The following is a 72,089-nucleotide window of genomic DNA, read 5'->3' on the forward strand; positions in this document are numbered from 1 at the left end:
AGTAAAACAGAAAGCGGCAGTGATGAATCTGAAACATATTTTGTCACTTATAAAATTTAGCAGAAAGGTAGTGTGCTATGTTGTCTGAATTAGGCATCAAAAGACAAATTTCAGAAATGAGAAACAACAGCAACAACTTAAGAAAAGAAATACTAGTCACATATAGTAATGTTTCACTGCAACCTCTAACTAATCGTGGAATGATTCATCATAAACATCGGATCCATGTTGCTTGAGGCGCTCGTGAGCACCGTGTGTATCTGCCAGCGAAATCCGCTGAACATGAACTATCACATTCAATTCCTGGAACATGAGTTCATACTCTTAACTGAATGAAAAGAATAAGAGGCTGTTTGGATTCTGCCGATGCCCGCCCCACCAACCATGGGCTAGCCAAAAAATTGGTGGACGTTTCGGCCGCCCCCGCCTTGCCAATGATTTGGCGGAAAACTGAACGCAGAGGGCTGACGAGCGGTGGGCGAGCCAATTTATCTGTGCCAATCGAAACAAACTCCCATCGCTCGGTCAACGCCGATTATTTGGTTGGGCAAGTATAGGAACCAATCCAAACAGACCCTAATGTACAAAAAAAATGTAGTAGTTCTTAGAAGAAGTGTACAACTCTTTAATCTACCACAAGGAGCTCCTACAAAGGAAAATAATGAAACATAACATCAACCGGCGCTTTAAACATAATACTTCCAGGGAGATATATTATGCAGTTCAATAGAAACTAAAAAAACGAAAAACACGGATTGAATTACCTATGAATCACTAAATACAACATTGATATCTTCAAGGTAGGGCTTCACGTGTTCACACCGCACATACTGTGGTAGCTTACAATCTGTTCTAGAGCATTCATCTTCCAATGTTTGCACAATCAATTATGCAATAGATGATCAAATCTGTATGGTCTTCATAACAACTAATTCACACTTAAAAATGTTTTTACATGTAAGGACTGGAAGCAAATGCAACTCCTAAGCTATGATATGATCCATTCCCAAAAATTGGGGTGAAATTAGTATCACTGTGATGATAATGTTCACAAAGAATCTTTGTCCAGCTGATTAATTTTGTAGCTGCTCAACAGAAAGAAATAGGAAAGGAAAAACTATAATAAAACATTTGAACTACAAAGAAGCAATAAATATTTGTGATGGCGTCAACACCTTATTCGAAAAGAGTTGGTATACACTTTGTTTATCTAAACATATTTAGAAATTCAATCATCCATAGAGGAAGATTAAAATTGGTGTACCTGCAAAGAAGCAAAGCAACTTGTGGGAGACGTCAACGTCGTGTCAGCCAAAAACAGCGTCTCCCTTGAGCGACACTGACAACCTCGGCGCAGCTTATTGAGTTGGATTTCACAAAGGTTGGAGTGGCTGCTTCGCTCATGCTATTGGAAAATGGGGTTCCTACAGAAGAATTGGTGTGTGCGGGACTGCCAACCTACAATTAACCACGATCAGAATAATCCTTTTAATCAAGCATTGTAATTGAGGACGAAAAGACTCTTATGGTGGGAGTGTTTGCATGCGACGTTTGTACTGCAGATCACGGGCATACCTTTGATTTGGTGTTCTGTATATGCATCCGTACACACTGAATGAAATGCAGCGTGACCTCATTGTAATCAGTTATAGGTCTGAAATGGAAAAATTATATCCAGTTAGCATGCTTCAATGCATCACTGGAACATGAACATAATTTTTTTGTAAAACATACCTGACCGCAAAAGTAGTAGCACACTTCTTATGCCGCACTCCCTTGAAGCTACCAATGACGGCAACATACATACCATTCCCTAATTAACAACAAATATCAGAGTGATGATCCTTCAGAGAGGAAGGCGGTAACTTTCCTCAACAAATAAAGATAGTGTATGCATGAAAAGCAAAAAAATGAAGGTTACAAGTGATGCGTATTGAATAACAGCAGTTTTAGAAGAATCTGCAACATCGTTCAACTTGTAAAACATATCAAAATTGACAAAGATGTGAAACTAATACCTATTGCTGAGAGCAGATACTATCAAGTATGATTAGCCACAAAGTTCTTGTCTATATAGTAGAATGATATTACAAATCCTGAAATTATAGTATTACTAACTGTTAATTGATGGCAGAAACTTTGAAATATCATTGACCACAAAGCCCTTGGCCAGAGCAAAATGCAAAAGGCGAACATAAAATTCAGTTTGCCTGAAGAAAGGGACCTCATGAGACTATCACCTGGCTCTGTCAGAAGGCCGTTGTGCCTAAATGAAGGTGCATCAAGAAACAAATTTCAGAAATAAGAAGCAAGAGCAACAACTTAAGAAAAACTACATGTTACGTAGAGTAATATTTTCCTACAACCTGAGTAGAGAGATGGCAGCCCAACACCTGGGGCAGGAAGGAGACGGCAGGCAGGCGAGGGCGAAGGGATACATGAGGAAGCTAGCGCACCTTTGGCACCGCTGGTGCCCAAACTCCGCCGTCTTGCTGTTGTTGCGGGCTGATTGGCACAACGCCTCCGACCACTTTTTATCATCCGTTCACCACTAGGCCAGACCAGCGCCGCCACTTCCCGCTCCTCCCCTCGGGTCAGACCGAGCAAAGTAACGAGCGCTTACTTATCAAGGAGGACGTCTGCATCCTCTTCACCGGTGGTAATGGCTCCTCGAGGCTCTGAATCTCCTCTTCCTCGCTCACCGAACGGCAGCACCGCATGGGGATTCTCAGGAGGGCGCCTTCTCTGATGGCCGGGGCTGGAGGGGCATGGATGGTGGAGGTGATGTGGCGGCGGCGGCGGTGGTGGCAACCCTAGCCGCCAGACGAAAAAGGAAAGGAGAGGCGAGTGGGGATGACAGTGTTTCACTCGACCACTTGTGTACTATTTTTCTTTTTTCTTTTATCCCTTTTATTTTTCTGCCCAACCCATGCGTTGGACGTGGCACGCGTGAGGAGGCGTCATTGATGCATACCTTAATGGTTTTAATGTGACACAACTAACTTTTTATATGAAATTTTCTTTTTTTTGTTTCTCTCACATAGAACATATCTTAAAGTTCAAATCTATGCAGCATGCCAAATCTTTCTAACTAGAATCCAGGATAAATCTTCAGAATTTTTTGTCCGATATAAATACTAAAAATATATTTTTTTAATCAAACAATACGTATTTTTTTTACTTATATTTGATAAAAAATCTGAAAGATTTATCCTAGATTCTATTTAGAAAGCTTTGGCACGCTGCATAGGTTTGAACTTCAAAATATGTTCTATATGGGAAAAGATGTATTTGCACGAATCTTAAAGCAGAAAATGGATGGTTAGATAGAGAGGGCCTGGATGTACATGCTCTAATATATATTTTCGCATAAACTACTTCTAGTCTCCAATCTCTAAAGAAGTAAAGATACTAAGCTCCTTAGAAAGGGAGCTCTTTGGTGCATCGTACAAGGTTAGACGTGTCGGTCCTGATTGTAAAAGGGCGTCGGCGTTCATTGTTTCAGTAACCAGCTAGCTATTGGATGTGGCGTGTCTGTAGATTTCTCTCGGTCAGATGTCACATATACAAGTACTCCCTCCGTTTCACAATACATGCCTTCCATTTATCAAAATATAGATGTATCTAGACATGTTTAGTATATATGTATATCCATTTTTAGACAAATAGAAGTCAAGAATTTTGGAAGGGAGGGAGTACATCAGTGACTCACACTTACACCATCGGTTGACAATGAATATCATACGTGTGGAAATGCAACAACCACAACCTACCACCACTCCTACACTCACATGTAATTTCCAATGCCAATCAAATGACGAGGATCGAGCTAGCCACACCAACGGCCTATCAGTGACTAATATAGAAAAAAAAGTTTGATAGAGCCATATCTATGACAATGGGGTCATCTTTTTATAAATGTATAGTAATTAGTACTAAACTAATGAAGGATTACCTAATTACATTGGGGTCGGTTGACCCCTATAAAAACAAACAGTGCAACACACATAGAACATTGATAGTAATATGTCATACAACAAACATCAATGATAACGTTGATAACAAAAACAAACATTAGTGATAACGAAATGACTATGAATTCATAGCTCAGATGATTAGGTTTCTTGTGATAGAACCAACCCATCAGGGTTTATGCTCTAGACTTGTCATTGGTGATTGCATTTTTCTCAATTTATTTCAGGCCTTTTGATGATTTGTGTTGAGTGTCAGGAGACATTCCCATTGACTAGAAAGAGTATGTGGGGACTTAGTTAATCTCAAGATGATGTACCGACTCAATCTCTCGGAGGTGCTTATAGGAGCAGGGTGTGCGTACATGCGTTCATAAGATGCGTGTATGTGTGTATGTTGTATAAGCGTCTTCGTCTATACTGTAATGAAAATACTAATAATAAATTGAATAAAAAAACTACACAATATACGCGGCAGCAAAAATCAGCACGGCGAAGCGGGCTTCAGCTTCTAGTACATGCTTCTTCAATCCTAAAATAAGCATGGTTGATTTCTTACATAGTTGCGTATTTTGCGACAGAGGAAGTATTGTGTACTCTTGAATCCTAAGGTTAGAAAACAAAATAAATTATTGGAAATAAGTGTTTGACATAACAACAGCTGAAATAGATAATCTTTACCGAGAGATTTGAGTGGATGTGAATGCAAAACAATCCTTAGAAAATCCAATGTTATACAGGAGAATTTCTTAGGCTAGTCAATGTGTACGTGCAATGCACGTTAATTTGGAAGTATATTAAGTACATGCGGATATTAAGTAGAATATTATTTGCGTGTTATTATGTGATTAGCACTATATTTGGCATGAAATTAACTGCACGCTAAACATGTTGAACGCTCGACATTGAAGCCGTGTAGATCGTTGGATTGACATGATTTGATGACCGAGATTGATTGAATCTGCCCTTTGGGTCTTTTTATATTGGTATGGATTTATGCAAGTCCACTAAAAATCTAAAAAAGCATAGTTTGCGTCACAGAATCTCTTATTGCTAATCATTAATTAGAAAGTTGGCATGCTTTCCTTTGATAAAAAGGAAGCAGATGATTTTTTTAGGGTCAGCAAATAATTTCTTTGGGGAATGTGCAGACATATCATTTAGATTTGAGATTTCCTAAGCTGGGACAACCTAGACAATTGACAATATAACAGTTGAAAAATAAACTTAAAGAAAGTAGAAAGATAATTATCACGAAAAAAGTATAGTATGCGTCACAGAATCTCTTATTGGGAAAGCTAATCATTAATTAGAAAATTGGCGTGCTTTCCATCGATAAACAGGAAGCAAATAATTTTTTTAGGGTCAGCAAATGATTTCTTTGGGAATGTGCAGACACGTCATTTAGATTTGAGATTTCCTAAGCTGAGGCAAGCTAGACATTTGACAATATAACAGCTGAAAAATAAACTTAAAAAGTAGAAAAATAATTATCACAAAAAAAGTAGAAAAAAAAGAAGTACAGAAGGAAAGAAACAGGGACGAGTTGTTTCCTTTTTGTCTCAGATTTTTACCATTCGTTTCGAGAACTGAAACTTGTGAGGTATGCCTAGCAATCACCGAGCATAAATAGAGCCGATTCTTGTTAGCGTGCATCAAGGAGAAGAATTTTCTCTCCGTCTCGAAAGCAAGCGAAGCGATGGAGGCGACGAGGGACACGACGCGGTCCTGCTCCGGCGGCCAGGCGGCGCTCGCTGCCAGCCTCGCGAGCCGCCTGGCCGACGACAACGCGGACAACAACCTGGTGCTCTCGCCGCTGTCCATCTACGCGGCGCTCGCGCTCCTGGCCGCCGGCGCGCGGGGCGCCACCCTTGACGAGATCCTCGGCGTCCTCGGCGCGCCGTCTCGCGCCGCGCTCGACGAGTTCGTCTCCCGCGTGGCGGGGGACGCGCTCAAGTGTTGGCGCCGCCTCGCGCGACGCCGCTTTTCTTCTACCTCTTGCCTCATATAAGAAGAAACTCCACACCCACACCCACTCACACATGCACTAAGGAAGAACGCACAAGCTTTGCCAAGAGGCTTCCTTGATGATCACAGATGGCTACATTATTTCTCCAGCCCTCACGGCTTCTTTTCTTCTCATTTATCTGATCACGCAGCTCGGCAACAAGCTGACCCACTACTCATGCACTAACCCACTATCACGTTCAACAGCCACACTCAGCCACCAGCACGTACAGACGCATGACCCGGCCATCACTACCGGCCACTAACAAACTCACCCATGAAGCTAGCTAACCACTTACATGCATCTAACTAATCCATCCAGCCTTATCTTTCTCCTACAATCTCTCTAGAAATCACGACTTGGCCATGTGACTTGTTGCCTTCGACTTTCAGACTTAGCATGCAACACAGCCTCACGCGGCACTGAACACCTCGCCATGCACGCCGCTGCGTCCCGCCGTCCCACGCATACCCGACGCGCCCGACTGTATCAGTGCGTCCCGCATGTCCCGCACGCGCCCGACAAGCTCAGCTGCACCAGACATCGTAGCTTATTCCAACACACCCCCTAAGCCACGGCTCAAAGGTGCCCGTCATCTTCGACTCCGACGATGTCCGCCAGCAGCGCGCGCTCCGTCGCCGTCGTCGTCGTGGTTGTTGTAGCCGCCACCGCCCTGACGTCGTTGCCACACGCCTCCGGCACGAGCCGCCGCTCGCTGCCGCTGCAGCAGCCTGCAGTCCCATGCGCCGCTGCGCCACGTCTCCGTGCCACGCACCTCCATGGTTGTCGCGCCGAGCCGCCGCGAACTCTGCGTCACCACGCAGGTCCTTTGCGACCTCCTCGTCTCCGCGACCGCCGTGCCCTTCGCGCGCACTCCCCACGTCCCCGCGCTCCCGGCCCGTGCTCCCGCCGCGCACGTACGCGATCTGCGCAACCAGGTCCAGCGCCCCGACGCGGTCCACTCCCGCGGTCCCGACGCGCCCGACGCGTCCAGTGCGCACCCATAACACGCAACGGTCGCGCTCGGCTCGCTACCGCGGCTTATTCGCCATGCACCGCTGAGGCCTCAACCACAGCGCAGCACCTCCGTGCTCACCGCGAACTTGCCACACGCCGCCGTCGCCACGCGCTTGCCCCGCACCGCAGCCTCCATGTCGGCCGCGCTCGCCGTGGACGCCACCGCGTACCACGGACGCCGCCACACGCCACGGCCGCCCCTCGAACCTGGTCGCTCTGATACCAATTGTTGGCACCGCCTTGCGCGACACCGCTCTTCTTCTACCTCTTGCCTCACACAAGGAGAAACTCCACACACACCCACTCACACATGCACCAAGAAAGAACACACAAGCTTTGCCAAGAGGCTCTCTTGATGATCACACGATGGCTACATTGTTTCTCCAGCCCTCACGACTTTTCTTCTCATTCATCTGATCACGCAGCTCGGCAACAAGCTGACCCACTACTCATGCTGCTCATGCATGACTCCATGCACTAACCCACTACCACGTTCAACAGCCACACTCAGCCACCAGCACGTACAGACACATGACCCGGCCATCACTACCGGCCACTAACAAACTCACCCATGAAGCTAGCTAACCACTTACATGCATCTAACTAATCCATCCAGCCTTATCTTTCTCCTACAATCTCTCTAGGAATCACGACTTGGCCATCTGACTTGTTGCCTTCGTCTTTCAGACTTAGCATGCAACACAGCCTCACGCGGCAGTGAACACCTCGCCATGCACGCCGCTGCGTCCCGCCGTCCCGCGCGTATCCGACGCGCCCGACTACACCAGTGCATCCCGCACGTCCTGCACGCGCTCGACGAGCCCGGCTGCACCAGACGTCGTGGCTTATTCCAACATCAAGGATCACTCCGTGTCCGGCGGGCCGCGCGTCGCGTTCGCGCATGGCGTGTGGACCGACCTCGCGTGCCCGTTGAAGCCAGCCTACCGCCACGCCGCCATGAGCATGTACAAGGCCGATGCCAGCACCGTCGACTTCCGCAACAACCCGGAGGCGGCACGGGGTCAGATCAACGCGTGGGTCGCGCAGGCCACGAGGAACTTGATCGGCTCCGTCCTTGGCCCGGGATCCATAACGCCGCTCGCCCGCGCCGTGCTCGGCAACGCCATGTACTTCAAGGGCAAGTGGGAGAAGCCCTTCGACAAGGAGGACACTGCCAACAAACCCTTCCACCGGCTCGACGGCCGCACGTCGACGTGCCCTTCATGAAGAGCTGGAGTTCGCAGTTCATCGCCGTGCACGAAGGGTTCAAGGTGCTCAAACTCCGGTACCGAATGGCTCAAGCGCAAGGTAATCCGTTTGTCCATTCACAGTCTCGATCCTTTCATTCGCGGGTCACACTAATGCATTACATCTTGCTAACCTGTTGACAGGGTGGCGCGCCGATCGGAACAAGCGTACGCAGTTTTCTATGTGTATCTTTCATCCACAAGGCGGTCATTGAGGTAAATGAGGAAGGCACTGAAGCTGCAGCCTCCACATTGATGCATCGTAGAGCTGGATGTAGTGCAATACCGCCACCGCCACCTCCTCGGGTGGATTTCGTAGCTGACCATCCGTTTGCGTACTTTATAGTGGAGGAGGTGACCGGCATAGTTGTCTTTGTGGGACACGTCCTTGACCCTTCTAATGAGGAGTAGGTCATCTCATGCTCATGATTTTGATTTGATTTTAGTTTTTGCAAATGTCGATTTTGTTTTGATTTGGGTCCCAGTTGGCATAATAATAATGATGTAGTTTCATGTTATTTTTTCTGTGTGATGATGTGAATGTACTTTGGGCCTTTTGTTTCATTTGATTAGAAGAAGAGAATTGTGTGCATGACCGCCATTCAGAGGAATTTTGAACTGTTTACTTCCACTATGTTACATAGTAGTTTTCCGTATAATATGTGCACATACCAAATAGAAGAAAAAAATTTCGTGTGCCCTTTGACAATTCTAATGCATGAAGGTAGTTTTTCCTCCGATAGCCCCCCCTCGCCCGCTCTGGTCCCTTCGACACAGGCAGAAGCCCCAAATCCCGCCGCCGGCTTCCCTTCCTCCCTGCCCACGGATCCGGGGCCGCCTTGCCTGGATCTAGCGTGTGGTGGGCGCGGCGGGGCTCTTGGTGGCGGCTCTGCTCCCTACCTGCTTGGCCGGAGGCGGCCTGCTCAGGCGGGTCGGCGTCCTTTTCTGTCGAGGTTTGTAGTGCGCTCCGGCCGGCGCGGTGCTAGTTTGAGCTGCTATAGTCTCCCCGGGGCAATGACCTCTAGTTGGTGTAGGGGGTCTTGCCGGTGGTGTGTCTAGCGGCGCTACTCCGTCTGCTTATTGTTGAGATATTTATTTTGAAACGGAGGGATTATCTTCTTAGAGTTTTACTTTAATCAGCGTCAACTCCGTCTACTTATTGTTGTTCTTTTGGAGCGGCTTTTTGCATCAATGTTAATTAGCAAATTCGTCTTTTTAGTTTTTAGACCTTATACGGATTCAGATTGGCCGACTTGCCATGGAAAAGGTAGCGAAGCTACAAAACCGCTACCTTTGCCCCAGTCTCGTCCGTCGGATTGAAAAGCGGCAGCCCAGATCAGATTCTACAGTAGGAATAATAGTGATTTTCGTGGACAGTGATTTCTGTGAACATTATTCGGAAACAGTGATTCGGCAAATCTCAGGCTGCGATTCTTGATCCTGCGGCAAAGTCAGCAAGGACTTGCGGTGGCAAAGTCAGCTAATCCCGATCTACGTAGCTGAGAGCATCTCTAGCAGATCACTTAAAACACACGAAACTATAAAATAACTGTCAGTTTACAGTTTTATGCGGAAAAAACGACTAGAATAAAACCCGTAAATTTTTTTAAGGAACGCTAAAAACAGCCCGACCAAACCCGTGAAAATAAGGATTTCAAAGTCAACCTATACACGTGAAAGACCGTTTGCGGGAATCCAAGTGCCAGCGGAAACTTCATGACTCGCTCTCCGCCATCCATCCCCGGCCGCCGCCCGCCCATCCTCGACCGCCTTTCGCCGGCCCTGGCCGTCGCACTCGCCGGCCGTCCGCCCAGGCTGGTGCGCCCGACCGTCCGCTGCGCAGGCCCGTCGTCCGCCCGGCCGTCCATTGCGCCGGCCCACGGTCCACCACAGCCGCCCGTGGCTCTCCCGACGGAGGAGCTAGCTTGCTAGATTCGAATGTACTCCCTCCTTTTCGGTTTATAGGGCTTATCTCAAAATTTTAGTTTTTCCATTTTATAAGGCTCAATTTGATTGTTCCCCATCACCTGTTCAGACTTCAACGTGCATTAAATCATTGCATAGCAAGTATTAAGAGAAATTTGACCAATGCATGCACTTTATGCACGCATGCATTGCAATTAATGCATTCGTAAACATAACTTTTTGAGGAAAACAAGAGCATTAATTGGGTGCTTTTGCAAACTACAAAAAATATTCCACCACTCATCATCTACCTTGGTTGGTGAGATTTTTGAATTGAGCCTTATAAACCGGAAAGGAGGGAGTAGCTAACTAGCTAGCTAGCTCTGGATGAATAGATGGACATCTAGCTAGCTTGCTACGGCGAATGGAGGAGTCCGGCCGCCGCCCTGGCCTCCGCCCACATCGTGGCTGTCCCGCGTCTTCCTCGCCTACCAGTCCGCCGGCGTCTACCTCGCATCTTCTTCGTCCACCTGCCCGCGATTTCAAATTGGCCTGAGGAAAAAGACGACCAGAAAAAAAAGTCAGCTGTGGACCCATTCAACATATTTAGAGAATATTTTTTTACGGGTTGATTATACAGGATCTGTTCGGCCGCAGCAAAAATCGACTATGAAAACACTTACAGTTTTAAAGAGTCTGTTAGAGATGCTCTAAGTCGGCCCTTTTCTCTGCCGCCAGTCTCCCGCTCCAAGTTGGCTTTGTCCGCCGCCACCGCCTCATGTCCCATCACCGCAGTGGCCTGGCCCACCCCCTCGTCCGCCATGACGGAGGGCACGAGCACCAGGTCTCCGGCGACCCCGCGTTGCCATGGCGAGTCAGCCAATCTGAATCGCAGGTGCGTGGACTTCAAGGCTGGAAATTTCTCAAACGAGTCATTTTCTGATTTTCAAGTCCGTCTATTTCCAGCCATTCATAGAGTAGACTGGTCTGGTAATGTCGTATTCGGGCAAAGGAAAAAGCGTGGGGGGCCATTCGATCAGGGGCACCGTCCGGATGGCTGGCGTACGGGGCGTGCATGGCAACGTCCCAAATGCCAAATGGACCAATGGACGTAACGCGAGGATTTGATACGTACACACACTTCCATCCCATGGCCTATGGTTATCCACGTGTCCACGCACCGACGCACCAGCGAGTTCAGACTTTGAGCCATGCTGCACCTTCTTCCTTGTTTCCCCGAAGAATAACGAGCTGCTGAATCATTCTCGGAAGTCGGAAACCATCGTTAAACCAGTGACAGCTGCAGCTACTTGTAAACTTGTACGTACTCCTATATCAATTACACCGGTGGTGCTAGAACTTGTCGCAAACGGTCACTTTAGTGCTAGAATTTGTGGCATATATCGAAGTGGTGTAAAAACTTGGCTTTGGAGTGCGAATACGGTACAAATCTCGTTTGTGTACAACCAAGATGCTGATGAGGCATGACAACATGGTGTACGGCCCGTTGTCAGTGACTGCATGGTGAAGACAGGGGCGTGTGGCATGCTCTTTTTGCAAAAATCCCCTCAATTTTTTATTTTCTCACAAGAAGGCCACTGCCAGGTGTACAGTCGAAGGGTCCCACCTGTCAGGTATACATCATAAATTTTGTTACATTGGAAAAATAGGCCACCAAGGGAGTCGAACAGGTGACCCCGGCCTACAGCGCGTGCGCAGGTAGCAACCGGCCCGAAGTTAAGTAGACGACATATTTGCTTACGCACGTTTCATATCTTTTGATTAAATATCCCTCAAAAAAAACTTTGGATTGAATAACATAATTTGAAAATTTTAATCCGGAAAAAAACTTATGCCCATGGAGTTTCGAACCAGCGACCAGAATAAAACAAACAGGAGGCCTTGCCACTCCAACTACTGGAGTCTCTTATATATATTGTTTTTGACACACTTCTCATTTTTCATAGAAGTGTTAACAGTTTTGATAGTATAACATAACGTGCTCGTGGGCTACAATTATGCTAGTTCTTTTTCCTTTTTACGATTTAAAAAATGTAATTTATAATTATGAATAATATGCCTATAAATAAAATAAAATAGACGAAAAAAATGCTCACCTATTAATTAGAAAAACATCAAGTTAAAATATGAATTATATGTATAATTTTAAAAAGTTTTTGACATATTAAATAAAAAATAAAGTAGTTTTAGAAAATATGTATACTTTCAAAATTTATCATATATGTTCAAAACATTTACAAGTTCTTTTATAAAATATTCATATTGTACATAGAAGTGATCATGCTTTAATTTTTTATGTTGTTTTAAAAGTGTTCATGCATTTTAATAAATTTTATGTGTTTTGTAAGAAATGTATATGTATTTTTAAATAGATATAAATATATGTATGAAAAAAATGACCCTATTGTGCCCTCGGACTGCAGATTCTCAAATGAATACATATTTACATATGTTTTACGAATTTGGAAAAATGAAAAGAAAAAAATCTAACATGTTTAAAATGGGTCGTACTAACTGTATCTTGTTTTACCCCTGTGGTCTTGCTGCTGTGTACATATAAAGGTTGACAATCCTTTGTAGCCACGAAGTAGCTTGGTTTTATTGGTATGCCCTCTTGCTTGAACATCTCAGGTCGCTGGTTCGAAACCTGACCGCTGTCTTTTGCAAGATGGTTAACCTGTGGTCACAAGATTGAATAATTTGGCAGCCTATTTTTCATTCCAATAAGATCTATGATGTTTTGCTGACAGGTGGGACCCACCCGATGCCATACAATGCAGTTCATGTACACCCGACAGGGGCTTTTCATGAGAAAAAAAATTTAAGGGGCTTTTCGCAAAAAGACTATGCCACATGTCCAGACTCCACAGTGCGGTCACGGACATCGGGCCTGATGCAACGCTGCCATGCCTCGTCGGCGTATACAAACAAGATTTGCACGTCTGAGCCAAGTTTTTGCACCACTTCAATGTATGCCGCAAGTTCTAGCATTAAAGTGATAGTTTGCGCCAAGTTCTAGCACTCATAAGCAAACCAAAGCCAATGGCGCTCAGTACTAGCTAGCTCCTGTCCGAAAGAAAAGAAGAAGCTCGAGTTCCGGTGGTGTGGATCAGATCGTAGCAAGGCAGGCTTGCTGCTGCCACCTCTAGACCTTTAGCTAGCTAGCTAGCTTAGGTCGATCAAGCGCGCGCATCGTATTGGCCGATGGGTAAGCTTTTAAACTCCGCCGACGACCTCGACCGCTTCGACCTCCATGGGTTTATGAGGGAGGAGGGCCAAGAAGACGGCTGCATCTGGCTCGCCGGCCACTCTCTCGGAGCGGCCGTGGCGCAGGTCGTGGGGCGGTGCATGATGGAGCGGGAGGAGCCGCTCAACCTCCCGGGCTTCCTCTTCAACCCACCGTACGTGGCCTTTATAACGTCCATCAAGTTGCTCAACTTCTTGAAGGCCGATCCGGTGGCGAAGAGGCACTTCTACTTCGCGAGCAGCCTCTTGAAGGCCGCTGCAGGACTGGTGTTGGTCTCCCATCGGAAGCGCAGGGAGAAGTCGTTCAAGCGGGTTTCCGCTTGGGTGCCGACTCTGTACATGCACGAGGATGACTGGATCTGCCGGGGCTTCATCGGCTACTTTGAGGCGCGGGAGGAGTTCAAGGAAAGCTTAACCCGTGTTGGCATCTGGTTCAAGGACCACTTCGGGGGCCGGGATAAGTTCAAGAAATTCTTCACCCGTGTTGGCATCTGGTCGATGGCACTCTCGCACTGCGACGTGCTCTCCTGGGCCCTGCTTGGCAAGGACAAGGAGCGGCCGCACCTCCTGCCATCGGTGACGCTGTGGAAAAGCAGGTTCGACCCCGAATGTGCGCATGATCTCCGGCACTGGTGGAAACCGGACAGTGAGCTCAAGTTGGGCGCCGGCACGTCTTATAGCTGCCCTGTACACGAAGTACAAACTACTTCTAGCTCTATGCTGGCTAGCTCTACCCCATGGGCGTCGTTTGCTTCTTGAAGACGTCGTCGTAGATCTCGTTCTTGTGTCAGGTCTCCAAGTGAAAACCTTTGTCTATGGTCAGAGTCGCAGCGGCGACGCTTTGCGCCATCATCCTCTTGGGGCGTTGTCATGGAGCTCAGTACTCTTCAGCAAAGTGTTAGGCTTAATCTATGTTTATGTTGTATCTTTTGATCTGCTTTGTAAGGGGCCTTCTCGTCATATTGTATAGATAGGAGGCATGCTTTCATCATAATAAATTTGCTCATCAAAGCTTGGGGGACAAAAAATATCATCTTCATCAAATATAGCTTCCTCAAGCTTGTGGATTTGCATATCATTAGCATCATAAATATTCAAGGAATTCATACTAACAACATTGCAATCATGCTCATCATCCAAATATTTAGTGCCAAACATTTTATAGATTTCTTCTTCTAGCACTTGAGCACAATTATCCTTTCCATCATACTCGCGAAAGATATTAAAAAGGTGAAGCGTATGAGACAAACTCAATTCCATTTTTTTATAGTTTTCTTTTATAAACTAGACTAGTGATAAAACAAGAAACTAAAAGACTCGATTGCAAGATCTAAAAATATACCTTCAAGCGCTAACCTCCCCGGCAACGGCTCCAGAAAATAGCTTGATGTCTACTACACAACCTTCTTCTTGTAGACGTTATTGGGCCTCCAAGTGCAGAGGTTTGTAGGACAGTAGCAAATTTCCCTCAAGTGGATGACCTAAGGTTTATCAATCCGTAGGAGGTGTAGGATGAAGATGGTCTCTCTCAAGCAACCCTGCAACCAAATAACAAAGAGTCTCTTGTGTCCCCAACACACCCAATACAATGGTAAATTGTATAGGTACACTAGTTCGGCGAAGAGATGGTGATACAAGTGGTATATGGATGGTAGATAAAGGTATTTGTAATCTAAAATTATAAAAAGAGCAAGGTAACAAGTGATAAAAGTGAGCGTAAACGGTATTTCAATGCTAGGAAATAAGGCCTAGGGTTCATACTTTCGCTAGTGTAAGTCCCCTCAACAATACTAACATAATTGGATCACATAACTATCCCTCAACATGCAACAAAGAGTCACTCCAAAGTCACTAATAGCGAAGAACGAACGAAGAGATTATGGTTGGGTACGAAACCACCTCAAAGTTATTCTTTCCAATCAATCCATTGGGCTATTCCTATAAGTGTCACAAACAGCCCTAGAGTTCGTACTAGAATAACACCTTAAAACACAAATCAACCAAAACCCTAATGTCACCTAGATACTCCAATGTCACCTCAAGAATCCGTGGGTATGATTATACAATATGCATCACACAATCTCAGATTCATCTATTCAACCAACACAAAGGACCTCAAAGAGTGCCCCAAAGTTTCTACCGGAGAATCACGACGAAAACGTGTGCCAACCCCTATGCATAGGTTCATGGGCAGAACCCGCAAGCTGATCACCAAAACATACATCAAGTGAATCACGTGATATCCCATTGTCACCACAGATATCCACGGCAAGACATACATCAAGTGTTCTCAAATCTTTAAAGACTCAATCCGATAAGATTACTTCAAAGGGGAAACTCAATTCGTTACAAGAGAGAAGATGGGGAGGAGAAACATAGGATCCAACCATAATAGCAAAGCTCGCAATATATTAAGATCGTGCCAAATCAAGAACACGAGAGAGAGAGATCAAACACATAGCTACTGGTACATACCCTCAGCCCAAAGGGAGAACTACTCCCTCCTCGTCATGGAGAGCACCGGGATGATGAAGATGGCCACCGGAGAGGGATTGCCCCCTCCGGCAGGGTGCCAGAACGGGTCTAGATTGGTTTTCGGTGGCTACGGAGGCTTCTGGCGGCGGAACTCCCGATCTAATCTTCATTCTGGAAGTTTTATGGTATATGGAGTTATATAGGCAGAAGAAGCATGTCAGGGGAGCCACGGGGGCCCCACGAGGCAGGGGGGTGCGCCCTAGGGGGGGTGGGCGCGCCCCCACCCTCGTGGGCAGATCCCGTATCTTCTGACGTGGGGTCCAAGTCCATCAAGTGTGTTTCCTTCCAAAAATAACTTCTCCAGTTGATCTCGTTCCGTTTTGACTCCGTCTGATATTCCTTTTTTCAAAACACTGAAATAGGCATAAAACAGCAAATCTGGGCTGGGCCTCCGGTTAATAGGTTAGTCCCAAAAATAATATAAAAGTGGATAATAAAGCCCAATATTGCCCAAAACAGTAGATAATATAGCATGGAGCAATCAAAAATTATAGATACGTTGGAGACGTATCACGGGTAGTCTCCAAAACATTTGCCATAGAATTCCATTAAGTTCTTGGGAGTGACATTTACATAAGGGATGGGAGTTTTCCTCCGGTTCCAAACCTCCCGAAGGAAAAATGGTCGTAAGTTCTAGGTTTCTTTTAGCCTTGTTGCACCATATTGGGAGAGAGTCTGTCGCTACCCTCCACACAAATTGGCAAACAGTAGGGGGACTTTGCTTTTAGAATCAGCCCGGCAAGATCGTTGTCCATCAAGTGAGCCACTAGATGCATATCCATTGTTGCATCATCAAAAGAAAGTTTATATGCACTGGGAACTATGAAAAAACCATGCTTGTGAGGGCCCCAAGCTAGTATGCACTAGTAGAAAACAGGGCTTTGGTCCTGGCCAAATCAGAGAAATAGTCCTGGTCTTGTTACAAACCGGGCCTAATGTGAGCATCAGTCCTGGTTCGAGCGGCTAGGACACCGGCTGGGCATCTCTGTGGAGTTGGTCCCTTATTGTCCCTCCGTTGTTCGACAAAAGGTGTCCATTTGTTGTATGTTGAGTTTTGTTCGTAGGATGATGGTTGGTTCATTTGTTGAGTTGTGTATTCATCTTGTGTATAAATCTTGTATTCATGTTGTATTCATTTTGTATTCATCTTGTGTATAAATCTTATATTCATCTTGTACAAATATCGTCATAACTTCGACATGAGGGGGGGGGGTCGTTAAAAGATAACCCCGATAACTTTGATTTTGAGGCATATGAAAACATGATTTGCACGTCGTGCATGCATGAGAGAGGCGGTCTGCAAAGTATCCTCTCCTGAAAGATAGGGCGACTCATCATATATGTTTCTAGATAATGTCCAATGCGTCATATCACGAACATAGTTATATTGGATAATTGATCTTCATATAAATGAAGCATAAAAGTTTAGCAATCGCTTAGAAATTTTCATGTTGTAAGAGTACATGTAAAAAATTCAGAGTTGTTCATTGACTTAGAATTTTTTTATGTTCATTGACTTGGACATGAGGGGCGGGGGTCGTTAAAACATAACCCCGATAACTTCGGTATAACTTCGACATGAGGGGGGAGGAGTCCTTGACGATCGCCGGAGGAGTCATCCCCGATGATCGCCGGAGGAGTCGTCCCCCACGATCGACATGAATAAACTTTGTACATGTGTTTGGTGCATTTTAATGTCTATTTCCTGCTGGTATTTAATGAATAAACTTTGTTTTAACACTTGCTAAAAACTGCTAAGTCTAAAAAACTGACTGTTACAATATTTGCAGAAACTATGGAACACGACAGAGCCTTAGAACAAGAAGAGATGTTGGGGGATATAATCCGCGACGGAGGTGATGATATCACTTCACAGTTTCCTAACAACACCGATGGTGATGGAAGGGAGGATGACGACTCTAGTAGAGGGAGGAGATGACAGCTCCGCCGGTGTTGGAGCCTTAACTGTTGCAAAGTTCGGTGAGGTATATATATTAATTAAGCCTTTGCTGACTAGATGTGACGCCCGGATAATTAAGCTACAGTAACCCTCTGCTAATGATGCCACGTCACCTCGGTTACTGTTGCTAACCTTGCGTTAGTTCAAAAACGATTCGAATTCAAATTCAAAATCAAGCAAGCAACAAACGTTTTGAAACGCTAAAACAAAAATGTCCTAAAGGTGTCGGAAAAATCATAGGTAATTGTGGTGGCGAAACCAAACTCTGAAGAAGTGTTTAAAGGCTCTAAAATAATTATGACAGTATCAAAAACAATTAATTACATGCCTTTTTCAATTAACAAAATACTAACCTATTTTATTGGGGTCCATAGTTAATGTGGCAGTAGTATATTTAGATACATTAAATTAGAAACTACTTTTATCTTTTTAGATTCGAAAATAGATTAAAGGCTAAAAGAAAACATGATAGGAGAAATAAATAAGCAGAAAAGAAAATAAAGAAAAAAAGGAAAGGATAAAAAAAAGAGAACACCCCCCCTTGCTGGGCCATGGCCCAGATGGCCTCGGTGCCAACCAGGCCGGCCCAGCCGGCGCCTACATCACCCATGGGGCGACCGAACCCTAAACTCCCTCCCCAGTCGCCCCACTCCCCACTCCCCTCGCCCCCACACACCCCCACTCCCCGCTGGATCTGGACCGAGGCAAGCGTGCCCCGACCCCATCGACGCCCCTCCCGGACCGCTTCCCCCCTCCCGCCGGACTGCCTCCCCGTCGCCCGGTCGTCTTCGCCCTCCTCCTCACCCCCGTTGCCGCTGACCCTACAACCCCCGTGAGGAAACCCCCTCCTCCTCCCTCTCTCCCCTCTCTGACCCCGCGCCCGTGGCGTCCTCGCCGGCGACAACCGCGCCCTGCTAGCCCGCGCTCAGCGCTTCGATGCCCCGCCTGCGTGCCCCTGCTCCGCCTCGCCGCCTGCTTCCCCTGCTGCCGCCCGCACGTGCTGCCCCTCCCCACCGCTCCGGTCTGCCGTGCCTTGCGCGCCCCCGAGCCCCGTGGCAACTCCGCCTGCACCTGCCGCCGAGCCCGCTACCGTTGCTGCTGCTCCATCGCTGCCCCGCGCGCCCACGGCTCCGCGCCTTCCCTCGCGCTTGCCGGCGGCCTCCGCTCCCCGCGCCCCACTCCGGTGCCGCTCGACGCTCCTCGCGTCCCTCCCGCGCTAGCCACTGGCGGCCGGCCTCGCCGCGGCCGCGGCCCCCCTCATTGGTCGCCGCCCGGGTCCGCCCCTCGCCTGCTCTCGCGGCTTCACGCCGGCGCGCCGGCACCCGCGCCCAATCGGGTGCACCCGCGAGGGCCATCGCCCGTTCGAGCTGTGCCCGTAACCCGCACGCCCGCAGAGGCCCCTGGGGTCAATGACAGGAGGGCCCCGCCTCCAAAACGTTTAAAAAAGGGATATAAAAAGAAGAATTTAAAATAATAATAATAATAATTAATTGATTACTTAATTAAATAACTAATTAGGACAAATAATTAACCTAATTAACCTTTGTTAGTTAATCTAATTAACTAATTAATGTAGTTAATTAGGTAGTTAGTTAGTCTGTCAATGATAGTGGGACCCACATGTCAGTTTGACTAGGTCAACTAACTAGCTGACTGCTGACATCACCCTGACATCATGCTGATGTCATAATTGCATTTTCTAACTAAATTAATTCTGTTAATTCTAAAAATGATTTAAATCTTTTAAAATTAATAGAAAATAAACCGTAGCTCAGATGGAAAAACTTTGTACATGAAAGTTGCTCAGAACGACGAGACGAACCCGGATACGCAGCCCGTTCGTCCGCCACACACCCCTAACATATCCAACTCGCAACTTTCCCCCTCCGGCTCCTCTGCCCGAAAACGTGAAGCACCGGGGATACTTTCCCGGATGTTTCCCCCCTTCACCGGTATCACCTCATACAGCGTTAGGGCACCCCTAGCACCATTACTGGTCTTGTCATGCATCGTTATGCATCTGTTTGCATTGTATTCATTGTTTCTTCCGCCCTCTTCTTCTGCTAGACACCGAGACCGACGCCGCTGCTGCCCAGTACAACTACGGTGTTGACGACCCCTCTCTCTTGCCGGAGCAACCAGGCAAGCCCCCCCCCTTGATCACCAGATATCGCCTATTCTTCTCTATACTGCTTGCATTAGAGTAGTGTAGCATGTTACTGCTTTCCGTTATTCCTATCCTGATGCATAGCCTGTCCTTGCTACTACTGTTGTTACCATTACCTGCTATCCTACTTCTTAGTATAGGATGCTAGTGTTCCATCAGTGGCCCTACACTCTTGTCCGTCTGCCATGCTATACTACTGGGCCGTGATCACTTCGGGTGGTGATCACGGGCATATACAATATACTTTACACAGTTACCTTACCTGTGATGCTGTTCGGAGATGGGGCTGAAGGGGCAGGTGGCTCCATCCAGGTAGTGGTGGGCCTGGGTTCCCGACGGCCCCCCGACTGTTACTTTGAGGCGGAGCGACAGGGCAGGTTGAGAACACCTAGGAGAGAGGTGGGCCTGGCCCTGGTCGGTGTTCGCAGATACTTAACACGTTTAACGAGATCTTGGTATTTGATCTGAGTCTGGCTACTGGCCTATACGCACTAACCATCTACGCGGGGACAATTATGGGCACTCGACGTCGTGGTATCAGCCGAAGCCTTTGTGACGTCAGCGACTGAGTGGCGCGCGCTGGATTGGACAGTAAGCCTGCTCTTGTATTAAGGGGGCTAGTTCTGCTTCCGGCCGCGTTCGCAACGTGCAGGTGTGCAAAGGGCGATGGGCCCAGACCCCTGCGCCATAGGATTTAGACCGGCGTGCTGACCTCTCTGTTGTGCCTAGGTAGGGCTGCGACGTGTTGATCTTCCGAGGCCGGGCATGACCCAGAAAAGTGTGTCCGGCAAATGGGATCGAGCGTGTTGGGTTATGTGGTGCACCCCTGCAGGGAAGTTAATCTATTCGAATAGCCGTGATCTTCGGTAACAGGACGACTTGGAGTTGTACATTGACCTTATGACAACTAGAACCGGATACTTAATAAAACACACCCTTCCAAGTGCCAGATACAAACCGGTGATCGCTCTCTCACAGGGCGACGAGGGGAGGATCATCGGTTAGGATTATGCTATACGATGCTACTTGGAGGTCTTTAGTCTACTCTCTTCTACATGCTGCAAGACGGAGGCTGCCAGAAGCGTAGACTTCGACAGGATTAGTTATCCCCCTCTTATTCTGGCATTCTGCAGTTCAGTCCACTGACATGGCCCTTTACACATATACCCATGCATATGTAGTGTAGCTCCTTGCTTGCGAGTACTTTGGATGAGTACTCACGGTTGCTTTCTCCCTCTTTTCCCCTATCCCTTCTACCTGGTTGTCGCAACCAGATGTTGAAGCCCAGGAGCCAGACGCCACCTTCGACGACGACTCCTACTACACCGAAGGTGCCTACTACTACGTGCTGCCCGCTGACGACGACCAGGAGTAGTTTAGGAGGATCCCAGGCAGGAGGCCTGCGCCTCTTTCAATCTATATCCCAGTTTGTGCTAGCCTTCTTAAGGCAAACTTGTTTAACTTATGTCTGTACTCAGATATTGTTGCTTTCGCTGACTCGTCTATGATCGAGCTCTTTTATTCGAGCCCTCGAGGCCCCTGGCTTGTAATATGATGCTTGTATGACTTATTTTATTTGTAGAGTTGTGTTGTGATATCTACCCGTGAGTCCTTGATCTTGATCGTACACATTTGCGTGCATGATTAGTGTACGGTCAAATCAGGGGCGTCACAAGTTGGTATCAGAGCCGACTGCCTGTAGGAATCCCCTTTCCAACTCCTTGGCCGAAGTTGAGTCTAGTCATTGCAAAACCTTTACTAACATGGCTGTGTGGCCTATGGGCCCACGTCTCCATTGGGTGGTATTAGGATCTTTTATTTCTCGTCTATGCTCTGGTACTCTGAACTCTCTCCTATTTGGGTTTAATGAATTTACCAAAAATCTAACTTAGGTTCTTGAAAATACTTTCTCCCGGAGAACCCCCTTCAATCCAGATGATCGCTGGCTGCACTAGAAGATTTCGAAGATACTCTCCGATATTCTGTCGAGACCTTGTGCCTGTTGCTTTTGCAATTCCCTTCTATCGATAAACCTCTATGGATAACCACGTACATGTGCCATTCATATAATCATTCCTCATTGATCTTGTTATTACAAGATGCCCAAAATTCTCACTATTGTTCCGAGAATACTTTGTGCCTACTGCCTTGCATTTATTTGCCACATGAATACCACTATGGGTAATTTCTAGCACTCATCGGATATTTGCTCATCCCCAGTTGGTTCATGTATTTCACAAAAGTCTTCAAAATACTATTTGAACTTCTGAAAATCTTGAGTAGCCTATTACTCTTGAAGTTCTTACTTGCTTGCATTATGGTTAATCCCATAAGTCTATAATTTTATTGGCATCCCTTATCATTATCATTTTGAGTCCGTTGATTCAAAATGTTGTGAACGCTCGCCATCCTCAATCAGATCCAATGATTCATCCTTCCGGCTCACACGTCATTTTGAACATGAGCTGGTTATCGACCAATCAAATTGTCGTCGATTGTACCCCTAAGTCTATTCGACTGATCCATTCTTAATGAGAGCGTTGGCTTTTGATCCCTTGATTTGGAAATGATAATTCCTTTGTATTTAAGATTTGAAATACTCAGTTGTTTATATAATCTGATGCCCTTTCATTCCATCTTCCTCAGATAGAGTACCGATACTCGCATCAGCTCCATTGTAGACCATAGGACCCCTTGTTGGATTATTATCCGGCAGTGTCCTTCCTATTCAATAACCTTGTGAGCCTTTCCATGGGTATACGATACCTTTGGTAAATTGTATCATCTGTTTTGCTAACCATGCTCTACTTTCGAGCTTGTGATATTTACTCTTGAAACTTGTGGTATATGTTTCTATGAAACCCCGATGGCTTGAACCTATACAACCTTCTCTAAAACCGTGTGAACTCGAAAGTTTTCACGAGTCATACACTTCTGGTATTTTGCCAGATGAAATTTCAACAATACAACTTCTTCAAAAGTGAGGAGTGAATGAAAGGTTATGCATTGGAGAAGTGGGAGTCGACCTTGAACTTTGTGTTCATGCCCATGGACACGATGTAGATCCTATCATAGAAGTTTCTTGCAATATTAACTATTTCCTTGATATGACATAATCTGGTATCTATGTATTGGTCATTTGCAATCATGATCCCGACCACATTTTCTCCTTGATTCCATTTCTCAGACAAGTTAAAGCACTTGTCTTTTGTTGATCGATACATCTCTGCAACCTCTATTTTTGATCTTCCTCGAGTATTAACCTCTGGTATCTCGAGTACTGTGTTACTTCCTGCGAGTCTTCATCTAGTATTGTTTCTCACCGATCTCGGATCCCCCCAGGTTCTGAGTTATTAGTCACTCAAGAACACCGATAAGTGAATCGATTCCGCACTCTGATTCAATAACTCTAAGTAATTCTTGTTGCTTACGAGTTTAATAATCCTTCAAGTCATTCCTAGCCTGATCGGCTATATCATTATCGTGCTAAATTTTAACTGTGCTACCTAGTCCTTAATCCCGGAGCATAACTTTCGGTGATGAGCTAAGCTTACGTCGATCTTCCTCGTCATATCAGTTCACCTTGAACAACAAGCTTGATTTAAAGTTTGTGTCCTACGCATGGTTCCAATGACATTCCACTTCATCATTTCTTTGACTCGATGTCGTTGCTGATTGTTTACATCTTGAAATCTCTCGACAAATGTGTCATGAACATCATCAACCTTATGAGGTCTTCCAAGATATCTATCGAATTCTTGATGAGAAATAGCATCCTTTGCCCTTGATGATTTGGGTTATCATCGGCAACATTCTTGCTTTCCCTTCAACACAAACTTGTTCCTGTTTTGTGTTGTACCTTGAGATCCTTGCTATCCAACTTATGTTATGTTCTACCTTGGAGTATTGCTATCTTTTAGGTCAAGAATGTCATGGGAAATTCACCACCCTTAAGAATTCTTGATACAAGTGATACTTATTAACATCACCATTCTTTTCTTGGTCCCCATGTTGTTTCTAACCGGAATACTGACAAATGGTCTGTGATGTGTAAATTCTAAACTTCTAGCAACCCTATTGCTTTGAAGTTATTGGTCTATAGTTTCATTCTATGTCTATGGCTTATTGAATCATCGTTCGAACATTGGTCGTGCTACCCAGCCCATATTTCGGGTACACATTTCAACCAATGTTTAACTGTGTATGTTTTCCTCGAGCATACATCATTAAGTCATTTGATCTAGCTAATGTTACCTCCTTGTTCACATAATTGTGGAGATCCATCTTTTGGAAATCTCAATGAATTGTCGCTGATTTCATTAGCCACCCCTTCATCCTCTCCTTGATTAAATGGTGAACTCATGATTCGGGACTTGCCTTCATAGTTCATTTCACGAGAATCTTGCAACGCCATCCCGTCCATGTGTTGCACCTCTTTTTCTCATCCCGGGTCTGAGGTATCCTGACACCAAGATCTGAATCTCGGTCAGATATGATGGTTGGAACATATTTCCAAGAGTTATAACGTTGGTCTTTGTATGACCCGATAAGGTGGTGTCATACCTAGCCCACCTGGCCGGAGGCCCTATTGTTATAGTTCTTCCTTTTAGCAATATTGGCCATTCTTCCATGAGGAAATTGTAAGACTTATTCTATAAGTTGTTCCTGATGGATCCTTTTTGTTTCCAAAGTCTGATCTTCACCTGTTGACCATATCAATGCTATCTCGAGGCATGTCTATGGTACTCCGATTTTCAACAGGAACATTTGAAGCCCAATGCTAAATGTTTCCTGCTCAATTATCCAAACACCGTTGTATGGGTAATGGCATGAAAATTCTCTCCCGTACCTAAAGAGTTTTCTACTTTCTATCCTGTCATGGATATCATGCTCTGCTTGTCCTTGGGAGGATATACCCTTGAAATATGTGTTCCATTGTCCTGTTTAGATCTGATAATCGTATTTTCCTTTTCATTGTTTGGTTTAACCCTTTCTTGTGATCTTTATGATCCAAGCAGAAATATTCTCCTGCTTATGTAAACACCTCGGTGTACATTTCTGTCAGCAAGACCCTGTTACTATTGTTGATGACATTCTGGTAACCACCGATGGACGAGAACTTTGCCTATTGGTCCGCCTCGTTCAACGAGCAGGAAAAATGGTTCTCTTCGTCCCTCGCTCTTGGTATCGATGTTGTTGTCGACATAACCGACAGACTAACCTCTGACATGCCTTGCCTACATGACCATGCAAGATGTCAACGCCCTTTCTAGTTTTAACCCACATGGTGGGCCCATAACCCACAGTTCCACAGGATCGAAACCTGACTCTCCTATACACCCTGTTGTCGAAGTTAATCCTCGCGCTTGGCTTCGTATTTAATTCACGGGCCACCTTCCTAGTGCTCTATTCTGGTATCAGACGCAATACTTACTCTCGCTGCTCTGAAACCCTTTCTCACTCTGGTTCAGACTTCGAGCAACTATCGATCCACTTGGAACCTCTTATTTTACCTTTGTACCTTACTCTTGATGTATTCGATATGTTCAGCTCGAGAGATAATCTTACGCTCATTCATGGGTTAACCCCCAGATTGTTTCCCTCATAAGCATTCTGTCGTAGCCGAGCTGCCCCTTACCTATTCGTAAGTACGTTGGAGTTCCCGAGAAAAGGACGACATCACCATGATGACCTGAAGCAGAGAAATGAAGACATCAATGTAATGGATCGACCTCTTCAAGAAGAGCAACCAAGACTGAGAAGATTCGTTAGCATTTCGTAACCAGACCTTTCCCCCTTAGTCCCCCTCTTAAATCTCGGGACGAGATTTCTTGTAGTGGAGGAGAATTGTGACGCCTGGATAATTAAGCTACAGTAACCCTCTGCTAATGATGCCACGTCACCTCGGTTACTGTTGCTAACCTTGCGTTAGTTCAAAAATGATTCAAATTCAAATTCAAAATCAAGCAAGCAACAAAAGTTTTGAAACGCTAAAACAAAAATGTCCTAAAGGTGTCGGAAAAATCATAGGTAATAGTGGTGGCGAAACCAAACTCTGAAGAAGTGTTTAAAGGCTCTAAAATAATTATGACAGTATCAAAAACAATTAATTACATACCTTTTTCAATTAACAAAATACTAACCTATTTTATTGGGGTCCATAGTTAATGTGGCAGTAGTATATTTAGATACACTAAATTAGAAACTACTTTTATCTTTTTAGATTCGAAAATAGATTAAAGGCTAAAAGAAAACATGATAGGAGAAATAAATAAGCAGGAAAGAAAATAAAGAAAAAAAGGAAAGGATAAAAAAAAGAGAACACCCCCCCTTGCTGGGCCATGGCCCAGATGGCCTCGGTGCCAACCAGGCCGGCCCAGCCGGCGCCTATATCACCCATGGGGCGACCGAACCCTAAACTCCCTCCCCAGTCGCCCCACTCCCCACTCCCCTCGCCCCCACACACCCCCACTCCCCGCTGGAGCTGGATCGAGGCAAGCGTGCCCCGACCCCATCGACGCCCCTCGCCGGACCGCTCCCCCCCCCGCCGGACCGCCCCCCCCCCCCCCCGCCGGACTGCCTCCCCGTCGCCCGGTCGTCTTCGCCCTCCTCCTCACCCCCGTTGCCGCTGACCCTACAACCCCCGTGAGGAAACCCCCTCCTCCTCCCTCTCTCCCCTCTCTGACCCCGCGCCCGTGGCGTCCTCGCCGGCGACAACCGCGCCCTGCTAGCCCGCGCTCAGCGCTCCGATGCCCCGCTTGCGTGCCCCTGCTCCACCTCGCCGCCTGCTTCCCCTGCTGCCGCCCGCACGTGCTGCCCCTCCCCGCCGCTCCGGTCTGCCGTGCCTTGCGCGCCCCCGAGCCCCGTGGCAACTCCGCCTGCACCTGCCGCCGAGCCCGCTACCGTTGCTGCTGCTCCATCGCTGCCCCGCGCGCCCACGGCTCCGCGCCTTCCCTCGCGCTTGCCGGCGGCCGCCGCTCCCCGCGCCCCACTCCGGTACCGCTCGACGCTCCTCGCGTCCCTCCCGCGCCAGCCACTGGCGGCCGGCCTCGCCGCGGCCGCGGCCCCCCTCATTGGTCGCCGCCCGGGTCCGCCCCTCGCCTGCTCTCGCGGCTTCACGCCGGCGCGCTGGCACCCGCGCCCAATCGGGTGCACCCGCGAGGGCCATCGCCCGTTCGGGCTGTGCCCGTAACCCGCACGCCCGCAAAGGCCCCTGGGGTCAATGACAGGAGGGCCCCGCCTCCAAAACGTTTTAAAAAGGGATATAAAAAGAAGAATTTAAAATAATAATAATAATAATTAATTGATTACTTAATTAAATAACTAATTAGGACAAATAATTAACCTAATTAACCTCTGTTAGTTAATCTAATAAACTAATTAATGTAGTTAATTAGGTAGTTAGTTAGTCTGTCAATGATAGTGGGACCCACATGTCAGTTTGACTAGGTCAACTGACTAGCTGACTGCTGACATCACCCTGACATCATGCTGATGTCATAATTGCATTTTCTAACTAAATTAATTCTGTTAATTCTAAAAATGATTTAAATCTTTTTAAATTAATAGAAAATAAACAGTAGCTCAGATGGAAAAACTTTGTACATGAAAGTTGCTCAGAACGACGAGACGAACCCGGATACGCAGCCCGTTCGTCCGCCACACACCCCTAACATATCCAACTCACAACTTTCTCCCTCCGGCTCCTCTGCCCAAAAACGTGAAACACCGGGGATACTTTCTCGGATGTTTCCCCCCTTCACCGGTATCACCTCATACCGCGTTAGGGCACCCCTAGCACCATTACTGGTCTTGTCATGCATCGTTATGCATCGTATTCATTGTTTCTTCCCCCCTCTTCTTCCGCTAGACACCGAGACCGACGCCGCTGCTGCCCAGTACGACTACGGTGTTGACGACCCCTCTCTCTTGCCAGAGCAACCAGGCAAGCCCCCCCCTTTGATCACCAAATATCGCCTACTCTTCTCTATACTGCTTGCATTAGAGTAGTGTAGCATGTTACTGCTTTCCGTTATTCCTATCCTGATGCATAGCCTGTCCTTGCTACTACTGTTGTTACCATTACCTGCTATCCTACTTCTTAGTATAGGATGCTAGCGTTCCATCAGTGGCCCTACACTCTTGTCCGTCTGCCGTGCTATACTACTGGGCCGTGATCACTTCGGGTGGTGATCACGGGCAAATACAATATACTTTACACAGTTACCTTACCTGTGATACTGTTCGGAGATGGGGGCTGAAGGGGCAGGTGGCTCCATCCAGGTAGTGGTGGGCCTGGGTTCCCGACGGCCCCCTGACTGTTACTTTGAGGCGCAGCGACAGGGCAGGTTGAGACCACCTAGGAGAGAGGTGGGCCTGGCCCTGGTCGGCGTTCGCAGATACTTAACACGTTTAACGAGATCTTGGTATTTGATCTGAGTCTGGCTACTGGCCTATACGCACTAACCATCTACGCGGGGACAGTTATGGGCACTCGACGTCGTGGTATCAGCCGAAGCCTTTGTGACGTCAGCGACTGAGTGGCGCGCGCCGGATTGGACCGTAAGCCTGCTCTTGTATTAAGGGGGCTAGTTCTGCTTCCGGCCGCTTTCGCAACGTGCATGTGTGCAAAGGGCGATGGGCCCAGACCCCTGCGCCATAGGATTTAGACCGGCGTGCTGACCTCTCTGTTGTGCCTAGGTAGGGCTGCGACGTGTTGATCTTCCGAGGCCGGGCATGACCCAGAAAAGTGTGTCCGGCCAAATGGGATCGAGCGTGTTGGGTTATGTGGTGCACCCCTGCAGGGAAGTTAATCTATTCGAATAGCCGTGATCTTCGGTAACAGGACGACTTGGAGTTGTACATTGACCTTATGACAACTAGAACCGGATACTTAATAAAACACACCCTTCTAAGTGCCAGATACAAACCGGTGATCGCTCTCTCACAGGGTGACGAGGGGAGGATCATCGGTTAGGATTATGCTATACGATGCTACTTGGAGGTCTTCAGTCTACTCTCTTCTACATGCTGCAAGACGGAGGCTGCCAGAAGCGTAGACTTCGACAGGATTAGTTATCCCCCTCTTATTCTGGCATTCTGCAGTTTAGTCCACTGACATGGCCCTTTACACATATACCCATGCATATGTAGTGTAGCTCCTTGCTTGCGAGTACTTTGGATGAGTACTCATGGTTGCTTTCTCCCTCTTTTCCCCTATCCCTTCTACCTGGTTGTCGCAACCAGATGTTAAAGCCCAGGAGCCAGACGCCACCTTCGACGACGACTCCTACTACACCGGAGGTGCCTACTACTACGTGCTGCCCGCTAACGACGACCAGGAGTAGTTTAGGAGGATCCCAGGCAGGAGGCCTGCGCCTCTTTCAATCTGTATCCCAGTTTGTGCTAGCCTTCTTAAGGCAAACTTGTTTAACTTATGTCTGTACTCAGATATTGTTGCTTTCGCTGACTCGTCTATGATCAAGCTCTTGTATTCGAGCCCTCGAGGCCCCTGGCTTGTAATATGATGCTTGTATGACTTATTTTATTTGTAGAGTTGTGTTGTGATATCTACCCGTGAGTCCTTGATCTTGATCGTACACATTTGCGTGCATGATTAGTGTACGGTCAAATCGGGGGCGTCACACTAGATGCATTAATTATTTTGTATGTACATATATTAACACTCCTTTATTCCTTTTTAGCCCTCCGGATTGAGCCAACCTTCTGTAAGGAGACGAGGCCCGAAGAAAAGGTTGGGCGAGAATGAAAGGTTCACGATCAAAAAGTCACTCCAGATGGCAAACCGGCATGTCCCAAGCGGACCCAAGAGCTATTTATACATCAGTGCGGAGTTGTTGTTAGGGATAGTGTCCCGATCAGCATCCAAGAATGAAATAAGAATAAGGACGATGGTGTTTCTTATGTCGACGATAGATGCAAAGATGAATTTGGAACTCGCTCATGACAAATTTCAGCCTATCGCCAGAGGAGGATCCAAATAACCCAGTTATACAACGAAAAGTCAAGGCGTGGGCTCTGAAGAATATGGTAGAACAATTCAGAAACCGGAAGAAAAGATTGAACGAACAATTTGTCGAGAAAGACGAGACTCCAGAATTCACCGGTCAATATGCAAAGATAAAAGATCAATGGCCCGCATTTGTGGCATACAAAAAATTGGAGAAAGCTAAGAAAAGGTCACAGATAAATAAGCAAAATGCTACAAAGAAGCTATATCACCATGTTACGGTGTCTGGTGGTTCCAAGGTTCCCCGGCCTACGTAGGACAAAGCTGAGAATGACCTGCTTGCTAAAGGGATCGAACCACATACATTGAACTAGCCCGAACGTTCATGGATAGAGATCCTGAAAGAAAAGTCTCACCAAAGAATTTTGTTGGGACAGAGGAAATGATTTTGTCAAATCTTCTTATTAGTAGCAATACTAAAAGGTGTGAATGGATTACAATGGTGAATGTTGTATATTATTGATATATAACAAGATAAGTAACAAAACTATTTTGAAAATGGTTTCAAATCGGATGTATATAAGGTACAACCAAAATGTTTTGTTATGAATACCGGAAAGATATAAATTTTCAAGTCATGTGTATGATTTGAAATATAATATCATGTAACCAGAATTCGATGGAGTAATTGGAGAATTTAAACTTTATCAAGGAAGCTTGTGGATACAAGAAGTTTAGTGGGAGCTCCATGGCATTTCTGATCTTACAGATGTATGGCATATCACTTGATCAGAAATAATATTAGCACAAAATATTAAGATCATGTTTATAAAAGGGGCTTAGTATTATTGGATGAAAATCTATATAGATAGATTGAAACATCTGATTATGCTAAGGAATGTACTGTGACTAAGTTTTAAAGAAGTTTAAAAGGAGAAAATATGTTCTCAAAACTCAAAAGTCACATAGCATAACACTACGTAGAAATCAATAGTTGCTGAGCATGTGAGGATGAATAGAGTTCAATTTGCTTCACAGATTGAAATCGTCATGTATGCTATGAAATGTACAAAGCCATATGTTTCGTATAAACTAACTTTTAGTAGTAAGTACCATAGTGATCCTAGGGGGGTTCACTAGGGTGATTGCTTGAAGATTAAAGTACCTTAGTTGAACGAAGATTTTGTTTCTTATCCATAGAGGAGATGAAGAGATTGTTCTAAACAGTTACACAAATTGTTTGTTGTAAAGGTTACACAAGATAACTTCATGACAGATATAAATAAAACTATCGGGCTAAAAGTTTTTTTGAACAATTATCGAGCTATAAGTTTTGAAATAGATTTTCAGAAAACGAACATGATTGTGGATTGTACAAATGATGCAGATTAAGGCTTGAGAAGTCTTAAATAGAATATAATCTGGATCAATAAAGGTGTGGCGCCCCCGATTCAATCATACACTAATCATACACGCAAACGTGTACGATCAAGATCAGGGACTCACGGGAAGATATCACAACACAACTCTACAAATAAAATAAGTCATACAAGGATCATATTACAGGCCAGGGTCCTCGAGGGCTTGAATACCAGAGCTCGATCATAGACGAGTCAGCGGAAGCAACAATATCTGAGTACAGGCATAAGTTAAACAAGTTTGCCTTAAGAAGGCTAGCACAAACTAGGATACAGATCGAAAGAGGCGCAGGCCTCCTGCCTGGGATCCTCCTAAACTACTCCTGGTCGTCGTCAGCGGGCTGCACGTAGTAGTAGGCACCTCCCGAGTAGTAGTAGTCGTCGCTGACGGTGGCGTCTGGGTCCTGGGCTCCAACGTCTGGTCGCAGCAATCGGGTATAGAAAGGGGGAAAAGGGGGAGCAAAGCAACCGTGAGTACTCATCCAAAGTACTCGCAAGCTAGGAGCTACACTACATATGTATGCATTGGTATCAAATGGAATAAGGGTATCATATATGGATTGAACTGCAGAATGCCGAAATAAGAGGGGGATAGCTAGTCCTTTCGAAGACTACGCTTCTGGTAACCTCCATCTTGCAGCAGGAGAAGAGAGTAGATGGCAAGTTCACCAAGTAGCATCGTGTAGCATAATCCTAACCGATGATCCTCCCCTCGTCGCCCTCTGGGAGAGCGATCACCGGTTGTATCTGGCACTTGGAAGGGTGTGTTTTATTAAGTATCCGGTTCTAGTTGTCATAAGGTCAAGGTACAACTCCAGGTCATCCTTTTACCGAGGGACACGGCTATTCGAATAGATCAACTTCCCTGCAGGGGTGCACCACATTTCCCAACACGCTCGATCCCCTTTGTCCGGACACACTTTTCTGGGTCATGCCCGGCCTCGGAAGATCAACACGTCGCAGCCCTACCTAGGCACACCAGAGAGGTCAGCACGCTGGTCTAAATCCTATGGCACAGGGGTCTGGGCCCATCGCCCATTGCACACCTGCACGTTGCGTACGCGGCCGGTGAGCAGACCTAGCCTCCCTTATACAAGAGTAGGCATTCCAGTCCAACCCGGCGCGCGCCGCTCAGTCGCTGACGTCACGAAGGCTTCGGCTGATACCACGACATCGAGTGCCCATAACTGTCCCCGCGTAGATGGTTAGTGCGTATAAGCCAGTGGCCAGACTCAGATCAAATATCAAGATCTCGTTAAACGTGTTAAGTATCTGCGAACGCCGACCAGGGCCAGGCCCACCTCTCTCCTAGGTGGTCTCAACCTGCCCCCATCGCTCCGCCACAAAGTAACAGTCGGGGGCCGTCGGGAACCCAGGCCCACCTCTACCGGGATGGAGCCACCTGCCCCTTCAGCCCCATCTCCGAACAGTATCACAGGTAATGTAACAGTGTAAAGTATATAGTATATGCCTGTGATCACCTCCCAAAGTGATCACGACCCAGTAGTATAGCATGCCAGACGGACAAGAATGTAGGGCCACTGATGGAACACTAGCATCCTATACTAAACAGTAGAATAGCAGGTAAAGGTAACAACAGTGGTAGCAAGGACAGGCTATGTAGCAGTATAGGATTAACTGAAAGCAGTAACATGCTACACCACTCTAATGCAAGCAGTATAGAGAAGAATAGGCGATATCTGGTGATCAAGGGGGGGGCTTGCCTGGTTGCTCCGGCAAGAGAGAGGGGTCGTCAACAATGTAGTCGATCGGGGCACCAGTAGCGGCGTCAGTCTCGTAGTCTATCGGAGAGAAGGGGAAGAAACAATGAATATAATGCAAACAGATGCATAACGATGCATGACAAGACAAGTAGCGGTGCTAGGGGTGCCCTAACGCGGTATGAGGTGGTACCGGTGAAGGGGGGAAACATCCGAGAAAATATCCCCGGTGTTTCGCGTTTTCGGACAGATGAACCGGAGGGGGAAAGTTGCGAGTTCGATAGGTTAGGGATGTGTGGCGGACGAATGGGATGCGTATCCATATTTGTCTCGTCGTTTTGAGCAACTTTCATGTACCAAGTTTTTCCATCCGAGCTACGGTTTATCTTATATTAATTTTAAAAGATTTAATTCATTTTTAGGATTTATCTAACTATTTAAATTCAACATTATCCAGAACAGTGCACGCTGATGTCAGCATGACGTCAGCAGTCAACAGAGGCGTTGACTGGTCAACTGACGTGTGGGTCCCGTTCGTCATTAACTGATTAGTCTAATTAGGGTTTAATTAAACTTTCTACTTGATTAGATTAATGAAATAGGATTAATTAACTTAATTAATTCATTAACTATTTTAATTATTAATTAATTATTAATATATTTATTTTTATTTCGTTTTCTTTCTTAAAAAACGTTTTGGAGTGGGGCCCCATTGTCATAGGGCCACTGGGGTCTATCGGGTCGGGCGGCAGGCGCTGGGCGCAGCGGTTACGGGCGATGGGCACCCACCCGTTAGGCCGCTTGCCCAGGCGAGGGGTGGGGCTGGCGGGGCGCCGACAGCCACCGCAAAGAGCGGTTGCAACGGCCGGGGAAGGAAGGGGGCGGCCTCGGCGCGGCCCCGGTGCGGCCAGGCGGAACCGGCAAGCGGCGCGTGCGGGGGTGGAGCCGGAGCGCGACAGGGTGGCTCGGTGGCGGGTGCAGGGGTAGGAGCGGCGCGCCGGCGCGGCAAATGTGGGCGGCAAAGGGGTCACAGGCGTGGTGCTGGTGCGAGTGGGGGGCGCGGGATGTGGTGGCCGAACGCGGGCGCGCGTGGGCCGGAGGTGAGATGCGTGTGCGCGGCTGGAGCGCGTGCGGGGCGGTGGTGGCCGCGAGTGGGTGCCGGAGCACGTGCGCGACAGAGAGGAGGGGAAGGCGGGGAGAGGGGAGGAGAAGGGGAGGCCTCACAGGCGATGCAGGGGGAGGCAATGGGCTCGGGGAGGTGGTCGCAGTGTTGCCGGCGATGGGGGCGGCGGAGGGCGGCGCAGTGCGGGGAGGTGCGGTGTCGGGGTCGAGCGGCTCCGCGCTCGGGGCGGTACAGCTGGGAGGAGGAGGAGCAGGCGACGACGAGGAAGGGGTGCCGGCGAGGTAGAAGCGGGGCGACGACGATCGACGGGGTCGTGCGGCCCCGATCCAGATCGGGGGGGGGGGGGGGCGAGCGAGAGAGGGGGAATCAGGGGGGAGTGGGGAATCGTGCGGGGGGAGTGGGGTTCGGTTGGTCTAGGGTTTGGTCACCCCAGGGGTGTTGTTGGAGCCGGCTGGGCTGGCCTAATTGGCCCCGAGGCCATCTGGGCCGTGGCCCAGCGCGGGCGGGGGGGGGGGGGCTTCTCTTTTATCTTTTTTTGTATTTTGTTTTTCTTTTCTTTTATTTCCTTTTCTGGTTTATTTCATTTCCCTAATTGTTTTGGTTTTGTAAAACATATAGTTAGCACCTAAATTATTAACAGTAATTATACCACCGCCACAATTATTCTTGTAGTTATAAAAGGTAGTTTTTAATAATTTCAGCGACTGTTCGTATTATCTAGTGCATTTAAACATTGTATGTTAATTTGGATCTACCACCATAATCATCTATGATTTATTTGCTACACTTTGAACATTTTAGATTTGACTTTTGAAAACTTTAATTGTTTGACATTAATTTAATTTTGAATATGAATAGGTTTTGATCTAACCGGAGACTAACTACAGTGACAGAGGTGACGTGGCATCATTAACAGGGATTTACTGTAGCTTAATTATCCGGGCGTCACAATTCTCCTCCATTACAAGAAATCTTGTCCCGAGATTTAAGAGGGGTATTAATGGGGGAGACTAGGTTACGAAAGTCTAACGGATCTTCTTGGTCTTGGATGCTCTTCTTGAAGAGGTCGATCCCTTACATTGACGTCTTCATTTCTCTGCTTCAGGTCATCATGGTGAAGTCGTCCCTTTTCTTCGTGGGTTCCATCGTACTTACGAAAGAATAAGGGGGTTATTCCGGGAGAACGAACCTGTACAAGGTTGACTATCTGGTTGATAACATCGGGGAAGGTGGCAGAAAGTAACTCTCGAATTGAAACTTAAGAAAATATCAAGAGCAAAGTAATGAGGTTTCATGGGATGTTTCGAGCGAGCAGGCAACCGTTCGATGCCTGAAACAAAGTGTGAAGGGGGTCTAGAGCAATGAGAATAAGTATTGCGTCTGATACCAGAATAGATCACTTGGCAGGTGGCCCGTGAATTACATAAGAATTCAAATGCGAGAATAACTTTGTCATCAGGGTGTACAAGAGAGTCAGGTTTAGATCCTGGGACCTGTGGGTTATGGGCCCACCATGTGGGTCAAAAGTAGGAGGAACGGTGACATCTTGCACGGTCAGGATAGGAAGGCATGTCAGAGGGTAGACTGTCAGTTACGTCGGCAATAACATCGGTACCAAGGGCGAGGGACGAAGAGAACCATCTTCCTGCTCGTTGAACGAGGCGGACCAATAGGCAAGGTTTCTCGTCCATCGGTGGTTACCGGAATGTCAACAACAATAGTTACAGGGTCTTACTGACAGAGTTGTACACTGAGGTGCTTATAAAAGCAGTGACGTATTACTGCTTAGATCATATAAACCTCAAGAAGGTTAAACAGAACAATGGAAAGGAAAATGTGATTATCAGATTAAACAGAACAATGGAAAGGAAAATATGTTTAAACACATATTTCGGGGGTATATCCTTCTCAAGAACAAGCAGAGTATGATATCCAAGACCGGATAGAAGGTAGAAAACCACATAAGTAAGGGGGGGGGGAGCTCATGATATTACCCATACAACGGTGTTTGGATAATTGAGCAGGAAACATTTAGCATTAGCTTCAAATGTTCTTGTTGAAAATCGGAATACCATAGACATGCTTCGAGATAGCATTGACATGGTCAACAGGTGAAGATCAGACTCTGGAGACACAAAGGATCCCTCAGGAATAACTTGAAGAATAGGTCTTACAATTCTCTCATGGAAGAAGGGATAACTTTGCTGAAAAGGAATCTATAACAACAAGTCCTCCGGCCAGGTGTGATAGGCATGACATCACCTTACCGATATATAAGGACCAATGTAATAATTCTTGGAAATATGTTTCGACCATCATATCTGACCGAGATTCAGATCTGATTGGTGCCAGGATGCCTCAGACTCGGGACGCCTGAGAAGAAAAGGTACAACACAATTGACGAGACGACATTGTAAGATTCTCGGGAAATGTACTATGGAAGCGAGTTTCGAAACAAGAGTTCATCATTAAAACCAAGGAGAGGATGAAGAGGTGGCTAATGAACTCAGCGACAATTCATTGAGATTTCCAAAAGATGGATTTACACACTTATGTGAACAAGGAGATAACATTTGTCGGATCAATTGATATAAGGATGTATGCTCGAGGAAAACATACACAATTAAGCATTGGTTGAAAAGTGGACCCAAAATATGGTCTTAGGTAGCATGATCAATGTTAGAAATGTGATTCAACAAGCAATAGTATAAGAATGAAATATCGACCATTAACTTGAAAGCAATAGGGTTGCTAGAAACATGAACAAGTTTGTGTTGAACTGAAGGCAATAAAGTGGTCGATGGTAACACAAATCATCGAGGGCAAGGAGGGTACTCCTCATCATGAATTCAATTGATATCTTGGAAGGGGTCAAAACTGTTGATGATGATCACGACACATTTGTCGAGAGGTTTCAAGAAGATGTAACCGATCGGCGATGACATCAAGTTAACGGAATGATGAAGCGAGAAGTTATTGAAACCATAGGTACGACACAAACTTGAAATCAATCTTGTCATTCAAGGACAACTGTTATGACGAGGAAGATCGACGTAAGATTAGCTCACTTCGAAATTCTTGATCTAGGAAGAAGGACCAGGTAGCACAGTTAAAATCGGCATGACAAGGATATAGCCAAGCAGGCTAGGAATGACGTGATCGAGTTCAAACTTGTAAGTCATGAAGGTTACGACGATTTGTTTAATCGCGGTGCAGACTTCAGTCAGTTATCGGTGTCTTTGAGTGTTTAATAACTCAGAGCCCATGAAAAATTGGAATCAGTGAGAAAGTAGCACTTGATGAAGAACTCATAAGAAGTATGCTGTTCCATGATAATCTCAAGATACCAGGGGGTAATACTCGACGACAAATCATAGTAGAGGTTGGAATAGGGTAATGCTCTGCAGAAGACAAGTGCTCAAACTTGCACGAGAAATGGAATCAAGGAGAAACATGGTCGGAACCATGTCCACAGATACAAGATGAACTTATAACAAGGGGATAATTATTTTAAGAGAAGCTTCCATGATAAGGTATACATTGTTTCCATGGGCATGAACACACGGTTCAAGGTCAACTCCCACTTGTTCAACGCATAACCTTTCATTCACCTCTCGTATTTTGAAAATGACATTAGTTGTTGAAAGTTTTACCTAGTGCAATACCAGATAAGTATGACCCGTGAAATCTTCCGGGTTTGCACAGATTAGGGAAGGCATTAGTTCAAACCATCGGGTATCTTAGGAACATATATCACAAACTTCAGGAGTAAATAACACAAGCTCAAAAGTAGAGCATGGTTGACAAGGCAGAGGATACAATTTACCAAAGGCATTATATAACTGTGGAAAGGCTCACAAGGCTATTGAATATTAAGGATGATGTCGGATGAAATCCAACAATGGATCTGACGATCGACAACGGAGCTGATGTGAGTATCGGTACACAATCAGTTGAAGAAAGGATGCAAGGGCATCAGCTTATAGAACACCTGAATGAATCGATGCTTAGATATCAAATGAATTATGATTTCCAAATAGAAGGATCAGAAGCAGACGCTCTGATCAAGGGTGGATAAGTTCAATAGACCTAAGGGCACAATTGACGGCAAACAGATTGGTCGAGAACAAGCTCATGTTCAAAAATGACGTATGAGCCAGAAAGATAATTTGAAAGGATCAACTGATGATTGCGTGCATTCACACTCATGTTGAATCAATAGGATCAAAATGACGGTGTCTAAGGATACTGACGAATACTGCCAGACATATGGAAAGCATCCATAATGCAAGCAGACAAGTATTGCAGAGCAATAAGCTACTAAGGATTTTTGGAGGATCGAATAGTATTTCAAAGACCTTCATGAAACACTTGAACAACTAGGGATGAAAAGATACTCGGCAAGTGCGAGGAATTATCCATAGGAGGTATTCATGAGGCAAGAACTACAAGGCAGTAAGCTCAAAGGGTTATCGGGTCAACGGAGAGTATTACGAGGCATCTTGTAATAACAAGACCAAAGGGGATTGAATGTCAGAGTGGCAAGGGTATGTAGTTATCCATAAGGATATAACAGCGGTATGGAATTGCAAAGGCAGTGGACACATGTGTCTCGGGGAAAATTTGAATAGCATCTTCAAAACCTTCTAGTGAAGCAGTCGATCATCTGGAATGAAGGGGCTCTCTGGCAGGAAGTGGTATCGAGAACCTAGAGTTATAATCAGTAAAAACATTTAACCCGAATAGAAGAGAGATCAGAATCCCAGAGTATAGACGAGGAATAAAAGATCCTAATACCACCCAATTGGTGACGTGGGCCCGTAAGCCACACAGCCAAGTTAGTAAAAAGTTTTGTAATGTCTAGACTCGACTTCAGCCAAGGAGTGTGGAAGGGGGATTCCTACAGGCAGTCGGCTCTGATACCAACTTGTGGTGCCCCCGATTCAATCATACACTAATCATACACGCAAACATGTACGATCAAGATCAGGGACTCACGGGAAGATATCACAACACAACTCTACAAATAAAATAAGTCATACAAGCATCATATTACAAACCAGGGGCCTCGAGGGCTCGAATACCAGAGCTCGATCATAGACGAGTCAGCGGAAGCAACAATATCTAAGTACAGACATAAGTTAAACAAGTTTGCCTTAAGAAGGCTAGCACAAACTGGGATACAGATCGAAAGAGGCGCAGGCCTCCTGCCTGGGATCCTCCTAAACTACTCCCGGTCGTCGTCAGCGGGCTGCACGTAGTAGTAGGCACCTCCCGAGTAGTAGTCATCATCGTCGACGGTGGCGTCTGGCTCCTGGGCTCCAACGTCTGGTCGCAGCAATCGGGTATAGAAAGGGGGAAAAGGGGGAGCAAAGCAACCGTGAGTACTCATCCAAAGTACTCGCAAGCAAGGAGCTACACTACATATGTATGCATTGGTATCAAATGGAATAAGGGTATCATATGTGTACTAAACTGCAGAATGCCGGAATAAGAGGGGGATAGCTAGTCCTTTCGAAGACTACACTTCTGGTAACCTCCATCTTGCAGCAGGAGAAGAGAGTAGATGGCAAGTTCACCAAGTAGCATCGTGTAGCATAATCCAAATCGATAATCCTCCCCTCGTCGCCCTGTGGGAGAGCAATCACCGGTTGTATCTGGAACTTGGAAGGGTGTGTTTTATTAAGTATCCGGTTCTAGTTGTCATAAGGTCAAGGTACAACTCCGGGTCGTCCTTTTACCGAGGGACACGGCTATTCGAATAGATCAACTTGTTGGGGAACGTAGCATAAATTCAAAATTTTCCTACGTGTCACCAAGATCTATCTATGGAGAAACCAGCAACGAGGGGAAGGAGAGTGCATCTACATACCCTTGTAGATCGCTAAGCGGAAGCGTTCAAGTGAACGGGTTGATGGAGTCGTACTCGTCGTGATTCAAATCCCGATGATCCTAGCGCCGAACGGACGGCACCTCCGCGTTCAACACACGTACGGAACGGAGACGTCTCCCATGCCTTGATCCAGCAAGGAGGAGGGAGAGGTTGATGGAGATCCAGCAGCACGACGGCGTGGAGGAAGTAGCGGGATTCCAACAGGGCTTCGCTAAGCGCTGCGGGAGGAGGGAGATGTGTCACGGGAGGGAGAGGGAGGCGCCAGGCCTTGGATTGGTTTGCTCCTCCTTTTTACCCACTATATATAGGGAAAAGGGAGAGGGGGAGGCGCAGCCCTTGCCCCTTCCTCCAAGGAAGGGTGCGGCCAAGGGTGGGGAGGAGTCCATCCTCCCCAAGGCACCTCGGAGGTGCCTTCCCCCTTTAGGACTCTCCCCTTTTTTTTCTCTCTTGGCGCATGGGCCTCTTGGGGCTGGTGCCCTTGGCCCATATAGGCCAAGGCACACCCCCTACAGCCCATGTGGCCCCCCGGGGCAGGTGGCCCCACCCGGTGGGCCCCTGGGACCCTTCCGGTGGTCCCGGTACAATACCGATGACCCCGAAACTTGTCCCGATGGCCGAAATAGCACTTCCTATATATAATTCTTTACTTCCGGACCATTCCGGAACTCCTCGTGACGTCCGGGATCTCATCCGGGACTCCGAACAACTTTCGGGTTACCGCATACTAATATCTCTATAACCCTAGCGTCACCGAACCTTAAGTGTGTAGACCCTACGGGTTCGGGAGACATGCAGACATGACCGAGATGTTCTCTGGTCAATAACCAACAGCGGGATCTGGATACCCATGATGGCTCCCACATGTTCCATGATGATCTCATCGGATGAACCACGATGTCAAGGACTTAATCAATCCCGTATTCAATTCCCTTTGTCTATCGGTATGTTACTTGCCCGAGATTCGATCGTCGGTATCCAATACCTTGTTCAATATCGTTACCGGCAAGTCTCTTTACTCGTTCCGTAACACATCATCCCGTGATCAAATCCTTGGTCACATTGCGCATATGATGATGTCCTACCGAGTGGGCCCAGAGATACCTCTCCGTCACACGGAGTGACAAATCCCAGTCTCGATTCGTGCCAACCCAACAGACACTTTCGGAGATACCCGTAGTGTACCTTTATAGCCACCCAGTTACGTTGTGACGTTTGGCACACCCAAAGCACTCCTACGGTATCCGGGAGTTGCACAATCTCATGGTCTAAGGAAATGATACTTGACGTTAGAAAAGCTTTAGCATACGAACTACATGATCTTGTGCTAGGCTTAGGATTGGGTCTTGTCCATCACATCATTCTCCTAATGATGTGATCCCGTTATCAACGACATCCAATGTCCATGGTCAGGAAACCGTAACCATCTATTGATCAACGAGCTAGTCAACTAGAGGCTTACTAGGGACATGGTGTTGTCTATGTATCCACACATGTATCTGAGTTTCCTATCAATACAATTATAGCATGGATAATAAACGATTATCATGAACAAGGAAATATAATAATAACCAATTTATTATTGCCTCTAGGGCATATTTCCAACAGTCTCCCACTTGCACTAGAGTCAATAATCTAGTTCACATCGCCATGTGATTAACACTCACAGGTCACATCGCCATGTGACTAACACCCAAGAGTTTACTAGAGTCAGTAGTCTAGTTCACATCACTATGTGATTAACACTCAATGAGTTTTAGGTTTGATCATGTTGCTTGTGAGAGAGGTTTTAGTCAACGGGTCCGAACCTTTCAGATCCGTGTGTGCTTTACAAATCTCTATGTCATCTCCTAGATGTAGCTACCATGTTCTATTTGGAGCTAATCCAAATAACTGTTCTACTTGGAGCTATTCTAAATTGTTGCTCCATTATACGTATCCGACATCTCTACTCAGAGCTATCCGGATAGGTGTTAAGCTTGCATCGACGTAACCCTTTACGACGAATTCTTTTCCACCTCCATAATCGAGAAAATTCCTTAGTCCACTAGTTACTAAGGATAACTTTGACCGCTGTCCTGTGATCCATTCTTAGATCACTCTTGTACCCCTTGACTGACTCATGGTAAGGCACACTTCAGGTGCGGTACACAGCATAGCATACTGTAGAGCCTATGTCTTAAGCATAGGGGACGACCTTCGTCCTTTCTCTCTATTCTGCCGCGGTCGAGCTTTAAGTTTTAACTTCATACCTTACAACTCAGGCAAGAACTCCTTCTTTGACTGATCCATCTTGAACACCTTCAAGATCACGTCAAGGCATGTGCTCATTTGAAAGTACTATTAAGCGTTTTGATCTATCCTTATAGATCTTGATGCTCAATGCTCAAGTAGCTTAATCCAGGCTTTCATTGAAAAACACTTTCCAAATAACCCTATATGCTTTCCAGAAATTCTACGTCATTTCTGATCCATAACATATACTCATCAGAAATTCTATAGTGCTCCCACTCACTTCTTTGGAAATACAAGTTTCTCATAAACTTTGTATACACCCAAAATCTTTGATCATCTCATCAAAGCATACATTCCAACTCCGAGATGCTTACTCCAGTCCTTAGAAGGATTGCTGGAGCTTTGCATACTTATTAGCATCTTTTCAGGATTGACAAAACCTTCCGGTTGTATCACATACAACCTTTTCTCAAGAAAAACGTCGAGGAGACAATGTTTTGACATCCTATCTGCAAGATTTCATAAATAATGCAGTAATCGCTAATATAATTCCAACAGACTCTTAGCATCGCTACGAGTGAGAAAGTCTCACCGTAGTCAACTCCTTGAACTTGTCGGGAAACTTCTTAACGACAAGTCGAGCTTTCTTAATGGTGATATTTACCATCATTGTCCGTCTTCCTTTTAAAATCCACCTGTACTCAACAGCCTTACGACCATCAAGTAGTTCTTCCAAAGTCTACACTTTGTTTTCATATATGGACCCTCTCTCGGATTATATGGCCTCGAGCCATTTATCGGAATCCAGGCCCACCATCGCTTCTCCATAGCTTGTAGGCTCATTGTTGTCTAGCAACATGACTTTCAAGACAGGACTACGTACCACTCTGAAGTAGCACGCATCCTTGTCATCCTACGAGGTTTGGGAGTGACTTGATCCGAAGTCTCATGATCAATATCATAAGCTTCCACTTCAATTGGTGTAGGTGCCACAGGAACAACTCTTTGTGCCCTGCTATACACTAGTTGAAGTAACGGTTTAATAACCTCATCAAGTCTCCACCATCCTCCCACTCAAATCTTTCGAGAGAAACTTTTCCTCGAGAAAGGACCCGATTCTAGAAACAATCCCTTATTGCTTTCGGATCTGAGACAGGAGGTATACCCAACTGTTTTGGGTGTCCTATGAAGATGCATTTATCCGCTTTGGGTTCGAGCTTATCAGCCTGAAACTTTTTCACATAAGCGTCGCTGCCCCAAACTTTTAAGAAATGACAGCTTAGGTTTCTCCAAACCATAGTTCATATGGTGTCATCTCATCGGAATTACGTGGTGCCCTATTTAAAGTGAATGTGGTTGTCTTTAATGCCTAACCCATAAACTATCGTGGTAATTCGATAAGAGACATGATGGTATGCATCATATCCAATAGGGTGCAGTTATGATGTTCGGACACACCATCACACTATGGTGTTCCAGGCTGTATCAGTTGTGAAACAATTTCCACAATGTCTCAATTCTGTGCCAAACTCGTAATTCAGATATTCATCTCTATGATCATATCATAGATATTTTATCCTCTTGTCACGACGATCTTTCAACTTCACCCTGAAATTACTTGAACCTTTCAATAATTCAGACTCGTGATTCATCAAGTAAATATACTCAACATCTACTCAAATCATCTGTGAAGTAGGAACATAACGATATCCACTACATGCCTCAGCACTCATTGGATTGCACACATCAAAATGTATTACTTCCAACAAGTTGCTTTCTAGTTCCATTTTACTGAAAACGAGGCTTTCAGTCATCTTGCCCATGTGGTATGATTTGCATGTCTCAAGTGATTCAAAATCAAGTGAGTCAAAACGGTCCATTTGCATGGAGTTTCTTCATGCATATACACCAATAGACATGGTTCGCATGTCTCAAACCTTTCAAAAACGAGTGAGCCCAAAGATCCATCAACATGGAGCTTCTTCATGCGTTTTATACTGATATGACTTACGTGGCAGTGCCACAAGTAGGTGGTACTATCTTTTGGCATGAACATGTGTATCACTACGATCGAGATTCAATAAACCATTCATTTTAGGTGCAAGGCCATTGAAGGTATTATTCAAATAAACAGAGTAACCATTATTCTCCTTAAATGAATAACCGTATTGCGATAGACATAATCCAATCATGTCTATGCTCAACGCAAACACCAATCTCGATGGTAGAGGGAGCGTGCGACGCTTGATCATATCAACATTGGAAACACTTCCAACACATATCGTCAGCTCACCTTTAGCTAGTCTCCGTTTTTTCCGTAGCTTTTATTTCGAGTTACTAACACTTAGCAACCGAACCGGTATCTAATACCCTGGTGCTACTAGGAGTACTAGTAAAGTACACATTAACATAATGTATATCCAATATACTTCTATCGACTTTGCCAGCCTTCTCATCTACCAAGTATCTAGGGTAATTCTGCTCCAGTGGCTGTTCCCCTTATTACAGAAGCACACAGTCTCGGGTTTGGGTTCAACCTTGGGTTTCTTCACTAGAGCAGCAGCTGAATTGCCGTTTCATGAAGTGTCCCTTTTGCCCTTGCCCTCCTTGAAACTAGTGGTTTCACAAACCATCAACAATTGATGCTCCTTCTTGATTTCTACTTTTGTGGTGTCAAACATCGCGAATATCTCAAGGATCATCATATATGTCCCTCATATATTATAGTTCATCACGAAGCTCTAGCAGCTTGGTGGTAATGACTTCGGAGAAACATCACTATCTCATCTGGAAGATCAACTCCCACTCGATTCAAGCGATTGTTGTACTTAGACAATCTGAGCACAAGTTCAACAATTGAGCTTTTCTCCTCAGTTTGCAGGCTGAGAAAATCGTCGGAGGTCTTATACCTTTTGACGTGGGCACGAGCCTGAAATTCCAATTTCAGCCCTCAAAACATCTCATATGTTTCGTGACATTTCAAAACGTCTTCGGTGCCTCAACTCTAAACCGTTTAACTGAACTATCATGTAGTTATCAAAACGTGTATGTCAGATGTTCACAACATCCACAGACAACGTTCGAGGTTCAGCACACTGAGCGGTGCATTAAGGACATAAGCCTTCTAAGAAGCAATGAGGACAATCCTCAGTTTACGGACCTAGTCCGCATAATTGCTACTATCAACTTTCAACTAATTTTTCTCTAGGAACATAACTAAACAGTAGAACTAAAGCGCGAGCTACGACATAATTTGCAAAATCCTTTTAACTATGTTCAGGATAATTAAGTTCATCTTATGAACTCCCACTCAGATAGACATCCCTCTAGTCATCTAAGTGATTACATGATCCGAGTCAACTAGGCCGTGTCCGATCATCACGTGAGACGGACTAGTCAACATCGGTTGACATCTTCATGTTGATCGTATCTACCATACGACTCATGCTCGACCTTTCGGTCTTCTGTGTTCCGAGGCCATGTCTGTACATGCTAGGCTCGTCAAGTTAACCCTAAGTGTTTGCATGTGTTCGGAGGCCATGTCTGTACATGCTAGGCTCGTCAACACCCGTTGTATTTGAACGTTAGAATCTAACACCCGATCATCACGTGGTGCTTCGAAACACGAACTGTCGCAACGGTGCACAGTTAGGGGAGAACACTTCTTGAAATTTTAATGAGGGATCATCTTATTTACTACCGTCGTTCTAAGTAAATAAGATGTATAAACATGATAAACATCACATGCAATCAAATAATAGTGACATGATATGGCCAATATCATATAGCTCCTTTGATCTCCATCTTGGGGCTCCATGATCATCTTGTCACCGGCATGACACCATGATCTCCATCATCATGATCTCCATCATCGTGTCTTCATGAAGTTGTCTCGTCATCTATTACTTCTACTACTACAGCTAACGGTTAGCAATAAAGTAAAGTAATTACATGACGTTTATGTTGACACGCAGGTCATAAATAAATAAAGACAACTCCTATGGCTCCTGCCGGTTGTCATACTCATCGACATGCAAGTCGTGATTCCTATTACAAGAACATGATCAATCTCATACATCACATATATCATTCATCACATCCTTTGGCCATATCACATCACATAGCATACCCTGCAAAAACAAGTTAGACGTCCTTTAATTGTTGTTTGCATGTTTTACGTGGCTGCTATGGGTTTCTAGCAAGAACGTTTCTTACCTACGCAAAGACCACAACGTGATATGCCAATTGCTATTTACCCTTCATAAGGACCCTTTTCATCGAATCCGATCCGACTAAAGTGGGAGAGACAGACACCCGCCAGCCACCTTATGCAACTAGTGCATGTTTGTCGGTGGAACCGGTCTCACGTAAGAGTACGTGTAAGGTTGGTCCGGGCCGCTTCATCCCACGATGTCGCCGAATCAAGATAAGACTAGTAACGGAAAGCATATTGAACAAAATCAACGCCCACAACTACTTTGTGTTCTACTCGTGCATAGAAACTACGCATAGACCTAGCTCATGATGCCACTGTTGGGGAACGTAGCATAAATTCAAAATTTTCCTACGTGTCACCAAGATCTATCTATGGAGAAACCAGCAACGAGGGGAAGGAGAGTGCATCTACATACCCTTGTAGATCGCTAAGCGGAAGCGTTCAAGTGAACGGGTTGATGGAGTCGTACTCGTCGTGATTCAAATCCCGATGATGCTAGCGCCGAACGGACGGCACCTCCGCGTTCAACACATGTACGGAACGGAGACGTCTCCCATGCCTTGATCCAGCAAGGAGGAGGGAGAGGTTGATGGAGATCCAGCAGCACGACGGCGTGGAGGAAGTAGCGGGATTCCAACAGGGCTTCGCTAAGCGCTGCGGGAGGAGGGAGATGTGTCACGGGAGGGAGAGGGAGGCGCCAGGCCTTGGATTGGTTTGCTCCTCCTTTTTACCCACTATATATAGGGAAAAGGGAGAGGGGGAGGCGCAGCCCTTGCCCCTTCCTCCAAGGAAGGGTGCGGCCAAGGGTGGGGAGGAGTCCATCCTCCCCAAGGCACCTCGGAGGTGCCTTCCCCCTTTAGGACTCTCCCCTTTTTTTTCTCTCTTGGCGCATGGGCCTCTTGGGGCTGGTGCCCTTGGCCCATATAGGCCAAGGCACACCCCCTACATCCCATGTGGCCCCCCGGGGCAGGTGGCCCCACCCGGTGGGCCCCCGGGACCCTTCCGGTGGTCCCGGTACAATACCGATGACCCCGAAACTTGTCCCGATGGCCGAAATAGCACTTCCTATATATAATTCTTTACTTCCGGACCATTCCGGAACTCCTCGTGACGTCCGGGATCTCATCCGGGACTCCGAACAACTTTCGGGTTACCGCATACTAATATCTCTATAACCCTAGCGTCACCGAACCTTAAGTGTGTAGACCCTACGGGTTCGGGAGACATGCAGACATGACCGAGACGTTCTCTGGTCAATAACCAACAGCGGGATCTGGATACCCATGATGGCTCCCACATGTTCCACGATGATCTCATCGGATGAACCACGATGTCAAGGACTTAATCAATCCCGTATTCAATTCCCTTTGTCTATCGGTATGTTACTTGCCCGAGATTCGATCGTCGGTATCCAATACCTTGTTCAATCTCGTTACCGGCAAGTCTCTTTACTCGTTCCGTAACACATCATCCCGTGATCAACTCCTTGGTCACATTGAGCATATGATGATGTCCTACCGAGTGGGCCCAGAGATACCTCTCCGTCACATGGAGTGACAAATCCCAGTCTCGATTCGTGCCAACCCAACAGACACTTTCGGAGATACCCGTAGTGTACCTTTATAGCCACCCAGTTACGTTGTGACGTTGGCACACCCAAAGCACTCCTACGGTATCCGGGAGTTGCACAATCTCATGGTCTAAGGAAATGATACTTGACGTTAGAAAAGCTTTAGCATACGAACTACATGATCTTGTGCTAGGCTTAGGATTGGGTCTTGTCCATCACATCATTCTCCTAATGATGTGATCCCGTTATCAACGACATCCAATGTCCATGGTCAGGAAACCGTAACCATCTATTGATCAACGAGCTAGTCAACTAGAGGCTTACTAGGGACATGGTGTTGTCTATGTATCCACACATGTATCTGAGTTTCCTATCAATACAATTATAGCATGGATAATAAACGATTATCATGAACAAGGAAATATAATAATAACCAATTTATTATTGCCTCTAGGGCATATTTCCAACACAACTTCCCTGTAGGGGTGCACCACATTTCCCAACACGCTCGATCCCCTTTGTCCGGACACACTTTTCTGGGTCATGCCCGGCCTCGGAAGATCAACACGTCGCAGCCCTACCTAGGCACAACAGAGAGGTCAGCACGCCGGTCTAAATCCTATGGCGCAGGGGTCTGGGCCCATCGCCCATTGCACACCTGCACGTTGCGTACGCGGCCGGTGAGTAGACCTAGCCTCCCTTATACAAGAGTAGGCGTTCCAGTCCAACCCGGCGCGCGCCGCTCGGTCGCTGACGTCACGAAGGCTTCGGCTGATACCACGACATCGAGTGCCCATAACTGTCCCCGCGTAGATGGTTAGTGCGTATAAGCCAGTGGCCAGACTCAGATCAAATACCAAGATCTCGTTAGACGTGTTAAGTATCCGCGAACGCCGTCCAGGGCCAGGCCCACCTCTCTCCTAGGTGGTCTCAACCTGCCCCCGTCGCTCCGCCACAAAGTAACAGTCGGGGGCCGTCGGGAACCCAGGCCCACCTCTACCGGGATGGAGCCACCTGCCCCTTCAGCCCCCATCTCCGAACAGTATCACAGGTAATGTAACAGTGTAAAGTATATAGTATATGCCTGTGATCACCTCCCAAAGTGATCACGACCCAGTAGTATAGCATGCCAGACGGACAAGAATGTAGGGCCACTGATGGAACACTAGCATCCTATACTAAACAGTAGGATAGCAGGTAAAGGTAACAACAGTGGTAGCAAGGACAGGCTATGTAGCAGTATAGGATTAACTGAAAGCAGTAACATGCTACACCACTCTAATGCAAGCAGTATAGAGAAGAATAGGCGATATCTGGTGATCAAGGGGGGGGCTTGCCTGGTTGCTCCGGCAAGAGAGAGGGGTCGTCAACAATGTAGTCGATCGGGGCACCAGTAGCGGCGTCAGTCTCGTAGTCTATCGGAGAGAAGGGGAAGAAACAATGAATATAATGCAAACAGATGCATAACGATGCATGATAAGACAAGTAGCGGTGCTAGGGGTGCCCTAACGCGGTATGAGGTGGTACCGGTGAAGGGGGGAAACATCCGAGAAAATATCCCCGGTGTTTCGCGTTTTCGGACAGATGAACCGGAGGGGGAAAGTTGCGAGTTCGATAGGTTAGGGATGTGTGGCGGACGAATGGGATGCGTATCCAGATTTGTCTCGTCGTTTTGAGCAACTTTCATGTACCAAGTTTTTCCATCCGAGCTACGGTTTATCTTATATTAATTTTAAAAGATTTAATTCATTTTTAGGATTTATCTAACTATTTAAATTCAACATTATCCAGAACAGTGCACGCTGATGTCAGCATGACGTCAGCAGTCAACAGAGGCGTTGACTGGTCAACTGACGTGTGGGTCCCGTTCGTCATTAACTGATTAGTCTAATTAGGGTTTAATTAAACTTTCTACTTGATTAGATTAATTAAATAGGATTAATTAACTTAATTAATTCATTAACTATTTTAATTATTAATTAATTATTAATATATTTATTTTTATTTCGTTTTCTTTCTTAAAAAAAACGTTTTGGAGTGGGGCCCCATTGTCATAGGGCCACTGGGGTCTATCGGGTCGGGCGGCAGGCGCTGGGCGCAGCGGTTACGGGCGATGGGCACCCACCCGTTAGGCCGCTTGCCCAGGCGAGGGGTGGGACTGGCGGGGCGCCGGCAGCCACCGCAAAGAGCGGTTGCAACCGCCGGGGAAGGAAGGGGGCGGCCTCGGCGCGGCCCCTGTGCGGCCAGGCGGAACCGGCAAGCGGCGCGTGCGGGGGTGGAGCCGGAGCGCGGCAGGGTGGCTGGGTGGCGGGTGCAGGGGTAGGAGCGGCGCGCCGGCGCGGCAAACGTGGGCGACGACGGGGTCGCTGGCGAGGTGCTGGTGCGAGTGGGGGGGATGTGGTGGCCGAACGCGGGCGCGCGTGGGCCGGCGACGAGATGTGTGCGCGCGGCCGGAGGGCGTGCGGGGCGGTGGTGGCCCCGAGTGGGCGCCGGAGCGCGGGCGCGACAGAGAGGAGGGGAAGGTGGGGAGAGGGGAGGAGAAGGGGAGGCCTCACGGGCGATGCAGGGGGAGGCAGTGGGCTCGGGGAGGTGGCCGCAGTGTTGCCGGCAATGGGGGCGGCGGAGGGCGGCGCCGTGCGGGGAGGTGCGGTGTCGGGGTCGAGCGGCTCCGCGCTCGGGGCAGTACAGTTGGGAGGAGGACGAGAAGGCGACGACGAGGAAGGGGTGCCGACGAGGTAGAAGTGGGGCGACGGCGATCGACGGGGTCGTGCGGCCCCGATCCAGATCGGGAGGGGGCGAGCGAGAGAGGGGGAATCGGGGGGAGTGGGGAATCGTGGGAGAGAGTGGGGTTCGGTTGGGCTAGGGTTTGGTCACCCCAGGGGTGTTGTAGGAGCCGGCTGGGCCGGCCTAATTGCCCCCGAGGCCATCTGGGCCGTGGCCCAGCGTGGGGGGGGGCTTCTCTTTTATCTTTTTTTGTATTTTGTTTTTCTTTTCTTTTATTTCCTTTTCTGTTTTATTTCATTTCCCTAATTGTTTTAGTTTTGTAAAACATATAGTTAGCACCTAAATTATTAATAGTAATTATACCACCGCCACAATTATTCTTGTAGTTATAAAAAGTAGTTTTTAATAATTTGATTATTTAAGAGACGTTTAAATAATTGTTTCAGCGACTGTTCCTATTATCTAGTGCATTTAAACATTGCATGTTAATTTGGATCCACCACCATAATCATCTATGATTTATTTGCTACACTTTGAACATTTTAGATTTGACTTTTGAAAACTTTAATTGTTTGACATTAATTTATTTTGAATATGAATCGGTTTTGATCTAACCCGAGACTAACTACAGTGACAGAGGTGACGTGACATCATTAACAGGGATTTACTGTAGCTTAATTATCCGGGCGTCACAAAAGGTTTGTTGATAGACTATGGTGTAGTCCCAAATGAAAATTGACTATATGGAGATATAGTAAATGGACTATATGGAGATATAGTGTTACTATAAAATGGACTATATAAAGATATAGTATTTCCATTGATGTAACATAAATTTTACACTAAAAAAACAAATATCACCGGCACAATTAATATTAGGATTTAAAGACTATCAGATCCTGTGACGAAGGCTCTACCACTAGCAAAGCATGAGCAACACTAGATAGCCATTGGTTTAAGAAAAACATGCAACTAGATTATTGACTCTAGTGAAAGTGGGAAATTGTTGGAAATATACCCTAGAGGCAATAATATTTGTATTATTATATTTCCGTAGTCATAGTTAAAGAGTTTATATTCTATGCTATAACTGATATGATCCTGGAATATGTGATTCAATGGAAAACTCATAAAAACGGTTAAATAAAAAATTCCTAGTCTTGCGCCTAGGACTAGCTCAAGTGTTGTTGGTGATCACGTTTTCCGGATCTTAAGATGTCATTAAGTGTAACGGTAGTCCTAAAACAATATTGATATTATGACGTTAGAAGAACGATCATATTGAATCGACCAAAACTTGTCTGTTTGAGTTAATATCATCTATAATCAATTACAACGGCATGGAGTGTTAACGTGTGATTTTGCTCCTTAGACCATGAGAGTAACATAATCACTTCTACCATATGGTGAACTTTGGGGTTGCTCAAACGTCACCTGTAACACAGTGATCATAACGACAACTTAGAGGCTCATCGAAAAGTTTGACATGGGACTAGATAGCTCGAGAGTGGGATTTGCTCCTCCGACGATGGAAATATATTCTTAGGATCCTCTCGGTGTGACCGTGCTTTTGGTCTTTTGTTCGATGGGCTGTTCGTGAGATCGTTCATTGACGGTTCGTGGGACTCCAAATACGATCTACACCGGCACATTCTTCTTCTTCTTCTGCAACTTGGTGACGGTAATTTTTTTGTTCCTGGTTCTGCATCTTCATATTGGTCCTGGTTGTGCATAGGTGTGAACTTTTTTGTTTTCTACTACATTTCTCAACAGAGTAGCAGTAGCACTGCTTACTCCAATTGCAATCTATTTACTAAAATCTTGACGGTGTTTCATCTTGCAAAGATGATACCACAGAGAAGATGTCTCCAAAAGATTTTATTGTAATTTTTAGTTATGGGGAGTTACTTCATAATTTCTTTGATGTTAGATTCAAGCAAAATACTCCCTTCATCCAGGTGCATGGGGCATCTAATGAAAATCATATATCCATATATATGTATATAGGCCATAGTCATGCATGGGATGAGCCCCTTATTTCATGATCATTAATTTCTGATCGTGAACCAAGTGTAGCTCAGATGGTTAGTTTCCTTGCGGTGGAACCAGTCCATCAGGGTTTGAGTCTAGAGTTGGCATTGTGCTCGCATTTTCCTGGATTGATTTCAGACTTTCTCTGGCAATGTTCATTCAGAGGGAGAGGACGTTCTCGTTGACAATGAGTCACCTATGGTTACTTCACCATTTTCAAGATGTTGTGTCAGCTCAGTATCTTAGATGTGCTCATATTGGTAGAGTGTGTGTTCATAGGGGTGGGCGTATGTGCATGTATGTGAGCACATGTGTTTGTACTATGTTTAAAAAATAATCTGATTTACACGTTGCTCTTTCCATTAGCTATTAGGATATCCTATTGAGAATTTAGAAATTAATGAATGGGGATAGAAAATTACTGGTTGACTCCTTCCAGTTTTCCTGGCGGGCCCAACGAAAGTCATTATTGCAATTAACTTTCTGTTTTTAATATCCTCCATCCAATATTCAAGCACCTAAGAGCATCTCCAGCCGTTCGGCCCGCCAGGGCGTCGAAAAAGAGTCGCCTGGGGGTGAGCCGGCGCTAGTTGGCCCCTGGAGGTGACCTAGCTCCCAGTCGTCAGCCCACAGGTCGCCCCGGGTTCGGCGACGTTACGTACAAAATATACAAAAATTCGGCGTTTTTTGCATGAATTTGGCGAAACTTCATTGAAATTTGTTCAAAAGACACGAACACATGCAAACAACGCCTTAACAACGCCTAAACTACGCCAAACTACCCCTAGCCACCACCGTCGTTGCTGTCGCCGTCGTCTACATGCCGATGAGCCTGTAGAAGCGGGTGTAGTCGCCGCCGTCGTCGCGCGGCTGGCTTGGGCCGGCACCGTCCCTGCTGCAGCCCTGGCCCGGGTCGCCGAGGTGTGGTGGTGTGCTGAACGGCCCGGCCTCGCCCTCCTCGTCGCTGTCGAGGATGATGATGTCACCTTCCTCACGACCGCGGCGCCGGGCCTGGAGCTCCGCGTACACCCGGCGTTGGCGGCATATCATCTCCCGGACGTAATCCTCCTTAGCCCACTTGAGGGCGGACTCGTCATCGGGGGCCGCCATCTCGACGTGCTCCTGCTTCACCGGGAGTGACGGTGTCCTGGACTAGGGGGTACTCACCACGTCATCTCTCGATCCGTTAGATTGAGCCGAGGACCCCCATGGCCGTATACTCATGGGCCAGTTCGGACAGCTGCCGCATACATGGAAGATTCCACAAGACTTGGTGATCAAGACAAGGACTCCCCCCACCACCGGCGTATTCGGCTAGGACTCTTGTTATCCTAGGCCTCTGGTGCATTATATAAACCAAGGCCAGGCTAGTCGATAGATCATATACAAACAATCATACCATAGGCTAGCTTCTAGGGTTTAGCCTCTGCGATCTCGTGGTAGATCAACTCTTGTAATACACATATCATTAATATCAATCAAGCAGGACATAGGGTATTACCTCCATCAAGAGGGCCCGAACCTGGGTAAACATCGTGTCCCCTGCCTTCTGTTACCATCGATCCTAGACGCACAGTTCGGGACCCCCTACCCGAGATCCGCCGGTTTTGACACCGACATTGGTGCTTTCATTGAGAGTTCCGCTGAGTGATCGGCAAAAGGATCAATGGCTCGCCCGCAGGTCAACTGCGACGGTGGCTTATTCGTCACCAGCTCGGCTGGTCACCTTGGCTGGACCGAGGACTGTGCCCTACCTCCGATCGTCATGTTCGGATGAGGGCCTTCATCAACATCAACTCCGATCTCTATCAAGATTATGCAGGAATCATCCAGGGAGCCCGGGGGCTTAACGTTAACATTGCCCTTGGGCGACCGTGCTGTTTTTCTGCACAGCAAACTCGTATCCGCCGCCACCGCCTCCTCAAGTGTTGTTTTAACGATTGCTTCGGTGGAATTGTACGGAAATTGAATCTACAACAACCCTGAAAAAGATCGCCGAGTTCCGATGGAGGGATCTCTTGCAATCCGCGATATACCGGAGCCTGTCAAATCTGGACGGGAATCTGGACGAGTTTAGGGCGTGGTGTCCAGCTTCTAGCTTGGACGTCCTTTCGAAGATCCAGCCGTTGATCGGCTGCAGAATTCCTATATCTACCACCCCTCAAGATGTCAGCTCGATCCGACCGTCCAAACTTCGGGAACCTTCTGATTAGTGCATCACTTTTCGGATCTGTTTTCTGTGCGAAAACGAATCCGACCCGAGTTCGTTTTTTTTATGAACGGGATTTCGGACATTCTTTTTGAAGGAAGTTTTGTATGGGGTATTGTGTTTTGTTCCCTAACACATCCCACCAACTTTTAAATCTTTTGAACAAGATCTTCACCATCATGCTGGTGTCAAACCAGTCCGGCAATATTGCTCCACGGCTGCCGACCTGCGCTAGACACGTCGTCACTTTGTTGTGCCGAGCTCGACTTCTTCGGATCATCAGCTCGGCGAACCGAACAAGAGTTCAGCATCACGAAGGATAAATAATCACCAACATCGCCGCCCCACAGATTACACGGAGCGGGCACACCGGCATCGCCGCACGGTCACTTCATCAAGCCAGCATTGACCACGTCACGACCTACATCGGAAGGGCCACACTATTGCTCCTTCAAGCCGGTGTCCGTCACACCGACCTACTTCGACTCATCGGCTAACATCGAGGCTTCGACATCTCGGCTGGACCGGGGGCTTCGCCATCTCTTCATCAACCTACTCCGGAGACTTCGGCGTCACTAGCTGACTAGCTCCGTCACGTTAGCTGGACCGAGGGCTTTGCCTCGGCAAGCCAACCTTTGCCAGCATCGCCATGCCATCGCTTTATCGCCCATCAAGCAATGGGTGTGTGGATCGAGTCCCAATTTTGGGAATCACCTTTCTTCGGATTGCTACAACAAATAAACCAGGTGCTATTAATCCTAGCATTTTTTGCTTGTTTGGCTTCATTTTTCCCAAGGAATTATTACTCTGGTTTGTCCATCATATGTCCGTAGGTCTATCAAATGGTGGCCACATTAACGATGGTCGCATGGTGGTTTGGTCAGTTTCCGTATATAGTCTGGCGGACGCCGCATCCGGAACTCGGACCGACCTGTGAATTCAGGCTTTGCCACGCCTTTGCCGCATCACGCCGACGCCCGGCATCGACATTGACTTCGGTGCCAGGCCAAATTTCTTTTATTGCTTACTTTGCATAAATTATTTATTATGCAACAATTTTTTATATACTATTATCTTCGGTTGCATCATTTTTTTGTGCACAGGAAAATGATCCAGGTTGGGCAGTATTGTCAATTCGGCGTATTGACATACCACGCCACCTCGGCTAGACGGGGGGCTTCGTCAACACTTCATTACCCCATGCCGGGGACTTCGGCATCACTCTGCCGGCCTGCATTGACCGTGCTATGTCACCACTTCGGAGTGTCGAGCTCTTTGCTCCGCCACCTTGGGACTGGCTTGGGGGATGGAACCTTGTCCCGCATCAAGCTCGGACCGTGTCATCAATACCGAACACATTAACCAGCTAGGTTGCCTTCATGCTTAAAGTTTTAAATTTTTAACTTGTGTTCGGTTCGACCAAGCATTATACCTTTTTGGAAAAAGTTGCTTGTAAAAAATCTTCTTGTCAAAACTTTGTTTGTGACACGCAAATTCAAATACCCCGTTTACTTGGGGGCTTCATTTATGAAGCTTTTCCTCTTACATATGATTATACTTGTACGGCTTCGTTTCTTGTTCCTGTATTACGCCACAATATGCACCATATTGACTTAAGCGATTTGCAAGCTGGATTGCCTGGCTCCTGTGCTTACCCCTACGTTCCCGACTATTCGTCTAGGGAGTAAAGGAAGCACCTCTGCGATTATCACGACCGGGTCATCCGAGCTCTGACCTCAGACTGGGTGAAGTCGAAAGCTAGCGCTCTTATTGTTTTAGATCATGGTCGTCACACAACGGAACTCATGAGTACAAAAAATCTATTGCACAAGTCTCATAGTAATAATGGGCACCGAAGAAAGGTATCGCTGGGGGTACTATTTTCTTCGAAGATGCTTCTTACACTTCGTTAGTAATATAGCATAAGTTCCCTGAGCGCGCTTTGTGTGTTACAGCCTTATGACCTGATTGCCTAGTCATCGAAAACACCGTCGATACTCTCGACAGACGGAGTACATGACACTTTTCGGCCCTTGGCCGAAGAGGGAGAAGCCGACGGTCGGTTAAGACACATTTAAAGTTCGGGTGAACACTGATATGATATAAGTACTTTGGTACATACAATCATTATACATAAAATTCTTTTACCCAAGTCACTTGGGGGCTCTTAAAAACTATAGGAGTTGTTTTATAGTAAATGTGTTTTCTTCCTAGTCGTTGCAAAATCTTTTTCTATCACTCCTTTTTCGACGCGAGTGTGTGGTCAATAGCCAGATAACCCATTTTATCTCTAGTGATCACTCAAGTTTAGTTTGCTAAACTGGTCTAACGAGCAGCACTCTGCCTTCGGGATAGGAGGCTGAAGTCGTAGGCTGACCCGCTTAAAGTCTTGAGATCGGATGCGTCATATTAATGCACGACAGAAGCACAAAAGTAAGACCAATTTTCGGATTGGCACCGAACACTTGATCTTGTTCGGACGTCAAGTTCTTACTGACGTTTTTTGGTTTTCCAATCTTATGGCACTTTTAAACTATTTGTGTGTTTTCAGCACAAGTCTCGTAGTGCAACGCTGGACACCTTTAGAGATTCGGCAAAAACATTCTCGGATATTGCTATATATGCATCAGTTTCGAATTGTGTCTTCGGTCAATAGTTGGGTTGCCCGGCACCTGCGCTTGCCTCCTACGTTCCGCTTTGTTCGGCTAGGTGTGCAAAGAGAGAACCACTGCGATTGTGCTTCCAGCTCACATGGTTAAGCACCTCAGTGGAGAAAGCCGAAAACTGACTGTCACAATAAACGTAAGCTGGTCATCGATCCGATGAATGTGTTAAATGACGGGCCATTCATAACATTGGCCAAGTGTTTACGGCTTGACCTCGACTTCGTCAAACACTACCGGGGGCTAGTAACTGGCCTCCCAAACAAAATCCTCAATATTTTGCTCTTACATTAGAGCTGAGGTTTCATGATCATGCTTAGCATGACAACCCAAAGAAAGGAACGGATAGCGGGACTATTTTCTTTGGAAGATATTTCTTATGTCAAACAATAATATAACATATCTCTCTTCGTACCTTTGTTTGTAAAACCGTATGGCCAGATTGCCTTGTTTGTCATAAATCTTGGCCCTCATAAAGGCTTTATAAAGTAGGACAAACACTCCTCGGCTACTGGCCGAGGAGATGGAAGCTGATGGTCGGTCAACAATGTTTTGTACAATGCGGATCTGAGCATCAATGATGTAAAGTACTTGGATACATAGAATCATTAAACATAATTTGTGATTTTACTCTGGATATCGATCCTTAATTCGGTCACCCGTGCCCGCATTAAGGCTCGGGGGCTACCGGGCTTCGGGCTTATCATTTACTAATATTAAAGGGGCGTATCGATCCCCTGATCCGGTGTTGTCACCCGACCAGTGTCTCGGGGGCTACTGCACTAGCAATCCAGTGCAGAAAATTTAAGTGCAATATAGTTTTCGAGGAGATCATGATCCTCAGGTTGGTCGGCCGCACCCAACCTGAGTCTCGAGGACTCTGCACACCGCTTTTTGTGTCCCGAAGTATTCTGCCGAGCTAGGAGTTGATACTCAGACCGATTTTGCAAATCAACCTGAGTCTCAGCGGCTACTGGGATCAGCGGTCTTATGTCATCCTTCAGGTGCATCTCGGGTTTTATACCGATACACACGTTGAGGGATACTGACTATATATCTCAGTAGAGAATAAATTCCACCAATAAAAAATATTGACAAAAAATCGGCCCACAGTCGGGGTGGTGCACCACCTCGGAAGTACTCTGGCATAAAGCTCGGGCACTAGTGGCTGGCTCCATAGAGGGCATTTCCGGCATTAAGCTCGGCTAAACTCCTTCAACTTTTTTGCTCCAAGATGATCTATGACATCTTGGATATAGTCCTGCGTTGGAGCTTGGACACAGGCCGGCGTTGGAGCTTGGATACATTTCGGCGTTGGAGCTCGGAAGCAGTCCGGCATTGGTGCTCGGCTGCAAAAGATACCTTGAATGCAGTCCGGCATTAGAGCTCGGACGCAAGAGGACACTGCCTCCCGGGAACAACTTCAAACCCGAGGTGTGGCATAAAAATAACAAGGCATTGATAAAGGCTGGAAACTTAAAGGGGCTCCTCGGATACCCGACGTATAAACTCGTCGAATGCATTTCGGCGATCCTCAAGATCGATGATAAGAAGAGTTGTTGAACTAGTTTTTAAGACCGACAACCGAAGATGAAGAACAGTTCGGAAGAATCGAGGAGCGTCCCTAACTTGAAGACCGGTTCAGGGGACTACTGATGGTGTCCTGGACTAGGGGGTACTCACCACATCATCTCTTGATCCGTTAGATTGGGCCGAGGACCCCCATGGCCGTATACTCATGGGCCAGTTCGAACAGCTGCCGCATACATGGAAGATTCCACAAGACTTGGTGATCAAGACAAGGACTCCTCCCCACTAGCGTATTCGGCTAGGACTCTTGTTATCCTAGGCCTCTGGTGCATTATATAAACCGAGGCCAGGCTAGTCGATAGATCATATACAAACAATCATACCATAGACTAGCTTCTAGGGTTTAGCCTCTGCTATCTTGTGGTAGATCAACTCTTGTAATACACATATCATCAATATCAATCAAGTAGAACGTAAGGTATTACCTCCATCAAGAGGGCCCGAACCTGGGTAGACATCAAGTCCCGTGCCTCCTGTTACCATCGAACCTAGACGCACAGTTCGGGACCCCCTACCCGAGATCCGCCGGTTTTGACACCGACATTGGTGCTTTCATTGAGAGTTCCGCTGAGTGATCGGCAAAAGGTTCAATGGCTTGCCCGCAGGTCAACTGCGACGGCGGCTTCTTCGTCACCAGCTCGGCTGGTCACCTTGGCTGGACCGAGGACTGTGCCCTACCTCCGATCGTCATGTTCGGATGAGGGCCTTCATCAACATCAACTCCGATCTCTATCAAGATTATGGAGGAATCATCCAGGGAGCCCGGGGGCTCAATGTTAACATTGCCCTCAGGCGACCGTGCTGTTTTTCTGCACAGCAAACTCGTATCCGCCGCCACCGCCTCCTCAAGTGTGGTTTTAACGATTGCTTCAGTGGAATTGTACGGAAATTGAGTCTACAACAACCCTGGAAAAAATCGCCGAGTTCCGATGGATGAATCTCTGGCAATCTGCGAATACCGGAGCCCTGTCAAATCTGGACGGGAATCTGGATGAGTTTAGAGTGTGGTGTCCAGCTTCTATCTCGGACGTCCTTTTGAAGATCCAACCGCTGATCGGCTGCGGAATTCCTATATCTACCACCCCTCAAAATTTCAGCTCGATCCGACCGTCCAAACTTCGGGTACCTTCCGATTAGTGCATCACTTTTCGGATCTGTTTTCTGCGCGAAAACGAATCCGACCCGAGTTCATCTTTTTTATGAACGGGATTTCAGACATCCTTTTTGAAGGAAGTTTTGTATGAGGTATTGTGTTTTGTTCCCGAACACATCCCACCAACTTTTAAATCTTTTGAACATGATCTTCACCATCATGCTGGTGTCAAACCAGTCCTGCAATATTGCTCCACGGCTGCTGACCTGCGCTGGACACGTCGTTACTTTGATGCGCCAAGCTCGACTTCTTCGGATCATCAGCTCGGCGAGCCGAACAAGAGTTCAGAATCGCGAAGGATAAATCATCACCAACATCGCCGCCCCACTGATTACACGGAGCGGGCACACCGACATCGTCGCACGGTTACTTCATCAAGCCGTCATTGACCACGTCACGACCTGCATCGGCAGGGCCGCACTATTGCTCCTTCAAGCTGGTGTCCGTCACGCCGACCTACTTTGACTCATCGGCTGACATCGAGGCTTCAACATCTCGGCTGGAACGGGGGCTTCGCCATCTCTTCATCAACCTACTCCGGAGACTTCGGCGTCACTAGCCGACTAGCTCCGTCACGCTAGCTGGACCGGGGGCTTTGCCTCGGCAAGCCAACCTTTGCCAGCATCGCCATGCCGTCGCTTTATCGCCCATCAGGCAATGGGTGTGCGGATTGAGTCTCAATTTTGGGAATCACCTTTCTTCGGATTGCTACAACAAATAAACCAGGTGCTATTAATCCTAGCATTTTTTGCTTGTTTGGCTTCATTTTTCCCAATAAATTATTACTCTGGTTTGTCCATTATATGTACGCAGGTCTATCAAATGGTGGTCGCATTAATGATGGTCGCATGGTGGTTCGGTCTGTTTCCGTATATAGTCCGGCGAACGCCGCATCCGGAACTCGGACCGACCTATGAAGTCAGGCTTTGCCACGCCTTTACCGCATCACGCCGACGCCCGGCATCGACATTGACTTCGGCGCCAGGCCATATTTCTTTTATAGCTCACTTTGCATAAATTATTTATTATGCAACGATTTTTTTATATACTATTATCTCTGGTTTGCATCATTTTTTGTGCACAGGAAAATGATCCGGGTTGGGCAGTATCGTCAACTCGGCGTATTGACATACCACGCCACCTCGGCTAGACGGGGGGCTTCGTCAACACTTCATTACCCCATGCCAGGGACTTCGGCATCACTCTGCCGGCCTACATTGACCGTGCTATGTCACCACTTCGGAGTGCCGAGCTCTTTGCTCCGCCACCTTGGGACCGGCTTGGGGGATGGAACCTTGTCCCGCATCAAGCTCGGACCGTGTCATCAATACCGAACACATTAACCAGCTAAGTTGCCTTCATGCTCAAAGTTTTAAATTTTTAACTTGTGTTCGGTTCGAGCAAGCATTATACATTTTTGGAAAAAAGTTGCTTGTGAAAAATCTCCTTGTCAAAACTTTGTTTGTGACACGCAAATTCAAATACCCCGTTTACTTGGGGGCTTCATTTATGAAGCTTTTCCTCTTACATATGATTATACTTGTATGGCTTCGTTTCTTGTTCGTGTATTACGCCACAATATGCACCATATTGACTTAAGCGATTTGCAAGCTGGATTGCCTGGCTCCTGTGCTTACCCCTACGTTCCCGACTGTTCGGCTAGGGTGTAAAGGGAGCACCTCTGCGATTGTCACGACCGGGTCATCCGAGCTCTGACCTCAGTCTGGGTGAAGTCGAAAGCTAGCGCTCTTATTGTTTTCAATCATGGTCATCACACAATGGAACTCATGAGTACAAAAAATCAGTTGCACAAGTCTCATAGTAATAATGAGCACCGAAGAAAGGTATCGCTGGGGGTACTATTTTCTTCGAAGATGCTTCTTACACTTCGTTAGTAATATAGCATAAGTTCCCTGAGCGCGCTTTGTCTGTTACAGCCTTATGACCCGATTGCCTGGTCATCGAAAACACCTTCGGTACTCTCGACAGGCGGAGTACATGACACTTTTCGGCCCTTGGCCGAAGAAGGAGAAGCCGACGGTCGGTTAAGACACGTTTAAAGTTCGGGTGAACACAGATATGATATAAGTACTTCGGTACATACAATCATTATACATAAAATTCTTTTACCCAAGTCACTTGGGGGCTCTTAAAAACTATAGGAGTTGTTTTATAGTAAATGTGTTTTCTTCCTAGTCGTTGCAAAATCTTTTTCTATCACTCCTTTTTCGACGCGAGTGTGTGGTCAATAGCCAGATAACCCATTTTATCTCTAGTGACCGCTCGAGTTTAGTTCGCTAAATTGGTCTAACGAGCAACACTCCGCCTTCGGGATAGGAGGCTGCAGTCGTAGGCTGACCCGCTTGAAGTCTTGAGATCGGATGTGTCATATTAATGCACGATAGAAGCACAAAAATAAGACTAATTTTCCGATTGGCACCGAACACTTGATCTTGTTCGGACGTCAAGTTCTTACTGACGTTTTTTGGTTTTCCAAGCTTATGGCACTTTAAAACTATTTGTGTGTTTTCAGCACAAGTCTCGCAGTGCAACGCCGGACACCTTTAGAGATTCGACAAAACATTCTCGGATATTGCTATATATGCATCAGTTTTGAATTGTGTCTTCGGTCAATAGTTGGGTTGCCCGGCTCCTGCGCTTGCCTCCTACGTTCCGCTTTGTTCGGCTAGGTGTGCAAAGAGAGAACCACTGCGATTGTGCTTCCAGCTCGCATGGTTAAGCACCTCAGTGGAGAAAGCCGAAAACTGATTGTCACAATAAGCGTAAGCTGGTCAGCGATCCGATGAATGTGTTAAATGATGGGCCATTCATAATATTGGCTGAAGTGTTTACGGCTTGACCTCGACTTCGCCGAACACTACCGGGGGCTAGTAACTGGCCTCCCAAACAAAATCCTCAATATTTTGCTCTTACATTAGAGCTGAGGTTTCATGATCATGCTTAGCATGACAACCCAAAGAAAGGAACGGATAGCGGGACTATTTTCTTTGGAAGATATTTCTTATGTCAAACAATAATATAACATATCTCTCTTCGTACCTTTGTTTGTAAAACCGTATGGCCAGATTGCCTTGTTTGTCATAAATCTTGGCCCTCATAAAGGCTTTATAAAGTAGGACAAACACTCCTCGGCTACTGGCCGAGGAGATGGAAGCTGATGGTCGGTCAACAATGTTTTGTACAATGCGGATCTGAGCATCAATGATGTAAAGTACTTGGATACATAGAATCATTAAACATAATTTGTGATTTTACTCTGGATATCGATCCTTAATTCGGTCACCCGTGCCCGCATTAAGGCTCAGGGGCTGCTGGGCTTCGGGCTTATAATTTACTAATATTAAAGGGGCGTATCGATCCCCTGATCCGGTGTTGCCACCCGACCAGTGTCTCGGGGGCTACTGCATTGGCAATCCAGTGCAGAAAATTTAAGTGCAATATAGTTTTCGAGGAGATCATGATCCTCAGGTTGGTTGGCCGCACCCAACCTCAGTCCCGAGGACTCTGCACACCGCTTTTTGTGTCCCGAAGTATTCTGCCGAGCTAGGAGTTGATCCTCAGACCGATTTTGCAAATCAACCTGAGTCTCAGCGGCTACTGGGATCAACGGTCTTATGTCATCCTTCAGATGCATCTCGGGTTTTAGACTGATACACACCTTGAGGGATACTGACTATATATCTCGATAGAGAATAAATTGCACCAATAAAAAATATTGACAAAAAATCGGCCCACAGTCGGGGTGGTGCACCACCTCGGAAGGAGTCTGGCATAAAGCTTGGGCACTAGTGGCTGGCTCCATAGAGGGCATTTCCGGCATTAAGCTCGGCTAAACTCCTTCAACTTTTTTGGACCAAGAGGATCTATGACATCTTGGATATAGTCCTGCGTTGGAGCTTGGACACAGGCCGGCGTTGCAGCTCGGATACATTTTGGCGTTGGAGCTCGGAAGCAGTCCGGCATTGGTGCTCGGCTGCAAAAGATACCTCGAATGCAGTCCGGCGTTAGAGCTCGGACGCAAGAGGACACTGCCTCCCGAGAACAACTTCAAACCCGAGGTGTGGCGTAAAAATAACAAGGCATTGATAAAGGCTGGAAACTTAAAGGGGCTCCTCAGATACCCGACATGTAAACTCGTCGAATGCATTTCGGCGATCCTCAAGATCGAAGATGAGAAGATTTGTTGAATCAGTTTTCAAGACCGACAACCGAAGATGAAGAACAGTTCGGAAGAATCGAGGAGCGTCCCTAACTTGAAGACCGGTTCAGGGGGCTACTGACGGTGTCCTGGACTAGGGGGTACTCACCACGTCATCTCCCGATCCGTTTGATTGGGACGAGGACCCCCATGGCCGTATACTCATGGGCCAGTTCGGACAGCTGCCGCATACATGGAAGATTCCACAAGACTTGGTGATCAAGACATGGACTCCTCCCCACCGGCGTATTCGGCTAGGACTCTTGTTATCCTAGGCCTCTGGTGCATTATATAAACCGAGGCCAGGCTAGTCGATAGATCATATACAAACAATCATACCATAGGCTAGCTTCTAGGGTTTAGCCTCTGCGATCTCGTGGTAGATCAACTCTTGTAATACACATATCATCAATATCAATCAAGCAGGACGTAGGGTATTACCTCCATCAAGAGGGTCCGAACCTGGGTAAACATCGTGTCCCCTGCCTCCTGTTACCATCGATCCTAGACGCACAGTTCGGGACCCCCTATCCGAGATCCGCCGGTTTTGACACCGACAGGGAGCATCCCCGGCTCCGGCTTCGGTCGGACCAGGCGGTAGGATCCGCGCAGGGAGGACCGGGCACCCTCATTGATGACGAGGGCGCCGCTGCGGGTGCGGCGCCCGAGCGACGTCTCCTCCGTCTCGGGTTTGACAGGGCGGAGCGCGGCCGGCGAGCCGGAGCCCGACGACGAGGACGACCCCGGCTCCATTCGCCGCGGCGTCCAGGAGCTACCACGACGGCGAGAGAAGGACGGCCGCTGTGGGTACTCGAGGCGCGACATGTTGCCGGTCTCGATGTCGTTGAGGACGGCCTCGAGGGTGCGGCCCGGAACGCCCCACCACTCGTGCCGCCCGTCGGCGTTGTGGCGGCCCCGCGGGATGACGCCGTTGGTGGAGGCGATCTGCTCCTCGCGGCGGCGCTGGAAGTACATTGTCCAGAGGCCGTGGCTGTCGACGGGGTAGCGCGGCTCGTGCCGCTTTTCATCCGTCAAGCACGAGCGAATGCGGGTGATCTCGGCCCGTCGTCCCACCCCTTTGGGCACCGATGGCACCGGGACGCCGGCGGCGCTCAGCCTCCACGTCCCCGGCACCCGCATGTCCCGGGGCGCCTGGTACTCCGCCTCGTACAATAGCCGCGCCTCCGCCTCTTGGAGGTGGCGGCGGCCGAAGCCGTTCGCCGCCGCGCCGTCACTTGTGTACCTCTCGGCCATCTTTCTCGTCGGCGGGAAGAGGGGAGAGTGCTGCTTTCTGCGCCGGAGAGGGGGGGATGAGAGCTGTGGCGTCCACCGGCGGGATGGTCGCCTTTTATAGTCGTAGCTGGGCGGCGACGGCCTGCATGCTGGGCGACGCGTGGCTGGACGCGCGTCGCGGCGTGTTCACTGCGCCGCCCGTGAGGCATCAATGGAGGCTGACCGGCGCGGCGGCGCGGCAGCCTTCACATTGATTCCCGCGGGAACCGAGGCGATGAGGGCGATGAAGCGGCGTGTCGCTTACTCGGCGGGCCCATCCGCTTTCGCGCCAAAACGTCTCGCCCCGGCACCCCTGGGCACACCTAGTGCGCCGGGTTAGGCCTGGGTCCGTCGGCGCCAATTTCGGTCCAAGCCGACGAAAAACGGGCTCCTGGAGACGCGACTGAGCCAATTTTTGGGCGCCGGCGCGAAAAAAGCGCTTGGGGAAGGCCTGTTGGAGGCGCGACTGGAGATGCTCTAAGTTGCAATGCAACTCCTTGGACACACTATCCATCTAGTCAGAGGGACTATCTGTAATGGTTTGGAGTATAAATAAAGTTACATGTCTTTCATTTGTGAGGGAAAACTCAAGAGTACTACACAATTCATGGATCCAACGGCTATAGAGTCAACTGAAGCTAAATTAGTTTCTGATCTACTAAGAATTAGCAAATTCATCTTTTTGGTTTTTAGTCGTTTTACCTAGGTTGAGAATTTGTCAAACTAGTCGGTTTCTGGTTTCAAATCACATACATTTCCACGTCAAGTCCATTTCAGTCCCATTAACATTTTCCTCTTATCCCTCCAGGAAATATTCTCACATGGAAAATGTAGTTCATGTTTCGTAGGACCTCTCCAAGATTATCTTTTTGGTTTTCAGTCTTTATACCTAGGCTGAGAATTTGTCAATAGTCGATTTGTGGTTTCAAGTCACGTACAATTCCGTCTTAGTCTCATTAATTATTTCCTCTTATTCCTAACGAATGTCGTATTCTCACAAAGAAAGTATAGTTAATGTTTGATAGGACGGCTGTCCAAAGTTGACCTCTCCGAGACTAAGAGCATTATCGCCACTAACCTACCACGAAACCTATGACCATAGGTTATATTCCACCAGTAAATATGTGACGAGTAAGTATGTGATTGAACAACGAAAAGTGATCCAATCGAGAGAGTTCAAGGCCCACCAGAACCATTGGAGAAAGCTCTGGAAATAGGTCGAGGGCCTCCCCTCCCTACATCCTGCCCCAAATCCCCAATTGCACAACCTTCGACCACCATTGTCGCGAAAGGGAGGGGCGGTGGATGCGTATGTTGGCCGCCGAGCCGATATCTCGACTATTGTCATCGCCGGCCCCGGAACTGTGTGACGCACCATTGTGTTGGTGAGGAGCATCGCCACATATCAATCCCCGTCAGGGCCACCGACTAACGATCCCAAATTAGCCGCGCCTGCGGGCCACCATCATGCTGCAAAGAGAGAGAGAGAGAAGGTCCCCTGCCACCACCATTGACGCAGCGAGCTGAGCTAGGCGGCGTGTTTTTCTGGTGGCGAGCACCTCTGGGGTGCAACAGGGGCCGCCTCCTAAGCGCAAACAAACTTTCAAATCCTGGACCTAGTTGATACAACGTGTTGGCTTTTTACCAGAGATCAACTACACATTACGCATCTAAATAGCACAAACACACATAGAGTAGATCGAAAACTTTTGACCGAAAGCTTGCCTCGTGTCTAGCTATTTTTTTTCCCGCAATGTGTCAAGACAGGAAGATACCTTGAACGCCAATGCGACTCAGAAATTTCTATCTCTGAATCTTTTTCGGTCATTATACCCCGGCTGGGAATCCGTCAAACGACTCGATTTCAGGTTTCAAGTCAGTCACACTCTCACACGTCAATTCCGTCCCAATCCCAGTAACATGTACTGTATTTCCACACATTAATAACATGAGGGAGTCGTATTCTCACCAAAAAAAAGCAACTCCAACACGGCGACCATTTCGTTCGTCGCCGTCCGTTTGAGTCACCGTGAACAAAAATACTGGCACAACGCGTTGACTCATTTTCAAAATGCGTCCATGCGGATCCATTTCCGGCCCAAATTTATGACTAGAAATGCTCGGCACGGACGCGAGGTGGACGCGCCGCGCGTCCTCTCGGTGTCCGTCATGTTCCCACATAGCAGCCGCCCAACTAACTCCCGTGTCTTTATTAATGACGACCGCCGACTGCGGGCCCACGCACCAGTGACGCTGGTCGCCCTTTTTTAATCCGAGCGTGCGGTAGGGGCGCATCCTCATCCTCTTGGAGACGCCCATCCCCATGTAGCCACCCCTATGCTCCCCTGTCGCCGACAACCCTAACCATCATGGGCTTCTTCTCCGGCAAGAACAAGAGCAAGGCCCCCGCCGGCCCTTTTCGTGCGCTCCCCCCGCCTCCGTCGGCGTCTTCTCGCTGGCCTCAGCAGCGGATTAGCGTCCCAGTGCACCAGGCGAAGTGGCACTGGGAGCACCGCATCCCCCTCCCTTATCCCGAAGTCACGTTGCTACATGACTTGCCCTTGGATTCAGAGAGGATCCCAGTGCCGACGGTGCCGCGGTCGGCGCGGGCCCACGCGGAAGAGGTGCGGCACCGACGGCGGCTATTGACGCCGAAGCAGCGCCGCGACTCCGCCTACGCATCAAACTCCCCTGACTGGGAGTTCTGGTTCACGTTCGAGCATGAGAAGCAGGGTCGGCGCGGCATTCATGACGTGCGGCCTGGCTCCTCGCCGCCGCCCCATGTCGTGCGCGACGAGGACCGGGAGGTGGCGCTGGTGGCTGCCCTCCATAAAAATGAGGAGGATAAGCGGCGCAAGACGAAGGAAGAGGAGGCGGCGTACCAGACGCGCCTGTCGGGTGACTGGCCGGGGTTCTATCCGAGAGTGTGGAGCAATTCCCCTCGCGCCTGTCGGGTGACTAGCCGGGGTTCTATCCGAGAGTGTGGAGCAATTCCATCAGGGGCACCGGACGGCTGACGTCGAACTGGACACGGCGTGCATGTCTTCATGGCAACGTTAGAAAAACCACTCAACGCGAGCATTTGACTGGGCGTCCGTCGTCGTACGTGTATAAGTACACTCCCATGGCCTATGCTTACCCACCCGCGAGCACGTGAGTGACTGGGTCAGTCACGAGTGCAGTCATGATCATGCTACACCTTCTTCCTTTCTCCCCTGAAGAATAACGAGTGGATTCATTCGGAAAAACGCAGAGATTTTGCAGTACACTTGGTGCGTCCTTTGAGATTCTAATACATGAAGTATAAAAAAGAATTCTGTGCAAAAAATAAGTACGATAACGAATTCTTTAGTGACACACGAACATTCTAATAATACATCTTCTTGGGAGTTTTACTTTAATCAGCGTTACAACTCCATCTGCTTAGAGCATCTTCACTGGTTCGGCCCTCATCGCACCCAGCGAATGTGTTTTTGTGTTTGCCCTGACGTTTTTTTCACTCTGGGGACGATCGAGTTCCCAGCCGCGTCCCAGGTTTCGGCTCGAGACGTCCGAAAAAAATATTCAAACTTGTCTTTCCCGCTGCCAAAAAAATTCAAACTTGTCTTTCCCGCTGTCAAAAATTCAAATTTGTCTTTCCCGCTGCCAAACGTACGTCTCCTTGGCCTTGGCGAGGGTGAGCCGGACCTCCCTCGACTTCTCGCACGACTCGATCCGGGAGAACAAGTGAAGGAACTTGAACTCTTGGTCGCTGCTGTCCTAGCGATACAAGTTTAACATCCGAACCATCTGCGAGCCAAAGAACAAGTGTCGGCGACGTACACGGCGAAAGAAGTGAGTCGGCGACTGGACATACCTGACCCTCGACGTTGGCGCCACTTTCCGGGCGAGCCGCGATCTCCTCGACAATCCCATGTCATTTGTTGCACGCCGCCTGGATGATCGCCCAATGATTCGACATGGCCTTGTCGCGCGCGCTCCATGTTGATGGTAGCGAAGTAGGGGTCGACTAGTTAGCGCTTATCGAACGTCGACTTGATGTGTTTCTAGTACGTGTCGGTGTTTTGATTCGCGCTGGTGATCGGGTCGATGCTTACGGTCTTCCATGCTTCGGCGAGGCACTCGTCTTCCTTGAACGTCAACTTGACACGCGGCTCACCCAGCCTGGCATTGTCGCCCGCTTCTTTCTCCCTTTCCTCGCCGACGCCGGCGCTGACTCCATCTCCTTATCCTCTTCCTTCTCCCCCTCCTTGGCGTCGTCGAGCTCTTCGTCCATGTCGACGGCGGTGTCCACTGTTTCGTCTTGCGCGTGGAAGCCAGGGTGGGAGGCAGCGGCGATCGAGCCCCTCGTGATGATCTCATCCATGTCGGCGTCAGTCGCGTCGGGGCTGCCGAAATGTGACGCCGATGCGTGTGCGAAGGCTACGGTACCCCGGCGCAGAGGCGGCGTCAGGAAGGTTGAGTACGCCGGCGGCGAGTAGCTGTACTGGGTGTGGAGGCCGGCGAACGCGGGGGAGAGAGTGCACTGGTCGGGGTTTAGGCCGGAGGGGGAGGCACATGGTGGCGCGCCATGCGGGAAGGTAATGTTGGGGTTGAAACCACCATGCACGTCGCAGTTGAAGTAGCCAGGAGAGGGCGCGTACCCCAGGGCGGCGGTGGCAAGAAGTTGACCGACGATGCGACGCTCGGTTGGCTCCCCCACGTAGCTTGCGGGTCGTGGCCGGACGGATTCATCATCCCCGCATGAGACGCCTCCACCGCCGCCGCTGACGCTGCGACGTCTGGCGTTGAGCTTGTTCTGCCAGTCGGTGGTGACAGCCTACCAGCGCTGAACCTACGCCCTCCACTCGGCGTTGGACACGCCCGGTGGTTTTGCCATCAGCGCCCTCGACTTCCTCTGCTTCGGCTTGGTGGAATCGGCAGCGGCAGTGGGACAAGGCGCTGAATACTTCTTCGGCGACATGGCAGCCGGATGGCGGGGCACGGGAGGAGAATGGCAGGAGCGGGGGAGGGGCAGAAGGGAGGAGCAATGAGGAAAGGGGGGGGGGGCAGAGGAAAAACGGGGGAAAAGGCTTGTCTGTCGCCGACAGAGTGGGCCCACGCGCCTTTTCGCTTCGGCCTGCGCCCCTAGGCGCCTTCCGAGGCTGGGTTCGCCGGCTGTTATTTCGGCTCAAACCGGCGATAGACAAGGACTTAAGGGCACGACTGGGCCGATTTTTGGCCGCCAGTGCTAAAAAAGGCGTTCTGGGGGGGCTGTTGGGGAGGGAGGAGGGCGAGTAGAGATGCTCATATTGTTGTTCTTTTGGTTGTGCATCTGAGTTAATTAGCAAAATTCATCTGTTTGGTTTTTAGTCCTTATACCTAGTCTGAGAATTTGTCAAACTAGTCGGTTTCCGGTTTTAAGTCACGTACACTTCCACGTCAATTCAGTCTCACTCCCATTAACTAATTTTTTTTAGAAAGTATCATTAGCTATTTCCTCTTATTCCTACAGAGATGGCATACTCTCACAAAGAGAATATGGTTAATGTTTTGCAGGACGACTGGGCTAAGTTGACCTCTCCAAGATTGTGAGAGTATTATCACCGCTAACCTACCATGAATATGACCATAGATTATAATCCACTAAGTATAGTAAATATGCAAATTGAACAACAAAAACCGATCCAACGGAAAGTCGAACTTGAATGTTTAGGACGCCGATAACACTCACACATATGAGTGTTAAGGAGTCTGCCCACACATTTTGTGTGGTGTTTAAGGGGATCAGCCAACACGCCTACGTGTGGGCAAAACAACTAGTGTTCACACGCCTATTTTTTCCTTGCGATCCCTCTCACACGTCTACGTGTGGGCAAAATGCATAACGCCCACACGACCTCTCTTAGCCACCTACCTCACGGTCCCGCACGCCCCGCGTGACAGTTATCACACGTCCCCGCAGTTGCCATGGTCTGGACACTATTCAATGTCCGTTTAACTACAGTTGCCATGTCGCTGAACAACAG

At 47.5% G+C, this 72,089-nt stretch overlaps 2 protein-coding genes and 1 pseudogene across 2 annotated transcripts; 2 read left to right on the plus strand and 1 right to left on the minus strand.

Annotated features, from left to right (window-relative positions):
- Positions 1-1,296: 1,296 nt before the first annotated feature.
- Positions 1,297-2,440, minus strand: LOC147972984 (replication protein A 32 kDa subunit A-like). The gene is made up of 4 exons (XM_087523986.1): positions 2,367-2,440; positions 2,225-2,266; positions 1,576-1,654; positions 1,297-1,458 (listed from the first exon to the last, which is right to left on the minus strand). The coding sequence occupies exons 1-4, from the start codon at positions 2,438-2,440 to the stop codon at positions 1,297-1,299; spliced, it is 357 nt and encodes a 118-aa protein (XP_087380112.1).
- Positions 2,441-5,124: 2,684 nt separating this feature from the next.
- Positions 5,125-8,761, plus strand: LOC125505991 (putative serpin-Z8 pseudogene; annotated as a pseudogene).
- A 4,457-nt stretch (positions 8,762-13,218) lies between these two features.
- On the plus strand, positions 13,219-14,237 carry LOC147972985 (GDSL esterase/lipase At4g10955-like). Its single transcript, XM_087523987.1, has one exon. The coding sequence runs from the start codon at positions 13,374-13,376 to the stop codon at positions 14,172-14,174; it is 801 nt and encodes a 266-aa protein (XP_087380113.1). The 5' UTR covers positions 13,219-13,373; the 3' UTR covers positions 14,175-14,237.
- The last annotated feature ends 57,852 nt before the right edge of the window (positions 14,238-72,089 follow it).

Source organism: Triticum urartu, chromosome 5A (genome assembly GCF_056163025.1).
Source record: "Triticum urartu cultivar PI428250 chromosome 5A, HENAU_Tu73, whole genome shotgun sequence".
In the NCBI taxonomy this organism is placed as follows: Eukaryota; Viridiplantae; Streptophyta; class Magnoliopsida; order Poales; family Poaceae; genus Triticum; species Triticum urartu.

What these genes read in the sequence shown, in the direction of transcription:
- LOC147972984 (XM_087523986.1), bottom strand. Translation starts at nt 2,440, where the DNA reads ATGTATCCCTTCGCCCTCGCCTGCCTGCCGTCTCCTTCCTGCCCCAGG. An exon ending in GCTGCCATCTCTCTACTCAG is followed by an intron (nt 2,267 to 2,366) that starts GTTGTAGGAAAA and finishes ACCTTCATTTAG; the next exon opens with GCACAACGGCCTTCTGACAG. An exon ending in TACAGAACACCAAATCAAAG is followed by an intron (nt 1,459 to 1,575) that starts GTATGCCCGTGA and finishes GGTTAATTGTAG; the next exon opens with GTTGGCAGTCCCGCACACAC.
- LOC147972985 (XM_087523987.1), top strand. Translation starts at nt 13,374, where the DNA reads ATGGGTAAGCTTTTAAACTCCGCCGACGACCTCGACCGCTTCGACCTC.